This window comes from Periplaneta americana, chromosome 5 (assembly GCF_040183065.1).
Source record: "Periplaneta americana isolate PAMFEO1 chromosome 5, P.americana_PAMFEO1_priV1, whole genome shotgun sequence".
Classification (NCBI taxonomy): domain Eukaryota; kingdom Metazoa; phylum Arthropoda; class Insecta; order Blattodea; family Blattidae; genus Periplaneta; species Periplaneta americana.
Window position 1 is genome coordinate 83,067,716 of NC_091121.1, and position 72,089 is coordinate 83,139,804.

Consider the following 72,089-nt stretch of genomic DNA (forward strand, 5'->3'; position numbering starts at 1 on the left):
TGAATACTTCACATTTTAAGAAACAGTTGAACCATCAGACACTAACCATCGTGAAGAAAGGAAACCGTACTACCAATAGAAGATATTTCAAGAGACTAGGAAAAACACTAAACTTCAGCCAAAACTTCTTTCTTTCAATATCATGGGACCTGCGCTTCATTCTATACTCTTTTCAGATGTTACTTACTCATACGAAGTGTTCTATTCCATCAAGGACATGGGAAAATCTCATATTTCTTCTTAAATGACCTCGATCATGATATTTCGTAATATAATTCTCGTATTTTCTTACAACATTAACGTCAACTTCAAAATATTAGTGATTTTTAATAAAAAAACATTATTGGTTCTATATTTATACTTTGTAATGGATTTTCTTGTTATTTGTTGGTAATTCGATTTTTTTGTTAAATAAGATATTACAATTTAATTATTTTACACGTGCTAATTACCGTTGCCACAAATTCGAGATTTCATTTTTCGTAAGAACATTTACCTATGTGTATAGAATTTTCCGATAACAAAGGAAATAAACTAATGAAAATGTTTAGTAATTCTCGAAAATAATACAGAAATACTTTTTAAAATTTTATTTTTAATTTATACAATTCCTTCATCCAGCTATTACGCTATCAGAGGATGAGCTATCTACAATTAACTTTTCAAATTTCCCTATGATTAAAAAATTATTGACGAGAAAACTGTTGACGAAAATGCAGTGCAATCCAAATTTATATGTTGGCAATATTACTGTGTTGACAAAAAATTGTAGACCAAAAATCTGCTGATGAAACCTCTGCGCATTCTGTATAATGCTACAAGAATGCATTTGTAAATGTAAGAGTATAGCAATGCAGGGATTGTCTGTTGTCCATATTCGACAATAAAATTGAAAGCATTCACAGTCACTACCTTTGAGAGTAAAGTGGACTTCATCTGCCCACAATATTCGATTTAATTTCCATGTGACATAATACGCGTAATGAAAAAATTATTTCTTTCCATAAACAGCTTCCTTCAATTCGAACATAATTTGTAGTTTAACTCTTAAATTGACAAAGTATCCTATAGGATGCAACAAGTTAATAAGCTATATGCTATAATTACTACTAATTCCACAATTTGGGACATCTGGCCGACATCTACGGCAGACCACTAGGACCCAGAACACAAAGCGGAGGTTAAATTAAAAATAAGATACAATATAATTTGCGGAGAGAATACAAAACCATGATAAATTTAAAAATAAAGTATAATTTAATTTCGGAGAAACATGAGATGAAAGTACAATTAAGAGTAATTAAATGAAGTAGAAAAAAATATATATTACGTAGTGTTATACAAGTGATTGTGTAAATTGATAATGAATCTCTCAATACCATTAGACAAATTTTGTTAATGTCCTCATTAGAAAATTTAAGAGAAAGGAGAATGGTTTTGGTGAACTTAAATGAAGTTTCCCTAGCGCCAAAAAGAAGTTCTTTCACTTCCAATGTATTAATATTCATTTTGTAGTGAGAATACTTGGATTGTAAATAGACTTCTTTTCATCGTTAATGTTATTGGTTTCTTGATCATCCTTCTCAAAACGGACTGTGGGGTCAAGAATAAGGCTTCTTTGATTCCGGCGATCGATGGCTAAAATGTCTGCTATTCTCGTTTAGACTACCCAATCTCAGCCAAGAAAAAAATAGAAAAAAAATGGTAGGAAAATTAAAATTTCACAATACTATAATTTTATACAACATATAAAATATGGACATTGCGATAGTTGTTTTCTTTACAGTCCGACACGGTTTAATAAACTAGTGTGAGAAATGAAGTTTTGCCAAGTTAAGGATACATTTCCGTAAGTTTGATAAAAATTTACATTCAGTTCCGTATGGTATTTTCAAGCCCTTGCTTAAAGCATTAGAAATTTTCATTGATAACGGGTTTTCTCTATCTAGATTTTGGCCACAGTCTAATATATACAGTCACGAAGCTTGAGTTGTGATGGTGCTAGGAACAATAGACTGTGCCGGTACTATTTCGCATTGTCTGTAATGAGGCGATATTAGCGATCCTAATGGTTAGCAACTATCTATGGATGCATATTTACTACGTATTGAGCTTCGCGACTGTATATACTAGACTGTGTTTTGGCTCTCATGAAGAACCTCTGCAGCCTGTCACTTTCATTTTATCATGAACTGAACCATTTTCTTCAAACTCCCCAATTGATAAGGAAGCATAGCCTAATACAACGGTTGTCTCAGCTGCATTTTTATCCGAAATCATCTTAATCCGGTAGTGAAGTTTTTACCACCCTTATAATAACATTGCACCAAACCAATAAAATTCTTGCTTGAAGACTTAAATCCATTTTCTCAAACTCGGAAAATGTGTTCAGAAGCCATTCCACGGTGGTTGAAGCATGACCTTGGATGCGCTGTGGACGAAAATGGGTATATTTCGAAAGACTCCTATGTGCTGCCGCCCACGTAACCTGCGCGAGATGACAAAGTCATGCTGCAACAGCTTCTAATAAACTAGACAAGTGGCTAACAAATTTCTACAAGTTTAAGGCCCGGTTGCAGAAACACCGATCAAATATGATTGGCGATCAAGGAGGGTTTGATTGGCTATCAGTTCTATTTCTGTTGCAGAAAGAACAACCAGTATTTGATCGGAGATCAATCTTCCATCAGATTTGATCAACAGATTTTTGCTGGTTAAGTGATTGATCACTGATCAAATATTTATGTTGTTCTCTTTATAATGCAGTTACTGCAATTTATATAGTAAATAGTTACAGCGTAATAATATTGTTTTCGACATAATGGATTCTTCTGATGAAAAAAATTTAGAATAAAGGAAATATTATTAAAATGAAGGCATTTCCGTGATAGACATTGTTTTTATGTATAATGACCAGACATCGGATTCTAGGGCAAATGCCTATTTTGTTTCTTTAGGAGAAAAGTAAAAATAATTATTAATATTTGTGTTTCATGGAAATTGAAAGGTATTCAAAGAGTTTTATAGTGCCCTAAAATGCCCTAAAACGGTTATTAGAGCCTAATTTGTTAATATTCGCCTAAAAATGCCTAACTCACTGTAAAGTTTCGCATTTTACTCTTACTTTTTATAATTTATACATGCATTCACTGCGAAATTTAAGGCATTTAAAAAGTGGAAAGTTTGCTTCACACCGGCCATGAAACCATTGATAAAGGAAACAAAATCTTTTGAATCTCACGACACTCGCAATAGATTTCACCGAATTCAACATGTTTGGAGGCATAAATGCCGACAAAGAACCAACCTTAGTTTTGAAGCAGGCAACAATCACAACATGTGCTGCTACCGATTCAGAGATATACTATACTATAAAAATGACTGTTTTCGGTCTGAAACCGATTAGCTGTACTGCCCTTCAGAGTGTCATAAAATCACAATTTTTGGAGAAAGAGTGTTTTTGAAATATTTATGAAAAGTCGTAAAACTGCGAATTAGTAGGGTAAACCGTTACAAAATATTTAAAAGAATGGCCCTCCTAGTGTTAACACTACCAGGAAATGCAACAATAAGTGGAACTTTGTATTTTTGTCCAATTGAATCTCAATAACAACGGTTCATTTGAATACTCGTTAACAGTTGCTCTTTCCCTCACCTTATTTGTGTTGAGAAGTTTTGAGCGGTAGGACGTTTTCCTGTGAAGTTTAACGCGATAATGCCGAAAAATATAAGTGCAAAATCTACATTGATCCGGCAATGGCTAACAGAATATTCAGAATTCACTTATGATGGAAAAATAATATTCTGCAAGATTTGTAGCAAACAGGTATGTAACAATAGTTGAAATATATAAATTCTATTAATTTTAATAAGTAGGCCTATAATATTTATACATTCACTGAGCTATCCTGAGGTATAATTCTTTTTAAGACCACTACACTTTAACCTTTTAAATTCCGATAGTTAAAGTATTTGCAGGTCATTAAAATTTTGATTGTTCGAACCCACTAACTTTGTGATAGAAATACGGCACTACAACAATTAGGATTTTATTTTAATTCAGTTTACTTTACATTTTTAGATTTCGCAAGAAAAGAAGTGCCACCTAAAGCAGCATGTGCAAGGAGCGGTTCATAAGGCTAAAGCTCAGCAGAAAAATCAACTGCAACAAACTTTACTACCACAGCCTACTTCATCCAATCTCAGCAGCAATTTCTATGCTGATTTAACCAGAGCGTTTGTTGCTGCTAACATTCCCTGGAATGCAATTGAAAATCCGGTTTTAAGACAGTTTTTACAAAAATACTGCAAACAAAATATCCCATCTGAGTCGACCCTAAGAAAAAATTACTTAGACAGAATATACAATGAAACTTTAGCTTCCATTCGGGAGGATATAGGTGATTCTTACATATGGGTCTCTGTGGATGAAACCTCAGATCCTATGAATAGGTATATAGCAAATATGGTAGTAGGAAAACTTAGTCCTGATGGACCTTCGATTCCACACTTCGTATGTGTTAAGGAACTTTCGAAAGTGAATAGCCAAGCCATTGCTTATTTTGTAAATAAAGGCCTACAGTCTTTATACTCAGTTAATATAGACGATTCTAAAGTTCTGTTGTTTTGTACTGATGCTGCCTCATAAATGGTTGCTGCAGCTCCGCTTCTTAAAACATTTTATCCTAACCTCACGCATGTAACCTGTCTAGCACATGGCCTTCACAGGGTTTCTGAAACAATCCGGAATGAATTTCCTCTTGTCAATTCGTTTATTTCTAACACAAAAAAATGTTTTTGTAAAGCCCCATCCAGGATTTCAATATTCAGAGAGAACTTTCCAGATATCCCACTCCCACCTCAGCCGGTTGTTACACGATGGGGAACCTGGATTCAGTCAGTGGTGTATTATTCTAAGTATTTTAAAGAAGTGGTCACAGTTATTGATAAATTACCTGAAACTGATAGTGCAGCGTGTGTGAAAGCAGTGAAAGATTGTCTGAATGACTCACGAGTGAAAAACGATATTGCCTACATAACATCAAACTTTTCTTTCATACCTGCAAGCATTGAACAATTAGAACGTGAAAAACAATCTCTTTGTAGCCAAATAGCAATAGTAAAGGAAGCTCAAGTGAACATACATTCTGCTTTGGGCGAAACTGGGAAAAAAGTTAAAAATAAGTGGGACAACGTATTAAATAAGAATGTAGGATTTTCATTGTTGGAAAAAGTATCAAGAGTGATATCGGGGGAAAGTGTAAATGTTCCAGTAAGTATTGATGTTTCTATTGTACCTAATTTAAAATTTGCGCCTCTCACATCAGTTTCGGTTGAAAGAAGTTTTCCTGCTTTCAAAATGATTCTCAGTGACAAAAGGCAAAGGTTAACTGTGGAGAATTTAGAAAAAATTCTGGTGGTGTACTGTGCAGATAATTATAATAAAGTCTAAGCATGGAACTGAATTTCAATAACTTAAAATGAGTAATCTTGATATCAATAATCATTATTTCATTAGTTTCAATATATTAAGTTTGTGCAGCTCTGTTTATAAATATAATACTCTTTTTTAATGTTTAAACATACTTTTTTGTGCGTATTTTAGTGTATAACTAAAAATTTCAGTGAAAGAAATAAGTAAGATACCTTGATGTGCCTAAAATGCCTATTTTCATTAAAATAGAGCCTAATTTTACAAATTTTGAGCTTATTTTAGGCGCCTAAAACTGCAATTTTTAGTGCCTAAAAATCCGATGTCTAATAATGACAGAGAATTTGAGCAAAGATTTAGGTTAAGTAAGGATTCGAGTGTTTTGTTACTTTCAAAAATTGAAACAAATATATGTGGAGAGACAAATCGAAACCTACCACTTTCTCCTATGAACCAAATTATAATAATGTTGAGATTTTATGCTGTTGAAATTTTTCAGGCGGTCTTGGGTTATCTTGGTAGGGTCCACAAATCAACTATTTGCCGAGTAGTTAGAATTGTTACGTATGAAATTGTTTTGTTATGGCAGGGTCTCATAAATCCCCAAATTTCAAACAGGGAACGATTTGAAATCCAGAGAGAATTTTCAGCCATGTCAGGATTTCCAAGAGTAATTGGTTGTATAGACTGCTCACATCCCCATCCAATCACCTGGTGGAAATGATGCCTAACTTTATCGAAATAGAAAAGGTTTATTTTCTGTGAATGTACAGGCAATATGTACACCATCATTGAAATTCTGGAATGTTGTAGCCCGTTGGCAGGGTTCTACACATGACAGCACAATATTTTTAATGATTATGTTACGAACTCAATTTGTAATAGAGAGATGGGAAATGGAATTCTTTTAGGCTATGGAGGCTATGCTTGTTCCAATTTCTTGTCAACTCCTCTAGCAAATCCCACAACAGAAACCCCTTCATGTTTTTTGTTTACTTCATTTTTTTCACTATATTGTAGTCTATATAGAAATGGAATCCGCCTGTTTCATTTCTACAAAAAGCAACAAAACAACAGAGCATTCACTTGATGCATTCGTTTCGCGACTTTTAAAGAGCATCAAATCGGCTGTGATTGCTAAATAGCGCTGTTGTCAAATGCACTTCTTTCTCAAATCAGCAATTAGTAAATTGAGGCAAGTTGATTGGAGATTCACGTTTGTGCAACGCAATGATCAATTAAATAAATCAGACATCAACTGATTGGTGATCAGGGACTGATTTGATTTGCATTTCTGCAACCGGACCTAAACGTTTAATTTTTGCATCATAACAAAAACATTACCTTCAGAACTGAATAACTATACCGTTATTGACACATTTCATAATCGCTTAGTTTATCTTGATTTATCAATTTCTTCAGAAATTATATTAATTTCAACTATATTAGTTACTTCATAATAACCCTATGTATTTTTCATCCATGTCGGTGGAATATTTATGTTACCAAATATTGCAGAAATTTACGTTATGTTCGAACTATTTCATCCATAGGCATACCATATTAAACGTAGAATTTATTTTACAGTAAACATTTTAATCACTCTATTAATACACAAATTAATAAACTAAAATTATTAATTAATATTAGAGGAGAAAAATTCGTTCCGGCGCCGGGGATCAAACCCGGGTCCTTGGTTCTACGTACAAAGCGCTCTAACCATTGAGCTACGCCGAAGTTCAACCCACAGCACCGGATCGAACCCCTCTCCTTCAGTGTTTTTCCCTTTGTGACCTAACCCGAAGTTCAACATGTATGTTGGCATTTTTATGTTAAGTCAACTGCCATTATACAAGGAGCGCACTCAGTTGAATGACTTGGTGGCCAGGATTCCACAGTAATATGCACTGTTGCTCGAAGTATCTACGTAAAGATTAAGTTTTTGGTCCTACAGAATACGTCTGTTATGGTAACAATTAAAATTAGAGGAGAAAAATTAATCTTTAATTATTAAATTTGATTCCTGTACCAGAATACTCTTTCCACAAGTTCGGAGAATTTTAAGTTTAATTTCAAGAAGACATTTAAATGCGATAATATACTTTTGAGATCACAGCACTTCAGACGATTCGGCAAGAAAAAACAAATTGTATTCGACAATTCTGCTATTTTTAGACTACGCCGCCGCTTTTTTATCATCTTAATCACTACAATACAAATATTATTACCTCACATTGACAGATGATTATATTTTGGAGGGCGAACAAAAGTTACTGGTCACTGCATGGAGATTAACGATCTATTACAACATGAACGCAAAGGTTCACATTTCCCACGTATCAGTAATCACGCTATAAATAATATAATTCTCGCCATTCTTAAAAGCCATAAATCTCAGTAGTAAAGTCATTTTAATTTTGCAGAAATAGGCAATTACTACAAATACTTCTGAGACTTACTTCAAAATCTAAGCCAATAACATAAGGCAGTGCACCAATTTACTGTTTTTCGGTAAAATTATTCTAGATCACTTTAAAGCTAAGAACCTTCTTTCATTCAATGCTTTTAATAATATTCCCTATTCAATCTTATATTCGAAGTTCAAGTCTTTTTCATCTACGACATTCGGCTCAAAACATACCCAAACCACATGCAAACTAAGATGATACTGCTAGATTGGCCTCAGAACAAATTTTCTACGGGCCATAACCTGTAATTTCTATTTTCGCGACAACAATCAACACAATATTATCCAACATTATATGCACAAAATTTACCAAAACGCAGGTAAACAGTATTAGTGTCTTGCATTACATGCGCTATGTTCGGTTCAAGTTTGTCGAGTATGGCGATGTTCGATATTCGTCGATGTTCTCTCTGCAGGAGGAGGCCGTCGTGTTTGTTCTGCCTTGTTATAAAATTATTCGCTGTCCTCCACTCCTAACCCTTCATGTTTTAAGCGCTTAAGGACTTTAGCACATCTTGCGATTAGTCTTTCATATGAAATAAGACGAAGTTTCTAATGTCTTTGTTGCCTCTCTCATGTTCGAACATTGCAGAACACTAAACAGTATCACCTTTCAATAAGGAAATGTTGCTATATCAATACTCTCATAAAAATACTCAGACATTTCCTACAGATATCGCATGTATATATCTAAGGCTGAATATTCCCATTACAAGAATAACAGGTCATTGTGCCTTAAAGAAGTACTTTCATATTTACAGATTCCGCCGAAAAGCCTAACTGTCGCGGGTGTAATTTGGAAAGCGAAGCAACAGAGCATATTTCGTACTACTGCTCCATTCTCGCAACATTAAAAGGATCTATGCTGGAAAATGTTTGGTCTGAATTTGCAGCACTTCGATTTCGAGCAACTCCAAATTCGTCCATAATCTTGGATGACTTACAAGCAAACATTCTGATGGGGGCAGATAAAAAAGTTAAATTCTTTTCTTCCACCATGTTAATAATGTCAAGAGAAGTGCTTATACAAATTTCGGTCACTCGACCGCAATTATGAGGCCTACAGAAAGTGATTTTTCCTGGAGCAGTTTACAGAAAAAGAAAGTACAATTGCATGGAAAGATTTATTGAAACAGTTACAGCAAGAATTGCTGCGCTATTTGTCAACATATCCTCAATTGGATTGAGACATTTACCTTACCATTGGATCAATTTTTGTATCTTTGTGTTGTAGAAGTCAGCTGCCTGAGATCGGAACCAGCATTTGACAGCCGTCTGCACCTCTCTGTCGATCCCATTATATGACAAATGTCTCAATTCCGGTGGGGAATATGTTGAGAAATAGCTCAACAATTGTTGTGTCTATTCCAATGAATTTTTCCAATGAAATTGTGTTTTTGTTCTGTTAACGGCCCCTGGAGAACTTATTTTTTATTGGCCTCGTAATTGCGGTCGAGTGGCCAAAATTTGCATTAGCACTTCTTGTGACATTGTTAACATGGTGAAAGAAAAAAAAAACTTTTTTATCTGCCCCCATCAGAATGTTTGCTTGTTAGTTATCTACGAATCACCGAGGAGCTGCAAAAAAGGTATCTAGCACAATAAGCCGTTAAAAGTGATCTATGTATACACATGCAGGCTGGAATTGATGTTCACACGTTGATATACTACAGTGCGTTCGTAGTTCGGCCGGACCGTTATAACATAACCTAAATAATATAAACAAGTGTTAGAAAAGTTTTAATTAGGGATGATGAAATAAACAAGAAAACTTTTAATTAAGGGTGATGAAATAAAAAGTAAACATGAATAACTTTAAAAGGAACAATTATTGAACGTACAATTTTCAAACTTGAATGTTTTAGTGGTCCGGCCGAGCTACGAACGCACTGTATTTCGTAAATGGACATAATTTCCTGTTCCTTACGTATGAAATCACCTGCACTGGAGAAACTTGCATAGAGGAATGAATATTTACCGTAAAAGGGGCTACTTGGTCACCTTTTTTGGGCGTTTTTTTTTAATATTTCGGAAACTATTTCATGTATCGATCTTAAATAACATATTCATGTTCTTGGTTTTACCTAAAACATATGTGATAATATTTATATGTTTGCAATTTGTTTCTGGACTCTACTGTAGAGTGTGCTGTTATCAGAGCACATTCCTCCCACATATATAGGTGAAAAGAAGAAGAATTGCTTTAAATTGTGTAACTATGCTTCAAGTGTTACATATATAAAGGTAGATTAGATTAATTGTATGACCTTTGAGTTACTTAATATTTTAACAGTAATAATAATACTGAACTGTCAATTATTTTTTAGTAAATGTATAATTTGTTTCTTTGTTTATATAACATACCCTCAACTTGATATAGGCATTTTTAAAATTATAAAAAATCGAAACATAATCAAATGCCCCCCTGAGTTATTAACCTTTGTGTTACCATAAAATAGAAATCAAAATGACTGGGTGGCACAAAACATATTAACATTTCAATTCAATGCTCTGATAAGTATAAAAAGTGTGTGTAAGAAACCAGTTCACTTAAGGAGTTAGGTACAGCTTACAACAGTAAAATTTTGGAAATATCCAACATTTTTTCCTCCATTACTGTATCTTGTACAATAACGAAAATTTGTATGTGTGAAACATATCCTTCTGCTATAAGAAGAAATATTTTTACGATTTAAAAAAATTATTTACCGGTACATTTCTTTTTTAATTCATTTCACTGTGCAGTCATGAAGCGTTTCCCACATAACTCAAAAACTGTTCAACATTCTGCGATTAAATTTTTTGTAGGTAGGTATTTATGCATGTAATATTTACAATATGATGCGAGATGATGATAGATTGTCGGATAAAAAATAAATTAGTTTTAAAAATTGTCAAATATCAGTATTTTCTTCTAACACAAAATAAAAATAAATATTATTTATTAAGGAATGTAGTTGCAAGAGCATGATATTGTAAACATGAGTTTCAGCAATAAAATAAAAGAGAGAGAACACAAATAAGTTAATAAATTTATGAGTTATGAGGGAAACGCTTCATCACTGCACAGTGAAATACCACCATTACAAATTTTGAAAACAAAAAATATATATATATTTTATCGTAAAAATATTTTTTCATATAGCAGAAGGACAGTGTTTTACACATACCAATTTTCTTTATTGTACAAGATACAGTAATGGAATAAAAAATGTTGAATATTTCCAAAAATTTTACTGCTGTAAGCTGTACCTAACCCATTAAACTGAAATGTTTCAAGCAATCTCGGGAATTTATAATTTTCCATTTCTGATCCTCTCTATTGCTGCGAATTCAGAGAATGACCCATATAATAACATCCTTCCACCGTACCTGCGGCCTTCTTAAATACCCTATTTTCTGTTAAGGTATAAATTTGCGTACGTACTTTCATTTACCAAACTGTTGCCCTCCATTCTATTTGTATATTCGATCCTATTCATTATTCTGTCGTTAATCCAAAGGTTTACTAGTATTAAACAATCCAAAAGAACAGGTAATGAAATTAAATTAACCAAAATTTAACAGAAGCAAACAAGAGTAAAGTAAACAAAAGACAATTTTCTACAAAACGTGTTCAAAATGGTCCTCTTCTGCTTCAATGTGTCATCTGAGCCTGCATTCATGACTTATCGTACTCTGTTGAATACATCTGGAGAGTTATATATTTGGTCACATCCATTTTTGACATGTTCCCTTCAAAGGTGAATATCAGTCTCTACTAGTAACACGTTTACATTGTAGATTTTGAGGTGTGTGTAGAAGAAATAAGCTTTTCTAGATCCATATTTATATGGACTCTTTAACAAATATTTGGTCGATAGGAACAGACTCTTAGGACATTTCAGTACATTCTGTAGGTAGAATTTTCAGCATAAATTACACGTTTCATTTTAAATATTTTAAATCGTGATAGCTAGCTGCATCCGATTGAGAATGTCAACTAAATCACATAAACCAAGTAGAAAATGTACTAAATCAACCTCTGGAGAATGCAGTTTTCTCTAAAGGAGTATTAAAGGTACCCTTTGAACTTCATTCAGTATTTAAGGGAAGGAACGTCCCTTTTATGCTCCTTTATAGCAAAAGGAAGCTTCATGAATATGAAAATCGCAATGTAAGGAACGTTTAAGGCTCCCTTAAAAGTTCAAGGAGCCTTCCTTCCTTAAATTAAGTAAGGTAGGATTAAGAATAGGAAATGCTGTGTAAGGAGAATTAAAGGTCAGATTTAAATGAAGGAACGTTAAAGGAATGTCCGAGAATTCCACCCTTAGACTTCTTCACGTCTAGAAAACAATGTTGATATTATGGAACGAATCTTTTAACAGGAAAAAGAAACTATGATGTCAGGAAAATTTTGGAAATCTATAGGCCCTAATTTGAATGAAAAAAACCAAAGGATATAGAACAAAGTGGATAACCCATGTCCAAAAAATAAAATGAGACAGACTGTCAATTTATTTTTAAAAATTATAAACCAATAGGTTCATCACGCTAACCACACGACCTCCATTCTGGTTGGATGATCTTCCACCTCTGCTTCGGCATGTGGACGTGAGGCCAGCAGTCAGCTGGTCGAGCTGGGCCTTTAAGCCTTGGTTTTTCTGAACCGAGGCATGCGACGTGAGAGGTGCGAGGCCCGCCTCTCACAAATCTGGACTACACGAGAGATAGTGAGTGGTTTCTATAACTGCGAGATGCGAGGTCTGCGTACCTCGCAGCCATAGAAACCACTCACTATCTCTCGTGTAGTCCGAATTTGTGAGAGGTGGGCCTCGCACCTCGCACGTCGCATGGGTCGGTTCAGAAAAACCAAGGCTTTAAGGGGTGTAGCGCCACGGATTATTATTAAACCAATAGGTAGAAGCGATATTGACTCAGTAAAAGATATTTTAAAGGCATCGACATGGTGTCCTCGGCACAGAATGCAGTAATTTGTATATAAAAACTGTGTTTTTAATTCAAAATGTACTGCAGGTACCTCACAATAAATATTCGAAGTGTGCGGCATTGACTTCACTGCGCAATGAAATTCAAAGCGCCAAACCACAAACCGTTGGTCTTTGAAAAATATTTGAGTTGGTCGATCTCAAACTTCACCTGCAGTGCCTGCAAACATTGTCATTAGCTCTACCTTAACTGTAGAGCACCTTGTCTCTGAATGGTGACATCCCAGTGTAAACAAAACGTTAAGTAGACCGCCAGGCACATGTATTTCCACCGCCGGCTGCCTAACTTCCTGGAGGAACAATATGTTTGCTGTTTTGTATCGGATTGATGACACATCGGGGACCCCATTCTCTCAACCTTAAATCGATTGCTTATACCCATACTACCATCTGCCACAAAATATGTAGGGTAAAATTTGGTAATATTGCGATACTAATAATATTATGATAGTACTTTTTGAGAATTTTTTTACAATTTTACTGAGCGAGAGAAGGACCGGTTTTGTGCAGAAACTTGTCCACGAACATTCCCTTAGTACATTGACGCAAAAAACTGATCTTCCTCTCGCTCAGTAAAATTGTAAAAAATTCTCAAAAAGAACTATCATAATATTATTAGTATCACAATATTACCAACCTCTACCCTACCTGTTTATTTCAAAGACATCCTGTACATTTCCGTCCGTCTCGATAGTAACAGAGATTCAGTAAGAAATGTTTCTTTTTAGGCACAAAAAAGAGAGTAGATATCATGTTTCTCGAAGTGGAATACGTTAATAATATCATGATTAATATCAAATACTTTGTTTTGTGAGTTCAGGTTAAACTTAAATTACTACAAAATAGTTTATGCAAACGTTAAGACTGTTTACTTCACATATAACTTTTTCATTACAACTGTTAATTTTGACAAATATTAAATTTTTACACTGACATAAAAATTAATTATGAATGTTTAATTTTAAAGCACAGAATTTAAGTGTAAACAAAGCTGAAACACATCTGAGTCACTTCACATTCTCCCACATTCGTTTCACTTTTCCATATTCATGGCGGCATTATTCGTCACTTTACCGAATACTCTACAGTACCTATAAACAAAACGTAGCTATATTCTGAAGTTTACAGCATTGTCATAAGAGTATGAAGGTAGTTCCGTCTTGTATGTTCCATATTGAGGTTAACCCCAGTAGTAATAATAGGGATATCTTCTTCCATATCCATAGTAATCACCATAACCACTATAGCCGTTCCACCCCCAGCCACGTCCCCAACCCCATGACCGGGGTCTATAGTACGGACGGTAGCCCCAGTAGAAGTGTTCCTGGGTCTGCATATCGTCCTTTCCCTGAGTGGGCAGGTCCTGGCCGACATCAGCCTGTGCCTGAGGTTCCAGGACGGGTGTTGAAGGTACGTACACCTGCTGCAGCTGCTTGCGGCCCTCGTCCAGATTCTGCTTGGGTTCCTCCAGAGCAGTCTGACCCCAACACACACACAGCACCGCTGCACATACCGCTACTCCCAGCTGTAAATGAATACCATTATCAGTGCTCTTGATGAAATTAGCTCAGTTGTGTACGTCCAAATTACACAACAGAGCAATTCAGCAAATTTAGGGAGTTATATCCATGCTATAGTACTCGCAACCTTTCTCGATCGTCGACCTTGTAGATAAACCCCAGTCTGCGAGTCTTAGCAAAAAAAAAGTACCTGTGCTACTTATATCAAACCAGTGATGGGCAGATTCTCTACACTGCGTACATGCTCTGTGCAAAACTGGAACGGCGTGTATATTCCAAGCATTCGGTAGCGTTTTTCAGCCGAAGCGGTGAGAATGGGTTAAGGACTAGCGAGTTCTTTCGATGATGCAAACAAAGAGAAATAAATCACATATCGACGGCTCAGTTCAATAGTGCGATAACTCAAAAAAATTTGTAGATTTATTAATTTTTCCTACACAATAATATCTGTAATATTGACAATTAATATTTGAGGAGAAAAATTCGCTCCGGCGCCGGGGATCGAACCCGGGTCTTTGGTTCTAGGTACCAAGCGCTTTGACCACTGAGCTACGCCGAATTCAATCCACAGCGCCGGAACGAACCCTCCCCCTTCCCTTTGTGGCCTGACTCCAAGTTAGGCATATATGTTGACGTATATGTCCAATGTCAACTGCCATTATATTAGGAGCGCACTCAGTTGAGTGACTTGTACAGTTACCCTTAAAAAGAATGAGACGATTCTTGGTCGTGGGAAGTTAAAGTTCTACAGCGCGGTTCACTCGATATCGACGTAACGATACATAACATGACAAATAGTACAAGAATTGTTACAAGGACCACAACAAGGACAAGGACCAGAATAAGGATCACGAAGAAGACTGCCAGGACGGCCAGGATTTCACAACATAGCTCGAGTCACAAAATATCATTGCTTCTCTGTACCGAATGGCAAATGCCTGCTACGTGATCTACATTCTGGATTGCTGCTTTCACTGTCTTGTCTCGGTAGCTCATATAGTAGCGTGTCGGTTCCACTGTATAACTGAAACGTCTCGTGTTCGATCCCAGGTAAAACTTTTTTTTATTGAGGTGTAATTAATTTGTTCAGAGTTACTCCACTGTCTAATTTGTCGAAAAATATGGAATAATTTATGCCCAATTTCTGGGTCTTACAAGTGGACTGAACCTCGTCAAAAAAAAAAATCTTACTTGGAAGTTAAAAGTATTCTTCCTCAAACAAAAATCATAAGAAACAAAAAGAGACCTGTTAACTTAAAATCTTGTCCACATACCATCAGCTCCTATTACAGCTCTAAGTCGATGCGGCATGGATGTCACGAGATTGTGGAATACGTTCTGATCCCCGTCGAGATCTTCCCAGGTGTCAACAACTTGATCTCACAATTCGTCTCGATTTCGAGGGCGTCGGTGAGCATAGGTGGCTATCCTTCTCTTTTTCAATTCCGCCCATAAATTTTCGATGACATTCAAATCAGGTGACTTCGGAGGCCAATTAATAATTTCGATCTCGGGTCTCCTTTGAAACCATCTCTGAATGCTTGCAGCATGGTGCACGGGATGGTTATCCTGCTAGAACAGCAATGTTCCTTCGGGAAAACGTTGTCGGGCGGAAGGAAGGAATATATTTTCCAGAATGTGCTCATAATTTCCCGCATTAAACCGGCCATCGATGCGTTCTATAACGCTAGGTCCATCGTAAGACATCCACCCCCAACACGATATGCTAAAGCGCCCCGACCTTTCACGTCGGTGCACGTAGCACTGATTATGTCGGAGACCATCCTCACGATAGACACGGACAGGACCTTCGTAATCACTCGGAGAAAATTGCATTTCTCCAATCGAAATCCACTCGATTGGCAGCGAAGGAAAGACAGTCGACAGCTTGTGCTTCCCTCAATATTTCCATTTGCGCAGCCCTCCGTCTCCTAATACCGCGGTTCCTCAACCTGCTGATCACAGTCTGTGAAGAGCCGGGAAAGTTAGAAACTGCTCTTATTTCGTTAGCAGTCCTGTCGAACTGTCTCGAATAAGAGAGCATCCTCTTCCAATGAATAAATCCGCGGACGCCCAGGAATACGGCGATTTTCGACCTCCCCTAATTTTGGTAACGATGAACCCACCTCGCGGCTGTACTTCCAGGAACACCGACCAAACGGCCAGCAGATCTAGCCCCATATCCAGCCTCAACTAGAGCTATAACTCGCTGTCTCATGTCACGTCGGTTCGCCATTACGATGAGAAATGAGGGATGACGATAATACTTTAGTGTAGACAATGACTATTTAACGTGATATAGAATTATTGAAATAAGGGGCATCTTGCATAGTAAGAGTTAATAAATCAACCCTGAATCAAATATCTAAATAACAGGATATAACAGGAAGTCCAATTGTTGCGAAACTAATCAAATTAAATCTAATTACATTAAGTAAACAAACCCCAAGTTATGACACCACATTGCTACAGCTAAATTGTAGGTTATTAACATAAGCATTAAAAAGGTCCGTGGTTGTGCGTTGGACGACAAAACCAAACATCGAAAGTTCGAATCTTGCCGAGGAATGTAACTTCTTGCTTTTTATAATGTAAATCAGACTTATAACTACAATCATTCATATTTCTTACATTATTTATTAATATTTATAGGCAACATTGAATTTGTAAAGAAAAGACTTTAGACATCTCATATGGAATTTGTGATCTGTAGTAACATAAACATAGATTATCTCTCGGAACTTTTCCGTAAAAGTAAATTAAATTCACTCCTTGAAACTGGAAACCTTAGTCGTAGAGTCGTTTTCCCACCAGCATACAAGCTGAAGTAGCACAGATATTGATAAATATTTTGTACACAGAATTAGACTGAATTCCTATTCGAAAGAACCTATAATCAATGGCTTGTCTGAACATGATAAACAAATCCTAAGTTAATTGATAAATGAGTTCTATTCAGTCAATAATTAACATGTTAAGTATTGACTGAATAGAACTCATTTATCAATTAACATTGAACTTAACGGAACCAATATGCCTTTAAAATCCTAAGTGTTTCCAATGTCACTGAACAACTTCAAAATATTAATTTAAAAACTAAGAAAGGATTGTAACTGCTGTATCTAGTGATTATTTACATTTATGTCTACAAAATTAATCTTGAAAAAACGTATATGATACTGGTACTACTGATATTAAGAGTAAATGTATTGAATTGTTCACTTAATTTCATAATCACTTCAGTGGATGTTCTCCACTCAATGTTGTGAAAAAATTCAAAAGTAAAAACATAGATAACGCAGGGACTTCAAAATCTCATGTATTAAAAAGAAGAATCTATATGTAATGAGTTGCAATGTAATGATCCTCATGTTCTTAAATACTGCAAGAAGTACAGTGTAATTTATCAAAAATTACGAAAGAAGGAAATAGAATATATTTGAATAGAAAAGTACAAAATTCAGATAATGCAATTAAACCTATTCGGAATATTATTAAATTTAAACTTGTAGATATCCTAAGAAAGAAAATATTTTTTCATTAAAACCAATGATTATAAAGTAGAGGATACAAATCTATTGCAAATTCTTTTAACGTATTATAGTATATAGTACAGAAATATTATTGACAACTTAAACATTCAAGATTTTGCAAAAGATACTGCAATTGATTACTTAACAGATGCATTTAATAATTAGTATTAATATATGTAATTAATCAATAACTGCAACAGTGCTTTTTATTCAATCATAACATGAATAAAATTGAATGCACATTAAATTAAACACTATTGCAAACACGTAGATAAAATAGTTAAAATTAACTGAAGGGGTGAGAGTAAAATAATCCAAAGCCATACTTTTAACAAAAATTGTTTTGTGCGAGTGCATTTCTTACACATATGGGAAAGCTATTAATAAAATATTGTAATAATTACTCAACAAATGACATAGCCTAAGGTCTCTAAACCTTTGTAAAAGTTTGTCTATTATTATATATATTTTTTAATTTCATTTTAATTGTCAGTTTTATATATATGTGTGTGTGTGTGTGTGTGTGTGTGTGTGTGTGTGTGTGTGTGTGTGTGTGTGTGTGTGTGTGTGTGTGTGTGTGTGTGTGTGTGTGTGTGTGTGTGTGTGTGTGTGTGTGTGTGTGTGTGTGTGTGTGTGTGTGTGTGTGTGTGTGTGTGTGTGTGTGTGTGTGTGTGTGTGTGTGTGTGTGTGTGTGTGTGTGTGTGTGTGTGTGTGTGTGTGTGTGTGTGTGTGTGTGTGTGTGTGTGTGTGTGTGTGTGTGTGTGTGTGTGTGTGTGTGTGTGTGTGTGTGTGTGTGTGTGTGTGTGTGTGTGTGTGTGTGTGTGTGTGTGTGTGTGTGTGTGTGTGTGTGTGTGTGTGTGTGTGTGTGTGTGTGTGTGTGTGTGTGTGTGTGTGTGTGTGTGTGTGTGTGTGTGTGTGTGTGTGTGTGTGTGTGTGTGTGTGTGTGTGTGTGTGTGTGTGTGTGTGTGTGTGTGTGTGTGTGTGTGTGTGTGTGTGTGTGTGTGTGTGTGTGTGTGTGTGTGTGTGTGTGTGTGTGTGTGTGTGTGTGTGTGTGTGTGTGTGTGTGTGTGTGTGTGTGTGTGTGTGTGTGTGTGTGTGTGTGTGTGTGTGTGTGTGTGTGTGTGTGTGTGTGTGTGTGTGTGTGTGTGTGTGTGTGTGTGTGTGTGTGTGTGTGTGTGTGTGTGTGTGTGTGTGTGTGTGTGTGTGTGTGTGTGTGTGTGTGTGTGTGTGTGTGTGTGTGTGTGTGTGTGTGTGTGTGTGTGTGTGTGTGTGTGTGTGTGTGTGTGTGTGTGTGTGTGTGTGTGTGTGTGTGTGTGTGTGTGTGTGTGTGTGTGTGTGTGTGTGTGTGTGTGTGTGTGTGTGTGTGTGTGTGTGTGTGTGTGTGTGTGTGTGTGTGTGTGTGTGTGTGTGTGTGTGTGTGTGTGTGTGTGTGTGTGTGTGTGTGTGTGTGTGTGTGTGTGTGTGTGTGTGTGTGTGTGTGTGTGTGTGTGTGTGTGTGTGTGTGTGTGTGTGTGTGTGTGTGTGTGTGTGTGTGTGTGTGTGTGTGTGTGTGTGTGTGTGTGTGTGTGTGTGTGTGTGTGTGTGTGTGTGTGTGTGTGTGTGTGTGTGTGTGTGTGTGTGTGTGTGTGTGTGTGTGTGTGTGTGTGTGTGTGTGTGTGTGTGTGTGTGTGTGTGTGTGTGTGTGTGTGTGTGTGTGTGTGTGTGTGTGTGTGTGTGTGTGTGTGTGTGTGTGTGTGTGTGTGTGTGTGTGTGTGTGTAAAATGCATTCATTAGATTAACGTTTATAATATTATAATTTATAATTTTGTATTGTTTGCGATCATTAACACTTAATCTGAGGACTTTGTAAAACTCTATTTCAACGTTACTTAGCTATTTCAACGTTATTTAGACAAAAAAAATCGTTGTGTAGACTAAGAATCGAATTCGCACCCTTCTACACAACACGCAGAAGTCATGAAGGCCCATTGTCGATTTAACTACACGATTTATGTATATATTTATGTTTTACTTACGTAATATTATCATATTTTTTGCAGTTTTCGAAGTGAATTTCGGAACGATGCTAGTAACAAACCAAACAGCATGATTTTAAGTAACTAAATATTCGTTATCTTGTGTATCAGTGCTCTGGTCTCCGATCATGCGCAGTGTCTTACATCTGAGACTTAGTAATATTCAATCGTCTCATTCTTTTCCAGGGAAACTGTACATAGTACTGTAATCTGTACAGACATATCCACTGCAGCTATGAGAATATTCTAGATTTATTAATTTGTCTACAGAATATCTGTAATATTAACAATTAATATTTGAGGAGTAAAATTCGCTCCGGCGCCGGGGATCGAACCCGGGTCCTTGGTTCCACGTACCAAGCGCTCTGACCACTGAGGTACGCCGAATTCAATCCACGGCACCAGACCGAACCCTCCTCCTTCAATGTTTCCCTTAATAAATCTATAATATTCTCATAGCTGCAGTGCATATGTCTGTACAGATTACTGTGCACTTAACTGCGGAATCCCGACCAAACAAGTCATTCAACTGAGTGCGCTCCTAATATAATGGCAGTTGACATTGGACATATACGTCAACATATATGCCTAACTTGGAGTCAGGCCACAAAGGGAAACATTGAAGGAGGAGGGTTCGGTCCGGTGCTGTGGATTGAATTCGGCGTAGCTCAGTGGTCAGAGCGCTTGGTACGTAGAACCAAGGACTCCGGTTCGATCCCCGGCGCCGGAGCGAATTTTTTTCTCCTCAAATATTAATTGTCAAAAAATGTTTGTTTTTGAGTTATTGTCATGGAAGGATTAAGTTTTCAGAGATCTTTTCATATCAACACTACACTATGTGCTGCTCGTCATACAGCCGACACCACAGCACATAACGTGGTAGATCATTTAAAGAAAACTGCACACTTCTCAATTCAATTCCGCTACAAGTTGTGTTGTCGTAGTCTTACACAGTGTGCCTTTGGCAAAAATTACTCATTCTTCAATTCAATAGTGCTACATGTTGAAATGTCGTAGTATTACATTGAAAGTATTTGTAATAGTGGTTGAAATAAGACTAACTTATGAAGTTGTAGGATAAAATGTACTGAAAAGATAACAACAGAGCAACGAGAAAACCTTTACAAGACGTTTTGGCTTATGGAGGACTAAAAACAGGAGTTGGGACTTCATAGCTAATCACATGATTCAAATAATTCCTAAATATAGATTTCCAAAAGCAGATAGTTCTCGGGGACACAACTTTGCTTATTCTTTGGAAGTAGATGGTGCAAGAATCGGAGTATGCAAAACCTTTTTCATTAATTTTGCTTACATATAAGCAACTCACTTATTGCAACAACCCACAAGGAAATGTCTGAAGAGAGTATAGTTGAAGAAGGAAAAAAGGGAAAACAATCATAAATAAATGGATGTGTCCATTAAAAGTGGCACTATAGAACATATTAACTCATTTCTAGGGATTCCTTCATATTTTTGCAGGACTGAAACACGCAAAGAATATTTAGATGGCAGTTTAAATTTAAGTGTGATGTGTGATGAAATGAGTTAGGTTTAGAAGTAAATCTCTAAATACAAAGTATATTATGTACTAAGTGGATTTAACAGTTTAAATATCTAAGTTATTTATAATGTAAGCATCTTTCTTTCATTTTAAATACAGCAATTGGATATAAAATATCGGCAGACTTATAAAGAACACTAAGTAAAGAAATGCTTCATCATTATCATCATCATCCATATATTAGGAATCTTCTGCTTGTAACAACTACACTTGATTTCTCCAACTTTTGCTGGTCTTTCAATTCCCTCTTGGCAATTGAAATGGAAGTCTGGTGTTGCTCATTCTTTCTATATGTAATTTCCAATTATTTCTGTAATTGTTAATCTTGCTATTAATTTTTAAAATGTCTAAATTTTAAACGTATATCTTCATTTCGTTTCTAGTATAGCTTTATATAACCTGCAACATAATTTGCTTGCAACCTGAAATTCAATTTCTTCTTCCTGCCCATTTAAAAAATAAATTAAAATAAAAGAAATTGTTAGAAGCAATATCTCTAATAATGCGTAACATATTCAGGGTACACAGTACCTAGGCTTAAATACACAATTTTATTGCAAGTTTATCATCACAAAGATCAATCAGCAAGGCTTCATGATCCTTTCCAGTACTTCCATATCGACTAATACTATGTTCTACTGTATAATGGCGCTCTAAATGGAATTTTCTAACAGTGGTAATTATTTTCTAGCTCCGAAAATAAATAATCTCTGTTCCACAGAGAATTAAATTGAGACACTGAGCGTCGTTTAATACCACTCGAGCTAGCCATACTGTAACTGACTCACAAAAGTTCTTTGAGGGGTTAGGTACAGTTTACAGCAGTAAAATGTTTGGAAATATTCAACTTTTTTTTTCTCCATTACTGTATCTTGTACAATAGTGAAAATTGGTATGTGTAAAATACTGTCCTTCTGCTATATGAAAAAAATACTTTTACGATTTAAAAAATATATTTTTTTTTTTTTTCAAAATTCAAAATTGTTGGCTGCTCACTGTACAGTGATGAAGCGTTTCCCTCATAACTCATTAACTTGTTAATTATTTCATGTTCTCTCTCTTTTATTTTATTTCTGAAACTCATGTTTACAATATCATTCATGCTCTTTCAACTACATTCCTTAATAAATATTTTTTTTTTATTTTGTGTTAGAAGAAAATACTGATATTTGACTATTTTTTCAACAGTAATCTCACTAGACGTTTTGATTTATCTAGAGAAAATCAAAACTAGAGTGGGATTTAATTGACTATTACACGATTAGAAGAATGTATACAAAGATTAGAAGTAACGAAGTACTCAAATACAATAAAATATTAATTGACTTACGAAAATACAACTGTCTTCAAATGTATTATTGTACCATCTCAACATTACAAATATTACGCTAGATGCATGCTAGATGGCAGTAGTGTCTTTATACAGACACTGTAATGATTACTATTCAATAAATCTTAATATTAAACAATCTCTGATACGTGACTATTCATAATATCATATATCAGAAGCTATAACATAACCTAACTAATATACACAAGTGTTAGAAAAGTTTTAATTAACGACGATGACATAAAAAATAAACATGAATAATTTTAAAAGGAATAATTATTGAATGTACAATTTTGAAATTTGAATGTGGTTGGTGGTTCAATTGATGTTATATTGGACGTGTGCGTAATAGAAGTGGAACTCGTTGATTTAGGCCTACATGGTGTATTCAACTTATTCAGAATTTCCGAATGAATAATTTTAAAAGGAATAATTACTGAATGTACAATTTTCAAATTTGAATGTGGTTGGTGGTTCAATTGATGTTATATTGGACGTGTGCATAATAGAAGTGGAACTCGTTGATTTAGGCCTACATGGTGTATTCAACTTATTCAGGATTTCCGAATGGTGCTCTTCATTTATTTGCAAATCGGATTTCAGAAGATGCATAGGTATGATCAGTGATTTTTATTAATTCTTGGTCTTGAATGCCAATGCGAGTCATATTTGAAACTGCTATGCATCGCCTGGAGTGGTTTGTAATTTTATATATATTTTTGACGTCCAGACCAGCGCAAACAAAGAAACAAATGCTAGGGACGCGATAAAATTAAACAAATGCTAGGGACGGGATAAAATTAAACAAATGCTAGGGACGCGATAAAATTGTGCGATAAGCAGCCATGATTGGTTGAAATACGTCCTTTCGTACCGTTTTATTGGTCAAAAGTAGTATGACGTAGTAAGAGTGTAATAGTCAAATTAATTTATTTTTTTTTATCAGACAATCTATCAAAGGTAGAGAAGTGATCTTGCATCATATTGTAGACGTGATATGCATAAATAAACACAAAAAATTTGACCACAGAATGTTGGATAGTTTTTTAGTTATGTGGGGAAACGCTTGATCACGGCACAGTGAACTGAATTTGGGGGGAAAAAAAGTCTTTTTTTATCGTAAAAATGTTTTTTTTTTCATATAGAAGAAGGTCAGTGTTTTAAAGATAATAATTTTCACTGTTGTACAAGATACAGTAAATGGAGGAAAAAAATGTTAATATTTCCAAAATTTTACTGCTGTAAGCTGTACCTAACCCCTTAATCCATGTCTGTCAATCACAGTCTAGGCTAGGCAATCTTCAGAACAGTGCATTGAGTTCAAGAAGTCCAAATGTAATGGAATGTTCATCTCTGTCCTAATTTAGGACTCCCATACACTAATAACATTCAGAGAAAATCAATAAAAATTAGAGATTATTAACGTCAACTACGCTCATTTTTTCATTCTTCCCGGAATACTATTCTTCAGTTCTTCCAGAGTACGGTACGCGGATTATCTTTACAACTTTATGCTTTAAAGTTCTTCAAAAATAAAAATAAAAGTCGCTGGGGGTTAGGTTGGGGGATCGAGGAGCCACACATTCCTACTCATAATTCAGGTAATCCAACCCGAAAAAACTTCGCCTCAGTTTTTCAAAGGAAGCTACGGCGTGTAATGCGTTATTTCTTAAGTGTAAAAAATATTTGAAACATGGAGACAGTTTTAAAATGCCCATTCTTAATTTGGGTGAGTGAATGACATTTTGACGGATTATATTTAATAATATTTTACAGTAATACAGTAGTATGTGGTTTGTGGAATCGCCTGTACTGCGCTGTAGAAGTTCGCCCGGCGATAGCCAAAGCTGCTCTTTTCCGGTCAGGAGATAATTTGTTTACTCAGTATTTCGAAAATGATGCAATGATCTATTTTACATGTATAATGTGTATATATTTACATATTTTGGCGTAAAATGTCCTGCATGGACAGGGTGCGAATTAAGATTTCCGATGAGGGGGGATAGAATCCTATATAGAGAATACGATATATAAAATTATTATTATTATTATTATTATTATTATTATTATTATTATTATTATTATTATTATTATTATTATTATCACGGCTCAACGCTTGGTCACACTGACAAGCAAACATTCTGATGGGGGCAGATAAAAAAGTTAAATTTTTCTTCCACCATATTAATAATGTCAAAACAAGTGCTTATACAAATTTTGACCACTCGACCGCAATTACGAGGCTGTCCAGAAAGTGATTTTTCCTGGGGCTGTTTACAGAAAAAAGCACAATTACATGAAAAAATTTATTGAAACAGATACAGCAATTGTTGCGCTATTTGTCAACATGTAAGCCACCTGTAATTGGAAGCCTGCTTCTGTTGGTGGTGGATTTAAAATAAAATAAAATAAAATAAATATCCCCTACTGGAATTGAGACATTTGTCATCCCATGGGATCAATTTTTTGTATTCTTGTGTCGTAGAAGTCAGCCGCCTGGGATAGGAACCAGCGTTTGACAGCCGTCTGCACCTCTCTGTCAATCCCATGATATGACAAATGTTTCAATTCCGGTGAGGAAAATAGCTCAACAATTGCTGTGTCTGTTCCTATAAATTTTTCCAATGCAATATGTTTTCTTTTTGTTAACGGCCCCTGGCGAACTTATTTTTACGACCCTCGTAATTGCGGTCGAGTAGCAAAAATTTGTATAAGCAGTACTTTTTATATTATTAACATAGTGAAAGAAAAAAAATAACTTTTTTATCTACCCCCATCAGAATGTTTGCTTTTGAGTTGCTTTTTTTGCATCTTGATCATAATAATTATTTTTTTACCCATGAGCAGGCTTAAGATAAGACGTGTAATTCCTAAGTTACTGATTGTTGTCAGCTTGCCGGTGATGATAATACATCAATATTATTTTCTTTGTTTACTTTATATACTTTACTCGTATTAAAACAATTATATTTTGTGGGGGGATAGAAGTTATCCTTGGCAGGGATGTTAATATGAATTTATGAGAGGGGGATAACTTTCCAACAGGGGGAATCCCCTATTCCCCCACCGTTAATTCGCACCCTGGTCTTAGCCTACCTAACTTCATTAATAAATAGTACATTCAAGCAGTTGTACTGTATGTCATCAGTGATAACAATCGGAATAAATTTTTCTGAAGTGGGTCAATTAATTTCTAACGCAAAGGAAGTTTTTATAAAAGCTCCAAGTAGAGTTCTAATTTTAAAAGAAACGTATCCTGAAATACCTTTGCCAACCCGATCACTACTAACCAGATGAGGAATATGGTTGGAAGCTGCTGAGTATTATTTGAAACTCTACGAAGCCATTAAGAATGTTCTGGATTTCCTTAATTCAGAAAGTGCTGCCTCGATTGACGTTATGAAATCCTTATTGAGTGACGAGTGTATAAAAAATGATCTGTGTTGCATTCAAGCAAATTTTGCTAATATCTCAAAAACAATTCGGAAAATACAAAACGGTTATCTCACATTACCTGAAAATACTGACACTGAAAAACACGATTCATGAACTTAAGTGCACACGTGGGAAGGTAGTTGACCTCATCAAAAGTAAAGTGGACAATGTGTTTACAAAAAATCCAGGCTTTGAGGACATATTATGTAAAATTAGTTTAACACTAAGTGGCACAACAAATGGAAAACTAGAATTGGATGTATCTCCTGCAGATAGGGTAAAGGTTGGTAATACTGTGATACGAGTAATATTGTGATAATTCTTTTTGAGAAATATTTACAATTTTACTGAGCGAGAGAAGGACCGGTTTTGTGCAGCAACTTGTCCACGAACATTCCCTTAATACGTTGACGTAAAAAATCGATTTCCCTCTCGCTAAGTGAAATTGTAATAAATTCCCAAAAAGAAAGAACTATCACAATATTACTCGTAGCACAATATTACAAACCTTTACCCTATAGCGAACTTTAAATGTCCACCAATCACCTTATGTGTAGTAGAGCGAACCTACAGTCAATACAAATCACTTTTGCGGGATAATAGGAGAAGATTCACGTTTGAAAATTTCAATAGTACAATGAATGAGATATTGGGGGGAAATTAAAGTGAACTGAAATGAAAGCTTCAACTAATCGTATTTCTGTGAAAATATAAAAATCAACTTTTTCTTTACTACAATAGCCTACTTTTTATTCTAATTCAATAAAGCGAGAAACTGAAAAAAAAAGATACAATAGTTCTTATAAACATGAAAAAAATTCATCATCATCATCAACATCATCATCACCAGGCTTCGCATGTTTGTCACAAGAGCTAAATTGTAGTTTCTTCTGGCACATTAATGACATCAATCAAAGCCATAATTTCAATTTTTCTGACGTTATTACGTATGTTTTATATGTCGGTAAGTTCATTCAGAGAGAAATTGCACCATGATACAAATGCCGCCACCAATATCTACACTGCAGTTGTTTATTTCGGAATTTGGAAATGATTAATTTTTGTATAAGGAATGGTAACATATTCTTAGAATGTATATTTTTTGTCATTGTAGTAGTAGTTATTTCAATAAATAGTTGTTATTTTATTTTATTGGGTTATTTTACGACGCTGTATCAATATCTAGGTTATTTAGCGTCTGAATGAAATGAAGGTGATAATGCCGGTGAAATGAGTCCGGGGTCCAGCAACGAAAGTTACCCAGCATTTGCTCGTATTGGGTTGAGGGAAAACCCCGGAAAAAACCTCAACCAGGTAACTTGTCCCGACCGGGATTCGAACCCGGGCCACCTGGTTTCGCGGCCTGACGCGCTGGCCGTTACTCCACAGGTGTGGACTAAATAGGTGTAAATTATTGTTTGTATATATGTATAAAACTTCTGTTGTTTATTTATTATCAGATTATTAATTTTGAAATTCAATTGTAATCAATGGAGTAGTAAATATATTTCTTCAAAAATTTTCGATTGTGCAAACCATTAAAATTAAGTTGCAATGTTATCATGATATGTTTCATTATATTTTACATTCACCGTAGGTCTACTGTACCGCCACTTATGCAGTGAGCGCCAGACATTTTAACTCTCTCCGTACAAGGCTATATTCCTCGATAAATTCAGTGCGACAAAAATGCGAAGCCTGATCATCACCGTCGTCGTCATCATCACCATCACAGCCATTGGCGTAGCTCAGGCGTTTGCCGTTTGATTTCAAGATGAGTTCAGACGTGAATTCTATTCGTCCTTGAGGCTGATTACAAGGTCAGGTTTTTTTCTGATATTTTCTCAACTGTGAGCGAATGTCAGGTAATCACACGGTGAATCCTCGATAATAGCGAGATGATATTTTGGCGAAATGAGTCCGAGCAATCGTCATGGGATTACCTGACAATCGTGTTATAGCTGAAAGAGCCTTGTATAACAAAGCAACCAGTTAACTGGTCCACGCGGGATTCGAACTCACTTCTGAGTAGCCTACAGTCTCGAAGCACTACTCCCCTTCGCTACGCCTAGATCATATCGGTGTCTGTGATTCAGAAAATTTAGAAGATTTCATAACTAATTAATAAAAGGGAATGTGAAAAATTCATTTAAATTTTAAAAGCATGTTTATACATGTTCTAAAGATATTAATCGAAACACAAAGTCTGTAACCAATAACATCAAAAAAATTTGAGCTAGGCCCCTATCTTATCCTAGGATGGAAATTTTTTGTTCGGGGATGCACTTTATAGAACAATGATAATAAGGCGATGATGGATAATTTTATTAGTGGGATAATGGTCGAAAAATGGAAGTGCTCTAATAGAACTTGTCCTAACACCCATGTACACCACAAATTACACTGGACTCAAAGAAATTTTCTCTCAAATATGGCAGGAAAGGAAGTGCCATAAGAAATTTAAAATTTAAATTGTTTTATTTAATGACGCTTGCGACTGTCGAGGTTACATCAGCGTCGTCGGTGTGCCGGAATGTTGTCCCGTAGAAGTTCTTTTAAATGCCAGTAAATCTACTGACATGAGCTGTCGCATTTAAGCACATTTAAATACCATCGACCTGGACCAGGATCGAACCCGCAACCTCGAACATAGGAAGTCATCACTCTACCGACTTCGGCACCCAGGCCGACAAGTTCCCTAAGAAAATCTGTTTTAACACCCATATTCAACGCAAATTCTACTTGGATTCAACTAATTCTCATCTGAAATAGTGGAATAGGCTATAAAGGCAGAAAAACGGGAGTGCTCTAAAAAAAAAGTGCCCTAATAAATTTGTTCGGCGCAAATTCAATTTTGACCCAAAGCTCACCACTGAAATAGCGGAAATTTATTATATGAATTCGGAAGTGCTGTAAACAATTTGTTCTGACATCCATTGTTCAACGCAAATTCCACTTGGACTCAACTAAATCTCTTCTAAAACCGCATAAAATAATAGTAACAAGTACCTTACGAAAACCTGCCCTTGCACCCATATTTACAGCAAATTCCACTTGGTCTCAGGAACTTTCCTCTGAAATAGCGCAATAAAGACAACAAAATTGAAGTGTCTTACAAAATGTGTCCCAACACCTTTGTAAGTCGGAAATTCAACTTGGACTCAATGAACTCTCCTCTGAAATAGCGGAATTTATAAATAATGCATTGAAATTAAATAACCTACTACAAAATACGATAATTAAGGGGTTAGGTATACAGCTTACACCAGTAAAATTTTTGGAATTATTCAAAACTTTTTTCCTCCATTACTGTATCTTGTATAATAGTGAAAAATTGGTATGCGTAAAACATTGCCCTTCTGCTATATGAAAAAAAATATTTTTACGATTCAAAAAAAATTATTTATATATATTTTTTTTTTTTTTTTTTTACAAATTCAAACTGTGCACGTGATGAAGCGTTTCTCTCATAACTAGGGAACGGAATTTGGAGTAGTAAAAGCTAGTATTGGCATCTACACAGTCATTTTTTTACAACCCTTTATACCAAGTCCTCCCCTCCATGCCATACTCGCAGGTCTCTACACGTCAACAACAGGTGAACGGGACAGTTGTCGCATAAGAACTTCAACGTGCAGGTTTGCAGTTCAGAGTAGTGAAGTGCAGGTACAATGCCGAAAGTGAAACCAACTAACAATACAGTACTGAAAGACTATATTTGTAAAACCTCCAGATCAAGTATCAAAATTCAGGAAACAATTCCCTAAATTGTCGCTTCCCCCATGTCCAGTTCCTACGAGATGGGGGTCATGGTTAGAAGCTTGCAATTATTACGCACGTCACCTCCAATCTGTGAAGAAAGTGGTCCAGTCTTTCAATACCGATGACGCGGCTGCGATTTAAATACGCCAGGAACTGCTAAATGATGAAACAATCGAGAAAGAAGTCAAGGATATTGTCAAATTTTGGATATTTACCGGATGCCATTATTCAATTAGGAAAGTCAGGAGTAGAACTAGTTGAGCAAATAAATATTATGAGGACTATTGTAAATAAACTGAGTGCAGTAGAAGGTGAAATAGGAAAACTTGTTGGTGAAAAAATGAACAAAGTTTTGATTAAAAATGATGGATACGATATTCTTAGTCGGATTTCAGATGTACTAACAAAGACGTGTCCCAATGACGTCATTCAACATGTGAATTTAATTGACGTATCTTGTTTCAAGTACTCTCTAATTGTCTCTGCAGATGGAGAGCGGAGTTTTTCCATGTTACAAAATTTCCTTCCTTGCAACAGAGCAAAGTTGTATTTTGAAAATTTCAAAATAATATTTACAATTTATTATAACAAGGCATAACAAGGCATAGCATTAATTGAAAATGTCATTTCGTTTGGATCTACATATTCAGAGGCGAGTTTCATACAGAAGACAACTGTCTATCAACATCAATATGTCCACTGACACGCGAAGATGCAGAGGTTCATATTTAATTATGTATATTTGTAATGTTGTTTATTGGTGTCTTGTGCGTTGCGAAGAAAAGCACATGTAGTTCAAAAAGAAATGCAGATTATGTATGTAGGTCACTATATGTCATTAAACTATTCCATTGGTTTATTCTGAAATATATTTACAGACGTTGCGTGTAAGTTTGTATGAAGTATACTGTACTCTTCCATGCGCCGTGACGCAGCTAGCTTGACAGTCACTAAGCTACGAATATCTATACTACGTTTCACCATTCTTTATAATACTCCAAATCCCTTTCCCTGCTCATAACTCATAAACTTGTTACCTTTTTCATGTTCTCTCTCTTTTATTTTATTGCTGAAACTCACGTTTACAATATCATGCTCTTTCCTTAATAAATAATATGTTTTTTATTTTGTGTTAGAAGAAAATAGCTACTGATATTTGACGATTTTTTAAATTAATTTATTTTTTATCAGACAATCTGTCAAAGGTACAGTAGATAAGTGATCTTGGATCATATTATAGATATGGCATGCATAAATATACAAAAAAAAAAATTCATCACAGAATGTTGGATAGTTTTTGAGTGATGTGGAAAACGCTTCATCACTGAACTGAACTGAATTTTGAAAAAAAATAAATAAATAAATAATTTTTTTTAAATACTAAAAATATTTTTTTCATATAGTAGAGGGACAATGTTTTACACATGCTAATTTTCATTAATGTACAAGATACAGTAATGGAGGAGAAAAATGTTGAATATTTCCAAAATTTTACTGCTGTAAGCTATATCTAACCCCTTAAGCAACGTAAGTAAGAATAACGAAAAAAAAAATTGTCAAACAATTAGATGTCAGATCCCGAACTGACAATTTCCTTTTTACACAAGCAAACAAGGTTTAGATTATATTCATAACGGCTGTCTCAGGCAATACAATTTGTAAATCTAATTCTAAATTTAACAGAATTTATGAGTCCACCGCAAATCGGAAACATATGATATTCCTGACCTACGTCAATACAAGGCCAACAACTCACCGCGTTGATTCCCATGTTGTCCCCTCGGCGTGCTGTACTAAGTTCGCTACCTGAGCTTTCCTGGCCGCACTTATATACAACACTTAATGGAGCGAGCCCCTCCCCAACTGACAAACAGAAAAATCAGCGGGGTAAGTCGATGACCGTATGCAAGTTCTTTTCGAAGGGGTCAAGGGCAGACGAACTAACATCCTCGTCTTCCTGTTCGTCACTCTCCCTCTCACTCTCTTCTTGGCTGGCCAACGAAGGAGGAGAGCAGCTATTTGCACTCCTCCACCCTCAACGAAACGCTTGGTTAAGTTTTTAGTAACAACTTGCGGAAAAGCAGCATTCAAACAAAGATAAACATATCTACCTTTCATATACATATTATATGTTGGTGGTAAGAGAGGCTGCAGAACCGAAGTCCAAGGTTGTAGGATGTGAAATATTTCTCTCTTCGGTAGAGGTAATAGGACGACTATAAGGTCCAATCAATCCATTATATGAGTGTGGGGAGTCTTTTTCAATCTAACTACCAATCCAATCACTCATAAACCCAGCCATCCACCTAGCTACTACCCACCTACCCACGTACCTACCTTCATCTACCTATCTACCTATACACATACTGCATATTATCTTCACCAACCTACACACCTACCTGCGTATCTTTATCTACCTATACACCTACTTGAATATATCTATACATCTACCTGCGTATCTTTATCAACCTATACCCCTACTTGAGTATCTCGATCTATACATCTACCTGCGTATCTTTATCAACCTATACCCCTACTTGAGTATCTCGATCTATACATCTACCTGCGTATCTTTATCAACCTATACCCCTACTTGAGTATCTCGATCTATACATCTACCTGCGTATCTTTATCAACCTATACACCTACTTGAGTATTCCTATACACCTACCTGCATATCTTTATCTACCTATACACCTACTGTACTTGAGTATCCCTATAAACCTACCTGCATATCTTTATCAACCTATACACCTACTTGAGTATTCCTATACACCTACCTACATATCTTTATCTACCTATACCCCTACTTGAGTATCTCGATCTATACATCTACCTGCGTATCTTTATCTACCTATACACCTACTTGAATATCTCTATCTATACATCTACCTGCGTATCTTTATCAACCTATACCCCTACTTGAATATCTCGATCTATACATCTACCTGCGTATCTTTAACAACCTATACACCTACTTGAGTATTCCTATACACCTACCTACATATCTTTATCTACCTATACTCCTACTGTACTTGAGTATCCCTATAAACCTACCTGCGTATCTTTATCTGCCTATATACCTACTTGAGTATCTCGATCTATACATCTACCTGCATATCTTTATCAACCTATACATCTACTTGAGTATTCCTATATACCTACCTACATATCTTTATCTACCTATACACCTACTGTACTTGAGTATCCCTATCAACCTACCTGCGTATCTTTATCTACCTATATACCTACTTGAGTATCTCGATCTATATATCTACCTGCGTATCTTTATCAACCTATACACCTACTTGAATATCTCTATCTATACATCTACCTGCGTATCTTTATCAACCTATACCCCTACTTGAGTATCTCGATCTATACATCTACCTGCGTATCTTTATCAACCTATACACCTACTTGAGTATTCCTATGCACCTACTTGAATATCTCTATCTATATATCTACCTGCATATCTTTATCTATCTATACATCTACTTGAATACCTCTGTCTATCTATACACCTACCTGTGTATCTTTATCTACCTGTGCACCTACTTGAATATCTCTATCTATACACCTATCTGTTCAGTTGTAATCTGGCCATACCTCAGCATTCACGTCATTCATGACGTAAAGACAGTCTAAGCACAAATAACCCAAAATATTCTCTTCTTGTAAAAATGTTTACCTTTACTGATAACACATAAGCTCCAAGGTCCGAACCTAATATAAATGGGTGACCCGTATTTTTTTGGTTATTTTACGACGCTGTATCAACATCTCAGGTTATTTAGCGTCTGGATTAAATCAAGATGATAATGCCGGTGAAATGAGTCCGGGGTCCAGCACCGAAAGTTACCCAGCATTTGCTCTATTGGGTTGAGGGAAAGCCACGGAAAAAAACTCAACCAGATAACTTGTCCCGAGCGGGATTCGAACCCGGGCCATCTGGTTTCGCGGTTAGATACGCTAACCGTTACTCCACAGGTGTGGATAGACCCGTATTATCCCCAAAGGCTTCATCCCAATTTTTTTTTTTTTTTTTTTTAGTCTATCAGATGATAAATGGAATTAGGCGAAGGCGGAGAGTAATAGTGGAATGGAAGAGGGAAACGGAAGTACTGTAAGAAAATAATAGTTTTGTCCACCACAAATTCTAGCACAATCAGGCCGGGGATCGAAACCGGATAGTCTGGATATAAAACCAGCGCGCTAGCGTTGAGACACAGGCGCAACCAGGAGGATGAATTTACAATTTTAATAACCAATTGCTCGATAGTTTTTCTGTGCGGTTCTCTGACTGAATGTTTCATATTTTTACCCATTTTAAAATATCTTCACGCCGTGACGTCGTGGTCTACAGCATCCTGCGTTACGGAATGCGCACTAGTCTGAGTCCTCATGAGGGAAGAAATTTTCTCATGAAATTTCAGTCAGTGTATGGGACCGGTGCTCAACCAGCATCGTGATGCAATTGGGGAGCTACGATAGGTAGCGAAATCCGGTTACGAAAACCAGCTATAAACGGCTGGGAGAGGATCGTCGTGCTAACCACACGATACCTCCATTCTGGTTCGGCATGTGGACGTGAGATCAGCAACAAGCTGGTCGGTCTGGGCTCTTAAAGAGCTGTAGCGCCACGGATTATTTATTTTATTATTATTAAAAGAGCTTGGATATTATTCCTGCTCAAACAATATCAGAAAAAAACACTACGTCTACTTGACCTTGCAATTGAAATCTTTTGTACGATATTTCATGGTCAAATCAAAGGCATGGCAGCCATAAAACATTTAATTCATAAATAAGCACAAAAACAAAATAAAAATAAAAATGATTGCGTGAGATGAGTTTGGTTTCTCGGTTTGAAATGCAACTCATGTTGGAGGAATTAGTCTCGGCAGAGGATCAGAGCGTCGCTGGGGGCATTCCACCCGTGACCCTTCATTTCATGTGAATATCATGAGACTTTTTCTTACTCTCAGCCCGATTATATTATAATGGAAGATGAGTCTCCAGCATGAGGTCTAAATCAGCACTAGAAACTCTGCAGAATGGTGAGGTTCTCAACGCCAGGTGTTTGGACCTACAACATTTTCTTCAGCCAATTAATAAAATAAATAACCAAATTTTCGAGCCCTATGTTACGACTCAAAGTCCCGCGCCTTGGCGTCGTGGTCTAAGGCATCCTACCTAGGACTCGCGTTACGGAATGCGCGCTGGTTCGAGTCCTCGTGGGGGAGAAAATTTTCTCATGAAATTTCGACCAGTGTATGGGACCGGTGTCCACCCAGCATCGTGATGCACTTGGGGAGCTACGATAGGTAGCGAAATCCGGTTGCGAATGCCAGCTATAACGGCTGGGAGGACCATCGTGCTAACCACACGTTACCTCCATTCTGGTTGATGATCGTCCACCTCTGCTTCGGGATGTGGGCGTGAGGCCAGCAGCCGGCTGGTCGGTCTAGGCCCTTCATGGGCTGTAGCGCCATGGATTATTATGTTACGACTCAAACTGGCAGTGTATTCGGTTAAAAGTTCAGTGGTCCTCGGTTCAATTACAATATGGCAACAGCAAGTATTTATACCACCACGATTTCCAATAAACTATATTCAGCAAAAAATTAACATTACATTCCGTCTTTCGCTGTAACATAACACAACTGCAGGCTTAATATAAGTGCGGGAAGGACTCTATTGCAAAATGAGTATGAAAGTTGGAGCACATACGGATTTTGCAATTACCATTCCCGCAAATGTGTTATATGCTATTTCTTTCTAGGAAAGTGACAGTATTAAATAGAGCAATGAAAAATTTATAATTAATTACATACCAAAATGACAGTCTTCATATGTTATCTCGAAACACATATATGGGACACTCAGAGCATAAGGCAATCAAGTCACAAAAATAAACTTTTCAGAAAATTAGACTTAAAGTCTTTTATGTATAGTTAATTACCCATTAAAGATGAGAATGATTTTAAACATCTGAACCTTTACAGAGATTGTGAGGACATGATTCTTTTATGCTCTGAAAGTAGCCTCATCTAAGGATGTACAGACGAAATATCTCCCAATTACCAAAGTGGATTTAATTCCCTTGTGCTCTAAACGTACCATATTGTAAGATACATTTCCAGAAGGCGGTGATCACGTCAAAACAACAATGTATTTTTATGTAAACAACAATTCTCGTTTTTTAAGTAGGAAATTTTAATTTTTTACTCAAAGTTTGAATAATTTGCTTCAAAAATAATGGATTCTGGTAATGAACATGAAATCAATGAATTTACTATTAATATTTTAATATTGCTGTTAATCGCAAATAATTTTTAAATCACTGTAGAATATTATTATTATTATTATTATTATTATTATTATTATTATTATTATTATTATTATTATTAAAGTGTTAATATTTTTAAAAAACGTTCTTGTATAGATGCATCTATTAGGAAGTTTGCAGAAATTGAGTGCGGATGATGATACGTATCGATGGTGTTTCATATCCTTGGACTACATTTTAGTAGGCAGCGTCTAGCGGCAGGACTGCTTTGAAGTAGTATAGATACAGTACAGCTTCGAGTTTCGAACTATAACAAAACAGGACATCACGTCTTCTTCTCCACTTCGCGGATTAGGCTCACAGTCTGTTCCTACTTTACATTTACGATTTTTTTTTGTATTTTTATCTCGTCTTTTGTCTCCCTATATCTTTCTTTCTGATAGGTTTATAGTTATAGCACAGTCTAGTACGTAAAGTCACGAAGCTTGAGATGATTGTTTTGCATTTCTCGCGATACAGTGCTCCAAGCGGTTAGCAACTGAGAGTACTAGGAACAATAGACTGTACGATAGTAGCGATCCTAGTGGCTAGCAAGTAAAGCTCAACTGTCATTGGATGCATATTCCCTACACATTGAGCTTCGTGACTGTATATACTAGACTGTGGTTATAAGTTATTTTTAGAGTCTCGTGTTCTTCATTCTACGTATATGTTGGAAACATTTGTTGCGGTAGCTTATAGACTTTTCGAGATTTTTAATTCAGAATTTAACCAGCACAACCCTATCACGTTCCTATTAATTTGTTTCCAACATTTTTGGAAATAAGAACTAAAAATCACACGCATTTTTTCTAATTCCTCTTATAGTAGCACCATTATGGTCTTACGGTCCTAATTTTTCCGTCATATAATTATTCAAGTAATGTATTCTAAACTTTTCCTTTCAGAATAATTCGATACGGGTCACCAACCATATAATTCATCTTCTGTTTCCAACATTATCATTTTTCGTGAAAAGTAAAAAAACAAAAAATAAACAGAATTTTCTAATAACAAATAATTAAATAATCGTTTAATAAATATTATGAAAACACAAACATCTAGAACGTTCAGCCTGAGGACTTAATACGATAAATTTAACTTTCACTTCATCGACGAAGGAAGTTACTGTAAATCAGTGGTTTCCAAAACTGGGGGGTCTCGACCCTATGGGGGGGTCGTCTAAAGAGGTGAGGGGGGGCGGTCGTGAAGTGATTTACAAAATAAAATAAAAAATTCCTTATTAACATAAATTTATGTTGCATTTAGAAGAACATAAACAACGCGAACATAAAAATGAAAAATGTTTAAATAATTATAGCCTATAATAAAAATAATTAGTGCAATACATGGGATTTTTTTAAGAAAGTAGCTTCTCAAACCGTTATTATTTTCAATTTATTGTTTTCTTATGGAAATCATAGACTGGAAAGTTATTTTGCATGAATACCAATTTGCAAATACTATAAAAATTTAAGAATTTCTTTTGCAAGCTCGAGTTATTCTTGCATTCTTTTGATCCAAAACTGGTCTGCGCCTTGTGGAATTACAGCCAGTTGAACGCAACTGTCTAAAACCGGATTCAGTGTCCATCTGTGACTATCGAAATTGTTTTGTATATCTTTCAGAAAATGCTGAAGAAATTGTTGTTTAAAATTCTGCAAATTTAATTGCATGACTACAAAAACAAACACAGTATTTGTCGTATAATATGGTACGTAGCTAAATGTTCAATGAAATTTTAAAACACTGGAATTATTCAAATTTCTTTTTGTCAAGTGATGTCGACCAGAAAACAAGTTCCTTATAAATCCTTTGACTTTATCTTTGGCTGTTATTATATTAAGATATTGGCCTTGCAAACTACTATTTAAAATGTTTAAGTGTTAAAAAATTATATCAGCAAGGAAGGCCAGCCTAAGAAGCGAAAGAGAATTTTATTGCAAATTAGGTTTGCATATTCCGATTTCTCGTCACGTAAGTATCGGTACTTTGGAAGTTGGTGGTTTCCACAGGTTTTGAGTGAAATTATAGTTTTTTTTCGATTTTAGAAGAATTTGTATTTTTATAATGAAGTTAAGTGGCGCTATGGTAGTGAGAAGGATTGCAAACAAACGTTTTGCCCAAAAGTAGGTCGCGCCTTGAAAAGTTTGGGAATCACTGCTGTAAATTATGTAATATAGTGATAGCACTTAATGAAATATACTCCAAAATAAAATCTTATTTGCTCGGAGATGAGGCTTATTGCCAATCTGTGTACATCTGGTACTGATCCGACGCGATGTCCTGCTTTCGATGAAGAGCAAGTCCTAGTAGTAAGATTTTTTGTTGTTAATTATCTTGGAATTAAATATAAAGTATTATCAGATAAAGACGCAAGAGACGTATAGACCTATTCAATCAAAGCCCATTCTAACCCATAAATTTCTCTATAACGTATTTGTTAAAATTTTGCAAGGATATGTTCGGACAATTTTAAGGTCTGTTTAAATTTTCCAAGAAATGAATAACTAAATATTTTCTTCACAGGGATAGGTCTAATAGTTACGTGCTTGAAAACGCAGTTTTCATTATATGTAGGACTATAATTGTTACACCAAGATATGACATATATCTTTATCAAACTTGCAAATACCTTTACTCACGCTCACTTGCAGCAACTAAATGTTATAGGCCATTCGGTATCTCGTGAAACGTATCTGCGCGTCAGGAGAAGAAAAAAGTGGACTGAGAAGCATACTACGGCACATGCAAGCATTTGGTTTCACAAATGACGAATGGCCTACACAGAGATACGAATCGTCTGACGCCAAGATGCACATAACGCCGGCAGCATACTGCATCGGACATTCTGCCTCGGACAGGATGGTTTTGTCTGATGCAGTATGCTGCAGCCTCATAACAATGTGTATAAACACCGTCATATCGAACGGTCCGAGACAAAATCGTCTTGTCCGAGACAGAATGTCCGATGAAGTATGCTGCCGGCCTTAGCGATTTGAAAAAACAAATCTGAAGCTCTGCTATACAATTGTATTTTATATTCTGTTGTTCACAAGTTGAATTATGATAGGGCAATACTCGTATGTTTACAAAATCACTGATTTACTGTATATTAATTTTTTTTCTTCAGTGACATAACTGACTTTTGTTCTCCTAGATTTAGTTTGGGATCATTATACGAGTAAGTCGGTGTCCTAAATACTCGTAAGAACAAAATTATCTGAGAATTGATTAGACGTAACACGAATGTATTTTAAAATTCCGCGAAATGCATGTCAGTTTACACATGAAATTAAAATAGCAGCAGCAGCAGCAGCATCAGCCGTAGTAGTAGTAGTAGTAGTAGTAGTAGTAGTAGTAGTAGTAGTAGTAGTAGTAGTAGAATTATTATTATTATTATTATTATTATTATTATTATTATTATTATTATTATTATTATTATTATTATTATAACTTGGTCAAGCAAACAGTTTGTTAAATGGCTGGTATCCTGGCTTCTTGAATCCAATTCAAATTCCGATTAAAGGTTTCCTGCACCTTTAGAAAATGCAATCACAACACTGTACGGTAGGTCACTCTTAAGATAAAAGCGATAACAGCCTCTAGCGTAAAGGTTTTAAGCTGCAAAAAGAGACCGCTTAGCAATGTATGCGTATGAATGTGATTCATGAAATTGCAGTAGATATCATTGCAGTAATAAATCCATGACAGGAAAATATGCCAAAGAAGGTTGTGGGCATGGTCCTGAAACAATATAACACTTCAGTATTTACATAAAAGAGTTAAACGCAATGGACCTTTGACGCTGAAGCGCTGAGGACTAACTTATCTCATCTCCAATCCTATTCTAATGTTCATATTTTTCTCGACCCAACACTGGGGCGCGCAGTTAAGGCGTAACGCTGCAAGCCGGAAGATCTCCCATTCGATTCCGGATGGGGACACGAATTTTCTCCATTGATCTAATCCTTCCAGCAACAAAATGGCCCTGGGGTTTGGAATGGAATGGAATTTAACTGAGGAGGGCACGGATGGCCCATCACTGCGACCTATTGAGATCTATTGCGCTAACGCTCGATATGGAATGAATTGCGTGCCACAGATCCCCTACGCGCACCGCCCTAACCACATGAATCCCTTAACGACCGGTCCCTACAGCCAACAGAATCCATATACCATTCCTGCTTCGACAAATTCCCCCAAGGCCCCCTTGTCGGTCCGAGGCGAAACTCCTCCCCCGAGTAACTCTGCCGCAGAAGCCATCTAACGTCGCTTAACTACATTCCATGGAAGCCGGTCGAGAGAGTCAGCAGCTTCGGGAGGCGCCTGTAGAGTGATCTGAAAAACCAGAAACGGGATGATGAGGAAAGGATGATGGGGGAGGAAAGGAAGTGGCGAAGATGAGTGGGGTTCCAATCGCCTGATAAAGTTACCTGATATTCATCCATAGGAGTGAGGGAAAAAACCCGAAAAAAAAAACCCACCCAGGCAACTCGTCTGGCCCTGGGGTTTACTCAGCCTCTAACAGAAATTAATACTGAGGGTATTTCTTTAGAGGTAAAGGTGGCGGCCACGTAGGACTGACATCCATACTGTCTTTAATGTCAATTGTCTGTATAAATGGAGTCTTAACCTGTGGGCCTCCATGATTTGTGATAGTACGACTCCCGTGATTCTCCTAGCTTCCGCCTAAGGAACGTACAATGTGAGACAAATATGACCTCGTGAGGATCCCAACCCAAGACCGTGACTTCCAAGTATCGTTAAAGCTTAATTTTAGTCTCTGCTTACACAACGGATGATGAAGCCACATTATAGCATTATGATACCGTGCTACTTCATTACATTAGTAGTGACATTTCATACGAAGCAAAGCGATGGATTGTCCCCTCCAGCTCAGCTTCGTTTCCTGTAGCTTATAGGCCTATCTTATTTTAATCCCTATGTTTTGGCTAATTGCAGCTTTGGTTATGTTCTTTCTTTCTCTCTTACAAAAGTTTTTGTTAGCGTTGCCTTCAGGCTGACATATCCCTTTTTTATTTTCTTTTGCCGGATTACAATTTCTGTTGCCGTTGATCCTGAAAAACGTTCTATTGTTTTCCTACATCTTATCTTTTCTTCATTTTCTTACTCCATGTTCCTCCTCTTCTTCTCTTTCTTCAGATTTCTGTCTGTTCATCCAGATATTCAGTCACTTAATGCTGTGTGAATATATTGTAGGGAAACTGCAGCGCGGCAAACCGGCTCTCGGCAGAGACGTTCACAGATTCTCCCGTTACGCAGACAGTTTGCTATCGGTGATAATTATAGAGTAGTATCGGCAACTCAACACACAACAAATTAATAATGCAGAATATAATTAAATATACTGTAAGCGGTTAAAACATACATTTACTCATCTAAATTAAGAAAGGAAATATTTATCGCATATGTTTTAAGAAGTAACGTATTGTTTGATATAGTTCCCGTTGAGAAATAGCGACGATGTTCATCTAAATTATATTTTTCAATTCTTCCAGGATATGTGGATTATTTTATGCACTTTGTATTTTATATTTCCCTAAAGATAAAATTCACGACTAGTTAGGTGTTTATAAATGTCTGCAAAATATGCAAATTCCATTACGCAGGACTCATTTTAAATAAAATTGCAGAGGGGTGTTTTATTGTGTTCTCTGAAAAAAATCAGACGCTCATCTCGAATTTAAAATATCCGAGTAGCAATTTTCACTTTGGCAGCGATCTCGTAATAATCTCTAGGACATTAAATAAGAAGATCTTGCCTTCGGTACGTTTATTCTAGCTCATTGCAAAAACTGAGTCTTATATTATTTCTCCATTGTACGTAAATCCTGTCAATTATGAAGGAACTTTCGCGGAACCCCCCAAAACATGGGGTAGCGGAGCTGAGCATGAGGTCGCGAACTTCCATTTGGGAATTAATCATACACCTTACAACCGAACATTCTGATGGAGGGCAGATAAAAAAGTTAATTTTTTCTTCCACCATGTTAATAATGTCAAAATAAGTGCTTATGCAAATTTTGGCCACTCGACCGTAATTACGAGGGCCGTAAAAAATAAGTTCCCCAGGGGCCGTTAACAGAAAGAAAACACAATTTCATTGGAAAAATTTGTTGGAACAGACACAGCACTTGTTGAGCTATTTTTCAACTTAGTCCCCACTGGAAGTGAGACATTTGTCATATCATGGGATCGACAGAAAGGTGCAGACGGCTGTCAAACGCTTGTTCCGACCCCAGGCAGCTGACTTTTACGACACAAGGATATAAAAATTGATCCCATAACTTACTTACTCGCTTCTAAGGAACCCGGAGGTTCATTGCCGCCCTCACACAAGCCCGCCATCGGTCCCTATCCTGAGCAAGATCAATCCAGCCTCCATCATCACATCCCACCTCTCTCAAATCCATTTTAATATTATCTTACCATCTACGTTCCTAATTATGTCAGGTGAAGAATACAATGTGTGCAGTTCTGTGTTGTGTAACTTTCTCCATTCTCCTGTAACTTCATCCTTCTTAGCCCCAAATATTTTCCTAAGCACCTTATTCTCAAACACCCTTAGCCTATGTTCCTCTCTCAAAGTGAGAGTCCAAGTTTCACAATTGACCCCATGGTAGGCTATGACAAATGTCTCAATTCCAATAGGGGATGTTACAAATAGCGCAACAATTGCTGTATTTGTATCAATAAATCTTTCCATGCAATTGTACTTTTTTTCTGTAAACGGCCCAGGGAAAATCACTTTTTGGACGGCCTCGTAATTGCGGTCGAGTGGCCAAAATTTTTAGAAGCACTTCTTTTCATATTATTAACATAGTGGAATAAAAAACTTAACTTTTTTATCTGACCCCATCAGAATGTTTGCTTGTTAGTTCTCTAAGGTATCCGTGTCCATTATTGCGCTTTATAAAGTTCTGAAGAAAAAAAGTATAGATTTCAGGTGAGTTGCACCCAGACACGCAATAAGTAGGCATACCAATATCACAACAGGACAAAGGATCTACGATTCAACTGCAACAACATTACAAGGAAACTATGAAACTGCGAAATTTCCCGTCTATTCATCTTTGTGTAAGTATTTTCGTCACGACATGAAGTGACGTGAGCCTGAATGAAAAGCAACTCACGTTGTCACCAACGATATTCTACACCCACAAAACCGGAGTCTACTGTTTGCTTTAGGAAACTCTGATCGGATTAAATGCGAAGTGCAATGACTACCAAGCCGGAAAAGACCTTGGTCTCTCTTAAGTGATAATAAGATGAGAAAACGATGACTCATTAGCTGCTCATGACTGATGCAAGGCATCGGTATGCTTACTGAGCAATTTGCATTTCTTATTGAGAAACCCTTGTCTCCATATTGGCGCCAATATATATAATTTATGGGAGGGAAAATTCGTGTGAGCAGAACTTATGAGAATATTTTCAAAATTCCCTGACATTTTCCTGTTTTACATTTTTTTCCTGATTTACTTTACGACGCTTTATCAACTTCTATGGTTATACAGTGTATGATTGAAATGAAGGTGATAATGTCGGCGAAATGAATTCATCCAAGGTCTAGCATTTGTTCTTAAAGAGTTCAGGAAAACCCCTGGAAAAATCCTCAACCAGGTACCTTGCCCTAATCATGATTTGAACCCGGGTCCTGTAGTTTCACGGTCAGGCATGTTAACCACTACTTCACAGCGGTGGACTCATTTCCTTCTTTTCAACACATAAAATTATTTTTTTCCCCTGACGTTACAATTTAGAAACCAACGCTGGAAATGAAGTAACTAACCATTACATAGTTTTTAAAAGCGTGTTTTTTTTAATTTAATAGTCCTATTAAAATACATGCATAATGAATAAAACTGATCATTATTTTGTAAAATGTTTGTAAGTTTCACTCAGTTTAATTAATTTTTAAAATAAGACATCACAGTACTTTTATTGCTGCAGAGAGATGAGTTCCTCTGTCTTCTATTAGCTTCTTTTGCTCCTTTAATTTAGACAATTCTGATAAATATGGATTTAATTACAATAATATTATTATAAAATCAACCTCACGGAGAACTAAATCAAGGTATGAAACAAGAATATAAGTAATGTGACAGTTAAAACATTTAAAACCGAAGCTAGTGAAAGATCGCTCTGCCGTATTTATTAGTCCTTATTGATCAAAGCTATCTAATACAATGTAATAGTCCTTCCTCATTGGATGATGGCCGGATGAAAGTTATGTTACGAATGGAATTAAATAATAAACAATAGGCCCATTAATAATAGGAATATAATAATAATAATAATAATAATAATAATAATTATCATCATCATCTCAATTAAATGAACAGTCCCATTATAACCTAAAAAAACAGTTGAAGAGTAAACACACATGGATGCGGTTACATACATCATTATTATTATTATTATTATTATTATTATTATTATTATTATTATTATTATTATCATTATTATTATTATTATCATTATTATCATTATCATTATTATTACTATTATTATCATTATTATTACTATTATCATCACTCTTATTATTTGACTGAAGACGAAATGAACTTCCAGGAATTATTCCAGATTTCCCTGACATTTCCCTGTTTTTCCCCCAAAATTTACCAAATTACCCGACTTTTCCTGTATTCCTAGTTTTCCAGACGGGTGGACACCTGTTATAGCTGTATATTACCTCAAACTTGTGAAAACTGTTGCTTAGGAATTTTATTTTATTTTATTTTTTTGTTTTGTTATTTAACGGTGCTGTAGTCCACACCTGTGGAGTAACTGTTAGTGCGTCTGGCCGCGAAACCAGGTTGCTCGGGTTGAATCCGATCGGGACAAGTTATCTAAGAAAGCGTGATGAAAAAGATATTCAGATAGTCAATATAATGTAACATAACATAATACTGTTGTATTTGGATGACATAATATGTAAATGAGCATTGTATATTATGAAAATTAAAGCAAACGTTTTCGCCCTTCGGGCATCATCGGGCATTTTACATACATGAATCATTGAGACCAAGGCTCACAGTAAAACATTCAACTAATGAAGCTATTATGAAGTTTAAAGAGGAATCAAATGGTTTTGATCATGTTTGCAATTTTATAATGTTATAATTTAAACATAAGACCAACAGTTCAGCCACAATTTTATCATATATTAAATTTTATACATGCATTTTTATATTTTAGATAGTTAATCATCATAAGTCAATCATAAAACAGTTGTTTCATTATTATATAAAGGTTGTGTTTAATCAGTTTGTACACATTCCACAACAAAGACATGAAAAAATGTACAAGATATTGTATGTAAAATGCCTGATGATGCCCGAAGGGCGAAAACGTTTGCTTTAATTTTCATAATACACAATGATCATTTACATATGTAAATGTCATTGATTTTAAACTTGTGATATGTCAATTAGACTGAACTCCAAATAAAACAATATTATGTTATATTACAAGTTGTCCGGTTAAGGTTTTTTCCGGGGTTTTCCCTCAACCCAATTTGAGCAAATGCTGGGTAATTTTCGGTACTGGACCCCGGACTCATTTCACCAGCATTATCATCTTCATCTCATTCAGACGCTAAATAACCTGAGATGTTGATGCAGAGTCATAAAATAACCTACTAAAAAATCTACCCTGCTGTGTCAACAACTGGGGTATTAGTGCCGATATAAGTGGTGATAAGGAGATGGTATTTGGCGAGATGAGGCCGAGGATTCGCCATAGATTACTTGACATTCGCCTTACAGTTGGAGAAAACCTCGGAAAAAAGTCCAACCAGATAATCACCCCAAGCGGGAATAGAATCCACGCCAGAGCGCAACTCCAGATCAGCAGGTAAACGCGCTATCGCCAGAGATACGCCGCTGGCTAAATTTTATTATTATCCAAAAACATTTTTATAATATTAGACAGGCTTATTTGTGCTAAATAGTATGCATTTCACTTACCAATAATTGCACACTGCCTAGATACGAAATAAAAATAAATAGAGTGAAGATAGCAAGAACAATTAACGAATTGAAATGCTCGTATGAACAGTGTCAGTTTATTCATAGCGAGAAATAGTGTGGAGTAATTATTATTTGGTTCAAGTTGTGAACCACATATAACAATTAAGCCACACTGGTAGCTCGGTTGTCAGAGATCTGGTTTGCGACGATTGTCAACCCAATTTCAAACCTCGGCGGTGTATTTGCGGTGGGTAAAACCAAGGTTCCGAAGGTTATTCTCGTGGTTCCCCGCTTTTCCCTCGTCATTTCACCAACACTTCCATAATTCCCTTTTCATTATAATTTTCGTATCAAGAAATTGGGCACCACTTGTGTTTCTATGGAGCAGACACGAGACTAACGAATTGTTGGAGGTTCGTTACCTTCACTTTCACGGACAATGCCCTGGTCACACGTGCCACTGTGTTTACAAAGAGACCTATCCTCCATGACTGTGGACGTGTGCATTGAACTAGATGTAAACAAACTGCTTTAGGATGAGGTTTTCATTAATTTCAGAAGTTGAACAAATTAGAATCCGCTCGCATAAGTAACGACGCAGAAGCTTTCTTCGCAGGTACATTTCCCAAGTTCTCAAATCACTATCATTCATAGTAGAATAATATCAATAAACATAATGCCAGTTTTATAAAGTTTCCCCCCCCCCCCAAACACTGAAGCAATAAACTGAATGAAGTTCCCTAACTTTCGCAATGCGGAAGGCTGTCATGAAGTCTAAACCCAAAACAATACAGATTGAGATAAGATAATCTTCCCATATTAGGCTGCACTTCCGTAAATAAACGATTCAAGAATTCCAGTTAGTCCTTTTTAAGAGCAGCTTGCAGAATATATCATATGATAATGAGTACTCCAATGTGTACTCGTATACCATGAAGTGCGTATAACATTTTAAAGAAAGGACTCCAAATAAAATACACACCCCAACGATATTCTCAACTCACAACCGAATTTCAAAACATATACACTCTTTGACTCTACACTACGAACGCACCCACACAGGAAACAAGAGGCGCCAAGACCAACAACGACCAGTTTCGAAGATGACCGAAAATAGGTCGAAACATGTTAACAAGGTACGTTAAAATTTAACACAAGAAAGTTCTTACCATACATATTCCGAAGTGATACAGTGTTAAAAGTTGTGTAATCAAGATGTAAAATAAAATAAATTCAGTAATTTCGGTTATGTCAGAAAGATTCTTTTTTTTCCCCCTCATTTTCCAATGTACGATTATCACTTTCTTGTTGTGGTTGAAATGAAAGTGTTTTCGGCTACTTATCAGAGGTCCTGGGTTACATTCCCAATCGATTTTAAAATTTATCTCCACTGATTATTGAGACTGACTGACTTGGATTTGAAATTCGTCGTAAGCTGTGCTCTTATCAACTGAGCTACCAAGACAGTTGTCTAATGCTATTGAAGAACATTATTATTATATTATTATTATTATTATTATTATTATTATTATTATTATTATTGTTGTTGTTGTTGTTGGTACTAATAGTAGTAGTAGTACTCTTGCATAACATTAGACAAGCGTCAAATAAATACACCCTTGAGACAAACGACAAACTGGAGGAGATCGGAGCTTTTTAATACAGAATTATTACTCGTCTAGAAGCTGCCATCACTGCCATCTACCAATTTTGGTACAAATCGCGAAGAATATCTACTGCGGTGGACAGTGGCTCCGACGTTACCCAAACAAGGAAGCTCCTATGTTTTCCTAAACGGAGATGATAATAAAAGAGGAATTGTGGAGATTGTCGAATAACCGGGTAAAAATGGGAGAATCCGAGAAATATCTTCACAAGCTTTGCTTTGCCCAACAAATTCGTCGTAAGCTGTGCTCTATTTGCTGAGCTACCAAGACGGTTGTCTAATGTCATCCAAGAACACTATTATTGCTATTATTATTATTATTATTATTATTATTATTATTATTATTATTATTATTAAAACACGAATTAATGGTTTTTGAAAACAAAGTATTGAGGAAAAATTTTGGTGCAATTTTTGACCCACTTGAAACAAACAAACAAGCCCACAAACTTTATAATCAACCGTCAATTTTAGATGTAATATGGACCAGAAGATTAAATTGGCCAAGACAAGTTATAAGTATGGATGACTGCAGCAGCGCAAAACAAATATATATGAACACCTTTAACAACAGAAGGCCACTGAGAAAACCTCGAAGCAGATGAAAAGATGAAATTCTGAAGAAATGCATGGAAATGGGAATTACCAACTGGGAAGAACTAGCAAAAGACAGAACAGAGTGGAAGCGTTTTGTGAACTCGACATGGAGTCGACATGCTCCATAATGTCCTTTGATTGATTGATTGATTTATTATTATTATTATTATTATTATTATTATTATTATTATTACTATTATTATTATTATTATTATTATTATTATTATTATTACTGGTAGTAGTAGTCGTAGTAGTTGTACTCCGAAACGAAATTATAGTTAGAAAGAGCAAGGTCGCTCACATTGCGTCTGAAAGTATTAGAAATGAGGCATGTTTAAATACGGAAATTATAATGTGAACATACAACAGATGAGAAAGTTAAACGGAAAAGTGAAAAGATCTTGAAATATGGAGTAGATAAGGAACTTGCTAATTTCATCTGCATGAATGATAGAGCATTGCTATTAAATCAAACCATAATCATTTAATTCGTGAAAATAGTTTAAAAAATATGACAACGCTGCGGAGTAATGATTTCATTTAACGTTTCAGTACATAATCAAACGGCTATAGAACTGTAAAGTGTGCCTTTCTTCTGGATTACGTCTTCATCCATCATGACGATTTTAGATAGGTTTTGTGTGAATATATGATAAATAACTCTATTGCAGGAATGGATTTAATTGAAACTGCTAATGTAATTCATTCCAATTAATCTCAGAAGACAAGATCTGCTAAGAAACTTAAGGGAAAAATTATTCCGGGGCGAGTATCGAACCCGGGACCTTTGGCTGACCGCGCTAACGCTCTACCGACTGAGCTACCCAGAAACTCTACCAGACCTCGGCTCAATTATTATATCCACATACCTCAAGTGCATTGCCAAGACGTCAAAGACCCAGTATTGAGTGCACACCTTTTCTGTGTGACTTAAATTGTGGTTTTCTGTTAACGAACAGTGACGTGTATTATACAAATCTGACTTCACAGGAAGAGGAGATATTCCTGAAAAGTCAGATTTGTATGAAGAACCTTGAGATTAAGCAGCAATACGAAGTCAACTCAAGCTTTGAAACTTGGACAACTAAAACTAATTTTTTCTTACCACTGTTTAACATTTTATTATTTTGTAACAGGGCAAATTATAATAGACAAACACATGGCATAAATGCTAGTAACCAATACTGAGATTTCACCTACAGAAAAATGAACTTTTCACAGAAAATTAAATTATTCTTATTCTGAATTATTTCTGTAACTACTAGGATTACATTATTTTCTTTAAATAATTTATGCACATATTTCTAAGTCCAGAACTGTCTGAGGAAGTTTTCAATTGGCGGTATAAAACTGTAGATAACGATCGGCCTATTTTCACTGAAAAAATGCAGACATTTTTAAAAATTTTATTTGTTACTTTAAATTAATTCCGTCTCAATATTTATTTGCTAAGTGCTAAGTACTTTAAAATAATTAAATGTTCATATCGCAAATAATCTAAAGAATGCAATTCTTATGTAAATGGAAAATCGTTTACATAAATCCTTCGGGGCAACATTTCTTATAAAAAAGAAGAAATTTACATAATGGTTTTACAGAACGTTCGCCAGGAAACAAGTTTCGCTCAGAGAAATACCGTCGGTCTTTCACTTTTATAGATCGAATATTTCTGCTGAGTAAAAAGTATGTACATTTCCCCTGGATTGCTTAGTTTGAGCAGATAACACAGGCTGAAGGTATGTCAAGGTTAGAGGATTAATATACAACTGACTTCCATTCACTTCAGTTTAGTTCATGGCAGCGCAGTACACATCACAACAGTGAATATTCATTTGTAACAAAGAAAGAAATCGTACAAAAAGTTTCATGCTATATTTCGACGGAATATAAATAAAAATTGAAGACATATAAATCGCGCTCTAACTAAAGAAAAACTTGATGACATGGCTATAGCCACTATAGTCAGTATACACTGACGTTCAAAGATACCCGACCCCATCTAATCGATAGTGATTGATAATTTGTTGGTGTAAGTGTGGTTTCTTTAGTAATTACTAGAGACCGGATTTTAAAGAGAATCCCTTTTTTATTTCAGCACGAAATATGAAATAATTAATTACGATGTTCAAAACTATCTTCCACCGATCAAATTATGTGGTTTTGACTTCCCTTTTCTTTTTTCATTTTTTTAGTCCATATTCCTTTTTTTTTTTGTTTTTTTGTTTTTCCTTTTTTAAAATATCCCTTATTTTGGTCCTTTTTTGACAGAATATTGCAAACATTTAGATAGTTTTCCTATATTTTTTTTTTTCAGATAGGAGTATAACTTCCTGAGCAAGCGAAAATAAATATCGTTCTTCTTCTGATTCCAGACATTGAAAAACTAATAAAGTGTGCTGATTTAGAGTTCAGGACAAAAAGAAAATTTTCACCTCTGGTTCAGTTGATGTTGAGCGGTCATTTTCTGTTTATAAAGACATTCTGCATTCAAAGAGGCAGAATCATATTGAAATGTTGAATGTGATCAAATACAACACTTTCCTTATGTTGTGAAGCGATAAATAAATGCTTGTGTGTGCTGTGTGTATCCATGAATGTGCTGAAGTGTGTTTTCAATTAAAATAACATTCTTTTGAAGGAGTAATATATTCCTTTTTGAAGTCTTTTTTTTTTACTATGTGCAACATCACTTTCCTCATGTTGTGAAGAGATAAATGTAAGATTGTGTATACCATGTGTATCCAAGAATGTGCTGAAGTGTGTTTTGGAGAGTAATATAGTCCTTTTTGAAGTCCTTTTTCTCGGTTATAACTTTCCCTTTTTTTTCTCTCTCTCCTTTTTTGATGAAAAATTTTCTCTTTAAAATCCAGTCTCTGGTTACTACTTCTATGAATTGATGGCGAAGATATTAGTCAGTGTCGCCAATCGTACATAAATATCCCCGTATTATAGAATTCAATATTTCATCCCCATCTGCTGATTGTAAAACAACACTGGGTTTAGCTGCAAACCCTTGATGTTATCAATTATGAGAATAATTTATGCTTAATCTATATCATTTTTCTTGACTTGGCACATTTTTAATCGTCCCAATAATGGTGTCACCTATTGAGAACTAGCGTAACTGTTTCAAAGTTCGTCAATTTGTTACGTCTCTGGTTCTAACTTATCCCGTGGATAGAAAGTTCGCTTACACGATCATAAAATCGTAGGTCAGACATCTTTGAATGTTCCAAAATACCACTGTGCACGTGTGTAGTTGTATATGGTACTGTTATTTCGGAACTGTTATTTGGATCCTAATATTTTCAAGGAACTGGAACAGTTGTAACTCTTACGAGAAAATAACTTTTTCCATCTCTACTAGGTAGTATTCTCAAAAGACCTGAAACGGAGTACGATCAACTCAATTCCCGTCACCGTTATGTGAAAGAGGAAGGCAGGAAAGTTATTCGTGTATCTTAGTGTGACGTTATCCCGCTCTAGATTCGAATAATTATGATTCATAATGTTTCTTTCAATTGTCTTAATTTCAGACATCAATAGTTCTACCGATACAACTTCTACATTGTAATCTTCCCCTTAGTCATTGAACATTTACACTGTGACGTATATAGGTTACATAACCTATAATTGGTCAGGTAGAGCAAAACTAATAAATAGACTATGTTCTGGTCGATCCTCTACTCTGCTGTATGCAGTGCTCTGTCTGGACATTCGAACGAATTAATCTTGAGGCCAATGAGCTAAAATGATCACAAACTGAAGTAAGTGACGTGCAGCACAACTCGAAGGTTACGATGTCATTTTTTATATTGTTCTTTTATAAATCTTATCTCTCCTGAGTCATTCTAATCTAATATAATCTAATCTAATCTCATGAAACCTTACGTGCAAGAATGCAAATTGGGTAATTAAATACTCTGAACAAAATAAACCACTTTATTCGATACAAAAAAAAACATTTATCTTGTACTCGAGCAGCTAAACTTCATCCGTTCTTCGTTGTAAAGTCTTATTAACAGTTTCACTAACCGTACTCCACATACGAATTTGGCTATATTCACCTACCGTTCTGAGCCTCAGAGAAATCCGAAGAATTAAATACCATAATGTTCGTCTACAACTACAAGGCAACCAGTTAAATGAATATAGTTTCTCCAGTCACAGTATCGCGTCGTATCTGCAACTTGAGTCTTGTGAGATTAAACGAAACCTTACATCATGATCTGTATCCTCAAAACGTATGTGCTCGCACGCACTAGTACACAAATCAGTGAAAGATAAAATATGAACACTCACTCTTCCTCTGTGACGTCAACCAGGGAGAGCTTCTTCAGAGTATGCCAGGATGATTCTTCAGTGCAATCCACTAAAATAAGAGAAGGAAACCATTATTAAAACCTTTTATGTTAAGTATTATGAAACCGTAACGAACTTGTAAGTATAGAAGTATATATATATATATATATATATATATATATATATATATATATATATATATAGCAATGAGATGCACTATCACTTTTACTTTTTAACTTTGCTCTAGAATATGTCATTAGGAAAATCCAGAATAACAGAGAGGGTTTGAAATTGAATGGGTTACATCAGCTCCTTGTTTATGCGGATGACGTGATTATGTTAGAAGAAAATCGACAAACTATTAGGGAAAACACGGGAATTTTACTTGAAGCAAGTAAGTGACCAGAATATTGTACGAAATGGAAATATAAAAACTGGAAATTTATCCTTTGAAGAGGTGGAAAATTTCATATATCTTGGAGCAACAGTAACAAATATAAATGGTACTCGAGAAGAAATTAAACGCAGAATAAATATGGAAAATGCGTGTTATTATTCGGTTGGGAAGTTTTTAACATTCAGTCTGCTCTCAAAAATGCTGAAAGTTAGAATTTATGAAACAGTTATATTACCGGTTGTTCTGTACATATTCAAAGCTAACTTCCCCAGGTCCCGTCTGTTGTGCGAGTTCTAACCTAGCATTTGAGAAATCCACACACCTAATCTAACATAACCTAACCTTTCATATAATGCTACACACCTAATCTAATCTAACATTTCGGTAATTTCCTAGAAGACGGGTAAAATCCAACATGGCTGACGAAAACTACCAAAGACGTTCTGCCAACTATGAAGTCCAAATGTCACCAAACATCGCAAAATCAAAGATGAAAAATCAAATATATATTCATATTTTTAAAGAAGAACAAGCCCTCCAAAAAAAATGAAAATATATTTAATTTTTCGCCTTTGATTTTTTTTTGAGTTTCGTGGCATTCGAACTTCATAGTTGGTAGTACTTTTCTGGCAGTTTTCGTCCGTACTTTACCCCCAAAAATCACTAAAACACAAAACAAAACATAATAATTTATTACCTTATTAAATAAAATTCAATTCTCATTGACGTCTTCAATGACAACCACTTCACTTCCAGTATATGACACAGGCTTTAAGGCAATCTAACCTTAAACCATGCAGGCAACAAGGAACTAAACCAACACTTTGTCGTACAGTCAACTGTGCATAAATAAACCACGCCTTTACACTAAATGAAATTCTCTTCGAACACTTATTACACCTTAACATCTACAGAAACTTCAGTAAATAATTCTTTTAAACCACAGAAAAACAGTTTTCTCCTCAACATTCAACACAATCCTTATTCACCAGCGAAAGAACTAAATCAAAATCGTCACAAAATTTAATACATGATTTCAGAACACGGATTCCTTCCTTTCCCTCTTACTTCTAAATAAATTATTGACACTGAAAAGTGACTTTTCGTAAGCATGATGATGCGCATTCGACAAATGCAGACAAATCTACAATGTAACATCACTCACGTCAAACAACCAGGAACTGACGTCATTATCCATTCAAAATTAATGAAAATTCTAGAACAAATGACAACTATAACCAATCAAATCGAAAGAAAATCATAAAATGACAAACTTTCAATAGCTTTAGCCATCAGACACAACATAACACCACTCACGTCAAACAACCATGAACAACTGATAACGTCATTATCCATTCAAAATTAACGAAAATTCTAGAACAAATGACAACTATAACCAATCAAATTAAAAGAAAATCACGGCGACACCTAGTATAAAAAACTTAGAACTAACATGTAGAAGTCACTAAAAGATCACTAACATTTAACTCTGAAATAAAAATGTTGGTAATACTTACTATATTCAACCAAGTGCCCGTCTTATATGAAATTACCAACATTTCATATAATGTTACACACCTAATCTAATCTAACATTTCATATAATGCTATACACCTAAATCTAACCTAACTAATTAATATAATACTACAAATCTAATTTAACCTAATCTTTCATATAATGCTACACACCTAATGACACCTAATCTTTCATATAATGCTACATACCTAGTGTAACCTAACCTAACCTTTCATATAATGCTGCACACCTAAACTAACCTAACCTAACCTTTCATATAATGCTATACACCTAATCTAACCTAACACAACCTCATACAAGATATAGGAAATATTTTGGTTAGGTTTATAGCAGCTTTCGCAGTGATGATATAGTGTCCCTGAAATGGCGTACTACAATAATGAGAGCATATTTATGAAGTAATGAAATAATTAAACAACGATCACTTGGTCCAGAGCACTTTCTTTTTGGTTCAAAGATAATTCGTTTAACTTGCAACCGTATTTAAATAATTTTATTAAAATACGATCATTTTTGTCCAGGTAGCATAGGCTACATTTTGGTGCAAGGATAATTCCTTTAATATGCTTCTTAAATTGATATTGTATCCAATATACCAGCGGTCATCAGCACACTGCAACCTCGGATAGTGGATAAGAGATGCACTAGCGTGCATTCGTGGCTGCTGGGGTATGTTTTCTCCCTATCCCTTCTGCACGACGGTGCATATTCCGATACACTTCTTACCCGTCACCTATTTCAGCGAGTGCTGACGACCACTACAATATACGATAATGTCCAGGGGAGTATTCTCTTTTGTACAAGGATGATTTATGTAACATGTTTCCAAATTAGTCTTTTAAATACCGGTACATTCTCTAATAAATCACTAAAAAAACAAATGTGAATATAAGATGTGGATTGAGTACAAAATAATAATATTTTTTTATTTTTGACACATCATTGTTTACGACAAAAAACTAACATGCCACATAACATTATTTTAAGAAATACAGGAAACAATCATGAATAATATTCACCATTCTTAATGATCTTGGGATAGAAAAAAAAGTATAGACTAGAAATTACATACAAATGTGCGTATAATAAACAATAAGCAAAGCATCTTTCATTAATCAATTCAAAACAACATGAATATAGCATGAATTGTGTAGGAAAATAATTTTTTATGTTACCCTCAATGTGCATCATTGTTAACTTATGAAAACAAATTAAAATTAACATGGCACATAAACACTATTTGAAGAAAGGTAGGAGACATGAGTAATATTCATCGTTCTTAATGAACTTTGGATCGAAAATAACAATGTATAAAATAGAAATTGCATACAGGTAAGCCTATAAAAACAGTAGGCCTAAGTAGAATCATATTTGATTAATAAGCTTAAATTACTTCAGGTTTAGTGTAAGAGTGGCCTATATCTAACGACGTCTTCTAGCAAATTACCGATTCGATATTAGTGTTAGGTTAGGTTAGGTTAGGTCTTCCGACCAAACTTCACGCTAAAAACATAGTCTTAATTATAATTAGGCCTACGTGGTAGAAGTTACATTTCTTCATAGTTTGTGACACTGAAAAAAAGTCCTTCCTTGTATTACGTTACGTTAAGCAAAATTGGCGATCTTCTTCCTTCACGCACGACGGATTTAATATATAAATAAAATATGTGTTTGCGGAAGTTGGGTGGACAATTAACTCCTCTAGTGATCATATCTAATCTCTACAATTCGCTACTCCATATTATAAACGCTTGCGTTTTTCCGGGTGTTTTAGAAATATTTTCTAGTGGCGCAGACAGGTTCAACCTTCGGAATTACAAATAACTTTGTATTACTATAATAATGTACGTACCTGTGCAGTAGAATTCCAATACAACAGCGCATACTATACTAGAACAATAACACGTCCACGAACAACTTTTCGCCTGTTTATAGTGGTAGTCAGTAAATTACATACACAATTATTCACAATAGAATTTTAAACTTTCCACGAATTATAATTCTAACGAGACGATGACACAGATTCACTCCCGTTACCGACTGTTAAGAATAAATAGAAATTGACAGTTCAGCCAACATATGTTCATGAGTATTACCCAGCAAAGTAAAAAAAAATACTTTCCAAATCAATGTAATCTAAAAATTTCGACAGTGTAGACGTAGGCCTAAATAAACGGAGAATGTGAAACAATAAACAATATAACAGAGTCACCTAGAGACTGTAAGTATTTCTGAATATAATTAATAAACCATTCGATATTAACAGAATGCATACACTGACGTTCAAAAATATCTGACCTACAATTTTCTGATCGTGAAAGCGAACTTTCTAACCACGGGATAAGTCAGAACCAATATAAATAAATATATATATATATATATATATATATATATATATATATATATATATATATATATATATCCCCCTCTCCTCTAATGGCTGTTTCTTCATAAGTCCAGATCGAATTTGACCCTTGCCTTTTAAAAAAAGTGTAGGAGATCATGTGGCAAGTTAGAGCTTAAAATACTCCAAGGCAACTTAACTCTACCAATAGCAGAGTGAGTAAATTGGTAAGGTATATTTTTACTTATTAGTGGATTTGGATGGTTGTGGAGGGATGCTAGAAATTTTGTACGAAGAGTTTTGATATAATCTGAGTAACCAAATATAATAATTAACAAACTTTGAAATAGTTTCGATATTTCTCAATAGGTGACACTATTATTGACACAGCTTAAAAAGTGTTAGGGAAAATGATGATGTAGATAAAGTATAAATTATATTCATAATTGACAGTATCAGCGGTTTCCCGCAGAATCTAGTGTTTTTATAGTCATTAGAGGCGATGAAATTTGTAATTCTATAAGTTGAGTGTATTTTTGTACCTTTAACAACACTGACTGTCATTTTTGCCATCTGCTCGTAGAAGTAATAGCTAAAGAAGCCACATTTATACGAACAAATTATCGATCACTATCGATTAGTAGAGGGTCAGGTATCTTTGGATATCCGACCTAAAATCTTCTAATCGTGTAAGAGAACTTTTTAACCACGGGATAAGTCAGAACCAAATATATTATAACAAACTGACAAGCTTTGAAAATATAGTTACGCTAGAAGTAATAACTAAAGAAGCTACACTTACACGAATGAATTATCAATCACTATCGATTAGTATGGGTCAGGTATCTTTGAACGCTAGTATACAGTGACGTTCGAAGATTAAATAGATGGCGAAGGTAACAGTCGGTATCTCCAATATGTCAATTGTGAGAATAATTTATACTTAATCTACATCAACATTCTCCCAAATACTTTTCTTACCCGTCCCAATAATAGGATCACCCATTGAGAACTAGTGGAACTATTTCAAAGTTAGTCAATTTGTTACATCTTTGGTTCTGACTTAGCCCGTTGTTAGAAAGTTGCTTACACGATCATAAAATCGCAGGTCAGTGTATACCAGTGAGCTCTATTCTAAACTGGAGGCACCACCGCAATGCTCTTTCCTGTCTGAAAACGTGACTGTTGGTGAGGGTATTGTTCTCTCTTTCTAACTAATGTGTTTCAATGAGTCTTTCGTGAGGTTGATGTCACACATGCGCAGTGAGCAATAAGAATTCCGTTATTGTGTACGATAGCATTCACTGCAAGAGAGACAAGGACAACACTATATTAGAAAGAGATGGCAATACGCTCAGGCGCTCAGAATTCGCGTCACGCTTTTAAAACATTGAGTTGTGCCTCCAATGTAGTATAGAGCTCACTGGTGTACACTGACGTTCAAAGATATGAGTCCATTAATTTGTTCATATAAAGGCCTAAGTGTCGCTTCTTTAGTTATTACTTCTATGAATAGATAGCGAAGTTAACAGTCAGTGTCGCCAATAGTACATAAATATACAGAGTTATAAAATTCAAAATTTCATTCCTCACTAATGTATTGGGAAAAACACTATACTTAGAGGGAAATCGCTGATACTGTCAATTATAACAGTAATTTATACTTAATCCACATCAACATTTTCCCAAATACTTTTTTACCCGTCCCAATAATAGGGTCACCTGTTGAGAACTAGCGGAACTATTACAAAGTTTGCCAATTTGTTATATCTTTGGTTCTGACTTTTCCCGTAGTTAGATCATTTACACGATCAGAAAATTGGGGGGTAAGATATCTTTTTTTAATGTTTAATATTGGTCGACCAGCACACTTGCTATACAGACCACTAGTATGGAATATCACATGCAGAATATCGTGCTGAGGTTGGCTCTAAAGGCTCCTCTAATTAATTTTGTGAATTATGTTTTTTTTTTTTTTTTTTTTTTTTTTTTTTTTTTTTTTTTTTAGCGATATTTAAATATGATGATTTTCTGTGTTAAATTTATGAAGAGTCGTCAATATCACTAAGAAGGATGTCTTGAGGGAGTTTCCTTTTGAGTCGAGATGGCTGACAAGATCTTGCTCCAATGTTATATGTCACAGCTCCAGGAACACCAGGAAGTTTATTGAAGAAAGATTTTGACATTGAATGGATGTACTGTTCTAGTGGAAGAATTCCCAATTCTTGATGCAGTTGTTGATTTCTTACAAACCAGGGGGCATTTGTTGCAGTACGCAAAAACTTGTTCTGGAGAACTTGTAGGCGATGCAAGTCTTATTTGCAGTCCCCCACACTGGTGCTGCATAAGTTAAAAGAGGTCTTACAAGCGAGGTGTAGAGTAGCATTGAACAGTCCAATCCAATTTGTGAACGTCTATTAACCAAAGGGTATAATTTTCGAATTCTAGAAGAGGTTAGTGTAACAATGCGCGTTATATGGGCATTCCATGTAAGTTTCGTGTCTAATAATATTCCCAAATATAGATACCTTTGAACGCCAGTATACACGTATACATCTAGCCCTGTGGTTTGTAGATAAATTTCTTCATAACCACGCGGGAATTAAGCATGTGATAGTTGGTCGCGAAGCGATTACGCTATCATTGACCCATCACGGTCAATTCGAAACTAATGTATTAAAAGTTAATTATATGGCGTGCTCTTTTTATTATGGTGTGTAGGTTGTCAGATTCTCAAATTGAAAATAAGGAACAAACATACTACAGCGGACTAGAGAGAGAGAGAGAGAGTAGAGTGGGTGATTACAGATAGGTCGTGGAGTCCGATGGGTAAATTAGTATATTTTCTTCAAATAAAACAATAATGTTCATTATTTAAACAAAACTTGTATTACTTAAACTTTTAATATATTATTTGCCAATTAGGCATAGGCTACATAATAAGCACGCATCATAGCGATACTTATTGCCGGTAGGCCTACCTTATTTGCTTCAATAGAGCATTGCTTAGTGGAGATGTGAGCAGTGTATCTTGCAGAGTGTATTTTTGTCTGTATTTATGTTTCAAGCTATTAAAATGTTTTTTTTTTATTTTGACTTCATTTTTATGTGTATTCCAATAAGTCATATAATGTATTATCATTATATGACTTTTTTGGATATACATAAAAATGAATACAAAATTCAAATTTATAGGCGTGAGCCACACAAGAATCTACAGAAGTTATCTTACTCTAAAAACCAAATTACAGAATACTACTGCAAATATTTATTTTAATAGAAAATGTCTAGAAAACAATGTAACACCAAAATATGCGACAATAAAAATAAAGCCATGATGCCCATAATAAAGGTGAAAACATTCACTAATATATATTAGCAAAAATAACTTTTTTGATATTTTGCTATAATAAGTTAAAGATTGAACTATCAAAACTTCACATTTTGTATTATTATTGAAATGTTGTCGGACATCGGTAATGCTCCCACGTGATACTGAAAACCCATATTTGCCTATACATAGTATTCACTTTGCCTTGAAATTATTCCCTTAAATTGGATGTAGTTCAGGAAATTATTTTTCCTACATCACTCGATACTGATGAAGTCTTCTTTTCTTGTTTGTCGTTGTTTCAATATTTACAGTTTGTTACCCTCATCTGATTCGTCAGACGTCTTTATTTGTATAAATGTTAAAATTTACTCACTCACAGCATAGTATGCTACTAGCCAGAAGAGCGGAGGTCAAACCACAGAGCGAAATGTGTGTCAATTCAAATTTGGTGATGGATCACGATGATAAATAAACAAGCAGTGTAAGACAGCGCACAATATTATGTATTTCATAAGCAGTAGGCTATGGCCATCGTCATCGTCATGGCCGGCATCGTCATCATCCCCATTAACATTCATTTTTAGAGTGCACATATGCAATAAATGTCAAGTATGGTGACCACACGTCCTCCTTTTTAGGCCTTTGTCCGGGGTCCAGACGGATTTAAAAAAAAATCAAGGAATGTCCTCCTTTTCGTAACTTGTATGTCTGATATTTTGAAATTATCTGATTTGACGTCTTTTCAAGTAATTTGCCTGTAGGTGACAGTAACATCGACGGAATATACTCTTTTCCAACGAATCATAACTCTCTTTGATCCTATTTATTACGACAGTTGCTTTCATATGTAGCTAACTGTAAAATAATTTTATATTATTAAGTTTTATCATAAGTATACTGTAATAAAATAGATATTAACATCATTTGAAGTATAATATAGGCCTAAGCCTAAATGTAAATAGATATTTTCTGTCCTCTTTAATATTATAATTACCTTGACTGTCATATGTAACTTTAAAACTATTATTATTATTATTATTATTATTATTATTATTATTATTATCATTATTATTATTATTATTATTATTATTAAGTTTTATCACAATTACTTTGTAATAAAATAGATACTGACGTAATTTAAAGTATAATATAGGCCTAAGCCTAAATCTAAGTACATATTCTCTGTTCTCTTTTTTTTTGCGGACAATGTCCTCCTTTTTTAAGCTTTGTGTCCTGTTTTTTATCGATGTGAATCTGGTCACCCTAATGCCAAGTGATCCTAAGTGTGGCTTTTTAGAATGGAATATTAAAATGCCTCCATATTGTAACAGAAGAAATTTCATTGGAGAGATTAAGGATATCTTGATCAGAGAATCGAAATGGAAAATCCTTTTATATAAGAATCTAATCAGAAGCAAATCATGCGAAAATTGTCAGAAATATATTTATATTTGTTTATTAGGTGAAGGTTACTTATGTCCCAGCCACTATAAAAACTTGCTCAAATACCTTGAAAATGCCTTGGATTTATAGTATTGATTATTAGAAATTGATGTTGATCACTGGGAGAGCTGTAAGCCCACCCGACCCGCCCTAAATACGTACCTTACTTATATACGAAAATCGTCGTGCGCGAATAAAAAAGATGGCCATATTGTCTGATTGTGGCTGTGTATTCAGTGTCGCCAACACCCCTCACATAATACTACACACCTAATCAAACCTAACCTCTCACATAATACCACACCTAATCAAACCTAACCTAACCTGTCACATAATACACATCTAATCAAACCTAACCTAACCTGCCACATAATACTACACCCCTGTAGTAACATTCCTCAAGTTTAGTATCATTTCGTTTGCAAATGTTGCCCGACTTTGTGTACGTGTCGAGAACCATCTAGTGGGAGAAATGGAAGGTAATCGCGATCGACTTTTGTCTCCTTTCTTCATAATTAAATTTACTTCGTGAAGCGTGTGTTTTGTGAATGAATCAACGTGTTATTTCAGTGACTATTACACTTTTACTACGTCATACTACTTTTGACCAATAAAACGGTACGAAAGGACGTATTTCAACCAATCATGGCTGCTTATCGCACAATTTTATCGCGTCCCTAGCATTTGTTTAATTTTATCGCGTCCCTAGCATTTGTTTAATTTTATCGCGCCCCTAGCATTTGTTTCTTTGTTTGCCAACATTTCAAACTGCGCCTGTCTGGACGTCAAAAAAAAAAAAAAAAAACAGAAAATTACGAACCACTCCAGTCGATGCACAGCAGTTTCAAATATGACTCGCATTGGCATTCAAGAACAAGAATTAATAAAAATCACTGGTCATACCTATGCATCTTCGCTGAAATCCTATTTACAAATAAATGAAGAGCACCATTCGGAAATCCTGAATAAGTTGAGGAATACACCATGTAGACCTACATCAACGAGTTCCACTTCTTTTACACACACGTCCAATATAACATCAACTGAACCACCAACCACTAAAACATTCAAATTTGAAAATTGTACATTCAATAATTATTCCTTTTAAAATTATTCATGTTTATTTTTTATGTCACCGTTGTTAATTAAAACTTTTCTAACACTTGTATATATTATTTAGGTTATGTTATAGGTTCTGCTAGGCCTATATGATATTATGGATAGTCACGTATCAAAGATTGTTTAATATTAAGATTTATTGAAAATCATCTGTCAAGTGACGTTGATTACTGGGATTCGGATAATTGAAGTCGAATGCAACTGTTTTAGTAAAAATGAAACTGGATCAACAAAGCCTTCCTGACTAGTAACACTTCCATCGTGATCTAGATCGAGAAGGCATTGCTAGTAATCGTCTACAGAGTTCAATGAAGATTCCATAGTTGGCACAACTGATAGCAAGATAACAGCTAACTTCGAGCATTAAAGTATATTTTATGTTCGAAGACAGCTAATCATAACACACTACTGCCATCTAGCATGCATCTAGCGTAATATTTGTAATGTTGAGATGGTACAATAATACATTTGAAGACAGTTGTATTTTCGTAAGTCAATTAATATTTTATTGTATTGGAGTACTTCGTTACTTCTAATCTTTATATACTTTCTTCTAATCGTGTAATAGTCAATTAAATCCCACTCGAGTTTTGTTTTTCTCTAGATAAATCAAAACCTCTAGTGAGATTACTGTTAATAATTTCATATATAGTGCAGTAAAAATTGAAATAATATGTTGCGGTTGTGATAAAAGTCTTGAAAATTGATTTATAGCGTAAAATTGGCAGTGATAAAAGTGTGTAATATTCGTTCAGTGGCCGGTGGATACTCTACCTTGACCGTTTATTATTATTATTATTATTATTATTATTATTATTATTATTATTATTACAAAAGCAGCTTGTTTTGTATTTTAATCAAAGGAATCGTTAATTTACGTTAGCTTATATGTGTCGGCATAATATTAGAAAGCCAATTCATAGAATCATACTTTAAAAGACAGGCGCCCAGTTTTAAAGTATAACTAAATCTTTAGGAATTAACAAAAGGTGCTTGTGCGGTAGCTGGTTACCCAAAGAATCTGTAACAAACACAAATTGGTTTGCAACGAGCCACAGAGAAGCACAAGCCGGGCCTTCATGAATACAGACGCAATTACTGACTGCCATTGTTGTATTGCACGGACGTGTAGAACTCATTTGTTTCCCTTTTCCAGTTAAAACATTTCACGCTCTGCGCATGCGCGTCAAGTAACGTTTCGAAAAGGAACGCATTATTGGCGCCGCGCTGAAGACGTACAGCTGTCAAGAGTGAAACAAGACAGTGCTATCTTTATTAGAGCACTGAAATATGCAAAACCCCAGTCCCCCAATCCGACTAACATGTGAAAGGCGATGACGCCATGTTCATATGCCATAAGACCATGACATGGTTTCGTGATGGCGTTGAGAAATGGAAAGATCTTCTGTTTGTGTTGCGATGGTTGTTAGTTGTCTCCCTGTCATATTTTGTAGCTCTCCACCCCGCCTGTCTGTCTGTCAGCATGTGTCTCACGATACTTTATCATACCGGGAGGAGTCGCCACGTTGACAATACATGCGGTGACATTTAGGCACCTGACAGCCGAACTATTCATCTTGGAGATTGTTGACTTTGGAATGAGTTTACTGATACTGTGGAATATCTTTTCGTTACTGCTACAGCAACATTTGTTGGCTAAATTGTGACACGGTCAAGAAAAGAAGTTCTTTATGTAATAATACAGAAGGTATTCAGCATCGTGTCATGATGATGGAAATGAACAACAACGGCGAAAACTATTCCAAGTTGTAGTTAATAACGAAATTGCTCTTCATGAAAGAAACTTGGGTTCAGTTTCCCGCAGCTCGTACAAGATTCATCATCATCATAATCATCATCATCATCATCGTCATCATCATCATCATCATCATCATCAATGTGTGGCAGACCAAAGACCAATTCCGATCATTTAAGTTTTTCATTTCATCTTAGCTTGGGCGTGTACATTCCTCTTTCATGAGGTTTACAGTATACGTATTGACCTAAGGAGCTGCAAAGGATTTTATAGAATAACAAACATGAAATTACACTGACTATTACACTTTTAATATGTCACACTACTTTTTACCAATAAAACGGTACGAAAGGACGTGTTTGAACCAATAACGGCTGTTTATCGCTATAATTTTATCATTTCCCTAGCATTTGTTTGTTTTTATCACTTCCCTAGCATTTGTTTGTCTTTTATCACTTCCCTATCATTTGTTTCTTTGCCAACATTTCAAAATTCTTTACTGTACTATAAAACATGCTTTGCAATCGTCATATGTTTCCCGCATAGATAGTTGACTGAAAATGGCGGCTCCGTTCAAACGTTTTGGTGAAGGTAACATTAGTGAAATACAATTTTAGTAAGTCAATTAATATCTATTTTATTGTATTGGAGTAGGTATTATATTTCTTCTAATCTTTATATAGCCTAGACCTACTTTCTTCTGTTTTTATCACCTCCCTACCATTTGTTTCCTTGTTTGCCAAAATTTCAAACTGCAAATTCTTTACGGTACTATAAAACGTGCTTTGTGATCGTCACTTGTTTATCGCATATAGATTCAACTGAAAATGGTGGCTCCGTTCAAACGTTTTGGTGAAGTTAGCATTAGTGAAATAGAGTTTTAGTAAGACAATTAATGTTTTATTCTATTAAAGTACTTTGTTACTTCTAATCTTTATATACTTTCTTCTAATCGTGTAATAGTCAATTAAATCTCACTCCAGTTTTGATTTTCTCTAGATAAATCTATACCTTTAGTGAGATTACTGTTGATTAATAGTGAAAGAATATACAAGAGGAGGGAGCGTATGCGATAAACTTTAAACCATGTAATGAGAAAGATGTACCAATATGGTCTTATCCGTCTTAAGTTGAGATTGTTAATTTGAGGTATTTTTTTCAGATTGATTTATATGTACAATATTATGTATGAGAAATTTATCGTTAATGGACTGGTATTATCTGTATAATAGTATAGACTATTATGAAACAAGTTTATAATGTTATTTTTATTGCACGAGTCAATGTTTAGGAAAGGAGTGAAGCGTCATTTCCAAATTTTGACGAGTCCAATATCTGTATAACATTATAAATGTATTTAACATACTATTTTTTGTACGACAGCATTATAAAATAATTAGTAAAGAAATACGTAAATTTGTAATGCTGGGTAGTTCAGTATCATGGTCTATGATGAAATTGGTTGCTATGACAAAGATATCATAACTTATATTATTGCACGACAAATGTTTCATAATATTATGGCACTAGTTACGTTGAAGTAATGACTTTTTAGTTGGCATGGTGATATTTTACGGCGTTGGTAGAATAATGTGGCTTATTATTAACGATTTTCACTAAAAATAAGGACATTTTAATGCTGGTGTACAAAAATGTATATTATGTAGAGTGGGGCAGAACAAAACATGGACCATTGTAACAACTACACTAATATCTATAATTTAAATTATTTACACTTTGTACACTAGAATACGCTATTTTTACTATTTACGCTACAATAAAGAATGTAGACCAACATTGATCGAACATTATATGAGGCGTTTAATTGCAAAATCAGATACATCACTAAAACATAATTTTTCAGTGTGAAGGAAAAACGTTTGCAAGGAACCAAGGATTTGCAACCAATATTATTTTTCATCATACAAATCCATGTGATGAATCTGGCTTTGGAGCATAACAGTGTTATAGCAGTTGTAGAATCACATGAAGATATGAAATATAACATTAACTCATTTTCTAAAAAAAAAAAATAATAATAAGTGACGTATCTGATTTTGCAACTACACGCCTCATATGCAGTGTTTTGTGTATTGTAATGCAAGGTATTTCATTCCATAATACTATAGCCTACTTATTTTGTAAATTGTGTATAATAGTGTAAATAATGTTTGGCCAATGTAAACCTTCATTATTTGTCTCGTGACGAGAATATTGTACGAAATGGAAATATAAAAATTGGAAATTTATCCTTTGAAGAGGTAGAAAAATTTAAATACCTGGGAGCAACATTAACAAATATAAATGATACTCGGGAGGAAATTAAACAGAATAAATATGGGAAATGCCTGTTATTATTCAGTTGAGAAGCTTTTATCATCCAGTCTGCTGTCAAAAAATCTGAAAGTCAGAATTTATAAAACAGTTATATTACTGGTTGTTCTTTATGGTTGCGAAATTTGGACTCTCACTTTGAGAGAGGAACATAGGTTAAGGGTGTTTGAGATTAAGGTTCTTAGAAAATATTTGGGGTTAAGAGGGATGAAGTTACAGGAGAATGGAGAAAGTTACACAACGCAGAACTGCATGCATTGTATTCTTCACCTGACATAATTAGGAACATTAAATCCAGACGTTTGAGATGGGCAGGGCATGTAGCACGTATGGGCGAATCCAGAAATGCATATAGAGTGTTAGTTGGGAGGCCGGAGGGAAAAAGACCTTTGGGGAGCCCGAGACGTAGATGGGAAGATAATATTAAAATGGATTTGAGGGAGGTGGGATATGATGGTAGAGACTGGATTGATCTTGCTCATGATAGGGACTACTGACGGGCTTATGTGAGGGCGGCAATGAACCTCCGAGTTCCTTAAAGGCCAGTAAGTATAGTAGTAGTAGGCCTAAGCCTTCATTATTTGTGATAGTGTAAATAGTAAAAATAGCGTATTATAATGTACATTGTGTAAAGGGGCTGTCAGATATTGACTATTTTCAAAAGCCGATTGTTAAAAATCTGCTTTTCGTCTCTAGAATACGATCTTTTTTCAAATATTGGAACATGATTTTTATTTTTAATACATCTATTGCCCTTCATTATCTTAATCATTCTTTCGATTCAAATTGTCTTATTTAACACTAAATTGTAATTGTTTAACTTTCATAATTATATGTAACTAAACACATCTACAATTTGCACTTATTTCTGTTATTATTATTATTATTATTATTATTATTATTATTATTATTATTATTATTATTATCATCATCATCATTAGTATTATTACATTGTTTTCTGTGTTTATGCATATATTTGCTATGCATTTCTTACACTAGTTGAGTGGCCTTAAATCAGCCAGTACCAGTAAAAGTAAATGAAATAAATGAACAAATAATTTAAATTGTATAAAAGGCCACTGTAGTATCAATCTTTAACAGTAGAATGCATTTTCAACAGAATTCGAGGTCTAGTTTTGAATCATGAATGGAACGTCAATTGCAGCACAAACAAGATGCAAGTGTTCCCTGATAGTACCTGTGTCACGAGCCAAATATGACGTCACGCCAATATAGTCTATGAGCAACTAATCTTATCTCCGTACATCCTGGGACAGAATACGGTTCGTAATTATCACGAACGCTGAGAAGAAAAGGCGCACACTAATATCAATGCAAGAATAACATCAATGTAAAATGTTTTGTTGCCAAAGTCGGTGGTAAAAACTACCAACAGCTTTGTGTCTTAATGAATCTGAAGATAAAAATAATGTAAAAATAATGTACGTACTAAATCACAGCCCTATGATAAGTTTATTTTGGCTAATGCATAATTTATTTATGCTTATTATTTTGATCAATATTTCAGATCATATGCAGGGGCCTATTATAAAATGTAGCCTACACGTTTCTCCTCTCCACCCTCCCCTTACAATTTGACGGCTCTGTAAAACGCATTCCGCAATCTGTAGATGCCAATCTATAAGTATCCATTTTTATCAACACCATGCTAAAAATAGTATTCTTGTACAAGCTTTGAATATTAAGTACGCAGTGGTATCAAGCTAGCAAGTAAACAATTTTCAGGAGCACTGTTCAATGTACAAGTTACAAAAAAGAATTCTTGCAAAGTTGTGTTTTATTATTATTTGACAAACAATTATATTTTTTAAGGAAACAATGATAGGCCTACATATGTATTTATAACTTTATGTAATAAGACGACTTCACGAAATTTTCAGTACGAGCTTTCTTCGCTCCCGTCACTTCAGTCTGTCATAGGGAACCAAAAACACGAATGTGGACATAACCTCACATTACACCTGTTTGTACACTGACGCGTGTATCGGGTTACCGCCGCATAATTATAACATTACGTTTCCCGTCATATGTTTTTTCAGCCTTCGAAATGAAGCGTGACTGAAATGCATCTGAGTTTAGGCGGCATATTTGATTCGTCACGGACCCCATACATAGCTCACTTCAAACAGATCGCGCTGCCTGTTCAGTTACTGCAGGAAAGCAACATGCACGTCTCTTTGTCGGAAACATAAAATACATTTATAATGTAATTCATACCATTTTAACACTAAATCAATATATACAGATGATACAGTAACACAATTAAATTTGTCCTATGTTCTACATACCGCAACACATTTCAAAATGTTTATATCCAAACCTGTACGGTACTCATCCTTTTGTTTTATTCCTTTAAAAACAACTTATATGGCTTCCATAAATTTTCAAAATGACATAAAACATGGAACAACTTCTACTGTTATTTTTTATATCTAAAATGGCATCCTTCTTGGCATTCATTGTTATAAAAGTACTCATTCTCTTCTTTTTGTAGAGAAAAAGAGGCGGTAAACTATTCTATGTCTTTTGAAAATCACAATGTATCTGTTTCAGATTATAATAAATATATCCAATACAAAATAATAATCTCACCATATCAAGTATGAGATTATCAGATTTCGATGCAACTGGTAATAGCTAATGAGACAGAGATTTCGCGATGGCATTATCTGATATTTTTCTTACAGTTTATGAAAACTCAACTAGGTAATAAGCCAAAGAAGAATATTGGACACACACAAAACAAAAGTGCATGTAGTACTACAGTCTATTACATACAGTCACGAAGCTCAATACGTAGGGAATATGCATCCATAGATAGTTGCTAACCACTAGGATTGCTACTATCGCCTCATCACAGACAATGCGAAATAGTACCGGCACAGTCTATTGTTCCTAGTACCCTCAACAACTCAAGCTTCATGACTAAATACTAGACTGGTATTACTATATTATAATGGAGCATGTAAAAAATCAATAAATTGTCCAAAAACACACACTGCTGTAGCTGTTGCTAACGAATTGTTATTAAAATCAAAATCAATAGAGTAGGCTTAGTGTTAACCTGAATCAGTTCTCCGCTGTAAAAATATGTTTGTCTGAATTCCAAGTTAGCGGTTGAAATCTGGCCTACAGTATGTGGTTATGTTGAAATATTTAGCACTTCGGAAGGAAAGTAGAAGGAAAAATATGTTTTTTTTTTTTTAGTTTATTTATACACGCTTTAACATCTGTGGTCATATCGCGTGTTTAGGATCTCTACGTATACCAGCAGGCCGTGGTTACTAATGTTGAGTTCCTGTTTCTATTGTGTGTTGTAGATGGCTTGTGTTCATGTAACTGATTTTCGATTTTTTATTAATGTTTATGATATTGGTGACTGAGACGGTGACGAATTATGGTATGTAAATTTCCAACTCGGCATTTTCCTTTGTGACTGAGGGAAACTAGATTGGTTCACAACTGGGTTTGAACCCGGGACCTCCCGAATGCGAGTTCCAAACGCTACCATCTGACAAGCAAACATTCTCATGGGGGCAGATAAAAAAAGTTAAATTTTTTCTTCCACCATGTTAATAATGTCAAAACAAGTGCTTACACAAATTTTGACCACTCCACCGCAATTACGAGGCCGTCTAGAAAGTGATTTTCCCCGGGCCATTTACAGAAAAAAAGTAGAGTTTCATATAAATATTTATTGGAAGAAATACAGTAATTGTTGCGCTATTTTTCAACATATTCCCGACCAGAAATTAGACATTTGTCATACCGGTTCGGATCCCAGGCGGCAGACGTCTACAACACAAGGACATAAAAACTGATCCCATGCTTTGACAAATGTCTCAATTCCATTGGGGAACATGTTGAAAAATAGCGCAACAATTGCTTATCTATTTCAGTAGGCCTAAATCTTTCCATGAAATAGCACCTTTTTTCTGTAAACGGCCCCAAGGAAATTCACTTTCTCGATGGCCTCTTAATTGTGGTGGAGTGGCCAATATTTCTATAGGCACTTTTTTGGCATTATTAACATGGTTGAAGAAAAAAATTTAACTTTTTATATGCCTCCATGAGAATATTTGCTTGTGAGCCAATTCGCTCGGTTTCTGATATCTCGTATTTATAAAACGAAAAAAAAAAAAAAAAAAAAAAACCTTCATGTGGTAAAATTACAGGGTACATGTTACTCATTCTACTATGTTCCTTGTCTTGCGGAGATATATTTCTACAGAAAACAAAAGATAAAGAATTTGAGACTCGTAGTCTCGAGAAGTTGTGACATCCAAGAAAAGACTGCTATTATAAATATTATAGCCTAATTAGATTTATACATTGCAACCTAAGGCTAATAACGACAGGAACATTGGTACTTTTCTTTTTGTCTACAGTACAATAAGTGTGCACAAGGTTTTAACAAGTTCACGGGATTCTGCAGTGAGACAGAACTGAGCATCATCATCCGATCTTGTAGTCTGAAGACAGACGGCTGAGTGGTCGGGCAGCTTGTGAGACGGGCCAACTGCTTGCTTGTCGTTGTGTTCAATTTGTTCAACAAAACACACTTCGGCTTAAAAACTAAAGCGCAGAAATAAATAAATTGTAACAGTTATCTTAAATGACGAACATCTCTGTAAAACCACAAACAAATACTTTCTGACTGGAAGTGTGCTGGTACTCGGTACTAAAACCATCTCCACACACGTTAGAAATAGAGAGGAATGAACCAATCATCCTTAATAGAAACGAAAAATTTAACATAAATATTCACACTTTTAAGTCCTAAGAAAATTAAGTAAATCAATTTATCAACCCAGCTACAGACATTTTCTCTGTACAGTTCCTAAAATGGTTAGGCGGCCTCTTTTC

At 35.3% G+C, this 72,089-nt stretch overlaps 1 protein-coding gene across 1 annotated transcript; it reads right to left on the reverse strand.

Moving 5' to 3' along the window:
• Positions 1-13,732: 13,732 nt before the first annotated feature.
• Positions 13,733-31,941, reverse strand: LOC138699925 (uncharacterized). The gene is made up of 2 exons (XM_069826125.1): positions 31,802-31,941; positions 13,733-14,411 (listed from the first exon to the last, which is right to left on the reverse strand). Exons 1-2 carry the CDS (start codon positions 31,814-31,816, stop codon positions 14,067-14,069), a joined length of 360 nt encoding a protein of 119 aa, XP_069682226.1. The 5' UTR covers positions 31,817-31,941; the 3' UTR covers positions 13,733-14,066.
• Positions 31,942-72,089: the final 40,148 nt, after the last annotated feature.